The following is a 70,122-nucleotide window of genomic DNA, read 5'->3' as shown; positions in this document are numbered from 1 at the left end:
TTCAGAGGAGGGATTAGGGACCAAATCCTAGTGTGTCAGAGTTCACAAGGGTCTCAATTGGACCCTGAGTAGTGCTCACACTAGGGAGGTCAAAGGACAGAACCTAAGTAGCCTTGGCTTTCAGCCGGCTAAGAATAAGAACTCAAAGAAACCAAGTAGTAAAGGAATAGACTGAGGTTAGGGGACAACATTGAGGGATACAAACAGATTCAAGTTGAGCACATAAAAAAAGTAATAGAACATGCTTGGGTTTTAAGAATAGACTTTAGCAAAGTTTCAAAAGAACAAATTCAACACATAATACATATGTTACCAAGACAGGTTTGCAGGATTGATATGCACAGACTTATGGTAAAAAGTTCAGATTATGCTAAATGTAGAATGATAGTATCACAAGACGGAATCATATCAATCAGAACTTAACAGGATAAGGGCAATTATTAGGGAAGTCAAGACATGGTGAAAACAGGATCAAAACAGGTTGCATGTCATCACAGCAAATTCAGAAACAGACTTGTACTATATACTTATATACTCCTACTTAGTCAACTAATCCATAGAAAGGGGGTATGGGAGCATGTTCAAATAGCAAATTTAAACAGTAAAGAGATGGCTATCAGTAACACATAGGCTAGGCAGACTTTAAAAAAGAAATTAATCAACTTAAAGGAGGTCTAAACATGTCTCAAACTACAAGCGTAATGGCATTTTAGATTAGAAAGGCCTAGAATTGAAGTAAGACAGTCAGAATTGCATACGAGAACAACCCAGAAACATATTGAAGAACAATCTTCAGAAGTAAAAACATATGCTAATGACAGGTAAGTAGAAATGAAATGACAAAGGTTTGGTAACTCACCAGTTAAACGAAAACAAGAAAGAACGGAAGTCCACAGTATTATAAATATCAACAAAAGAACAAGAACTCAGAATTTCTGGCCTTGGATTTCTGCCGGCCAGGAACCAAAGTGCAGAATAAGATTATTAAAGAGCAAAGAGCACATAACTTTTATTTTTTGGTAATTTTTCTTAATGATTCCGGACTGTCTCAAAAGGGGAGTGGGGAGGGATTTATATAGCAGTAGAAATCAAACACCCAAACAAGAAAAATCATCAGTCAAACACTAGGAAGGAAAGCAATCGAAATCAGTAAGGAAAGGAGAAAATTTCAAAACCCTAATTTTAGGTAAATTACACAAATCGACAGAAATCTAAAATAAATAAAAGGTAAAAATCACATGTTGCATAGAATAAGATGAACATTGACAGAAATACCTTTTAAAATCAAAGAATCAAACAAGATTTGGTTCGATTTAAAAGAATCTAAAAGCCTAATTTTAGGGTGAGTAGGAGTCACAGAAATACACAGAGATTCATACCATAAAAGAATAAGAATGAACATAGACAAAAAAGGTCAAGGAACTGAACCATCTTTGGTTCGAAGTTGATGAGATCCGCTTGACATGTTTTGGCAAGCGGTATAGAGAAAGGGTCCAGTACCAATGAGGAGTCGAATATGGCAAGAAGTAACCATATAATCCCATGTCCGGTGGGATTAGGAGAGAAATTTGGGGGGAGACGACTAGGGTTTGGGCAGAGAGAAGGGGGAGGTTTGAGAGCATTCAAAGGCGGCAGGTGGTGAAAAGTGGTTAGGGTTAGGGGAGTATTAGGTTAATTAAAAGGGACGAGGTAATATGGGCCGTTGATCTCGAAGATCAACGACCATGATTAGTTAGGGGTTCTGGGTCGGGTTGGTTAATTGGTTGGGTTGGGGGTTATTTGGTTTGGGCTCAGAGGTTATTGGGCTGGGATTAGGAAGTTTAGGTCCGAAATTAAGGTAAATTTGGGGCCAGAATTTAAATACCCAATACTCAATTAATAAAAATCAAAAAAAATTATTTGTGCACTAAGATGATTAAAAATAATTGCTTAATATTATAAAAATATAAAAAATTATTTTCTGCATAAATAAGGTAATTATACATGCATATGGGCTATTATTGCAAAATGTGCAATTTGACCTTAAACAATTCAAATGTAATTATGATAAATGCACTGAAAATATTTAAAACCTCATATTGGTATACATGATAAGTTTATATGATTAAATCATCATAAAAATAATTTGTAGGGTAATTATTGGATATTTATATAATAAAATGCAGAAATAAATTGATTTAAAACCTTTAAAAATTATAAAAAAACCTTTTTAAGAAAAATGCTTTTATATGCTTATAAACTAAATGATGATGCATATGTACTATTTTGTATATATATATTTGAAAATATGAGGGAAAAATCGGGTATCAACAGCTGCCCCTCTTTACCCGGGAAGGATGAAAGAGTTGTCGGGTAAAGAAATGATAACCGATTTTGACCGAATGGGGTGATTTTGAAAAATATAGGCTGAACCCTGGTATCTGAGCTACCTACATATCCCTAGTTTTACAGGAATCATGCCATGTGTAGTCTTGGATCCAACGGTGGAATAAACCGATGGAGTTATTGTAAGAACGGACAAGATATTCTGGATAGGACGATATCGAGATTGTAAACGGATATATCTGGGAATGGTTATGGATATTTGAATGGTTATCATATGGAAGTGGGTAACAGACGGTGGTTGGTTACATTTGAAATAATTGCTGGACATGAACGTTGTATGGAAACCGGAGCGAAGATTGCTCCAGTTAAGAGAACGGTTATTTCTTGGATCACCTGTAAACTCAAAATATGATGCATACAAATACATATAGATTATTGCATAAATTTAAGCATTGATGCAAATTCCCTCTGGACTATGGAGATCGTCTTTGGACGGTGAGGATGATGTCCTTAGACCGTGATGTCCCGGGCCATGAATTATGAGATAGGGGATTCGCAGGCCATGAAATGATGTTCTTGGGCTATGAAGATGGTGCCTCCGAACTATGATGCCTTTGAATAATGATGTGCGATATTGAGAGATCCTTAGGCCATGGCATGGTGTCTTCCGGCTATGAGGATGATGCCTTCGGACTATGACGCCTTCGAAAAATTTGGCTATGCTTCAGCCCATGAGATACAAAGACATGATACTTGAGATGAAACAAGACAGAGCTTAGTCTCGTGTAGAACCGGGGATAGAGCTTAGCCCCGAGAGAAGAGAATAATGCAAGGTTTTGGACAGCGCATCATTTGTGGTTATGCAAGGAGAGACGAGGCTTAGTCTTGTGCAAGATTGGAGACAATGCTTAGTCTTGTTCAAGGTTGGAGACAATGCTTAGTCTCATGCAGGATTGCAGACAATGCTTAGTCTCGTGCATTGGGAAGGCAGAGCTTAGCCTTATGCAATCAAGAAGGCAGGGCTTAGCCTCATGCAAGATGGGAGACAATGCTTAATATCGTGCAAGCTTGGAGACAATGATTAGTCTCGTGCAGGATTGGAGACAATGCTTAGTCTCGTGCATTGGGAAGGCAGAGCTTAGCCTTATGCAATCAAGGAGGCAGGGCTTAGCCTCATGCAAGATGTGAGACAATGCTTAATCTCGTGTAAGCTTGGAGACAATGCTTAGTCTCATGCATTGGGAAGGCAGAGCTTAGCTTTATGCAATTGATGAGGCAAGGCTTAGCCTCATGCAAAATGGAGACGATGCTTAGTCTCGTGCAATATGAAAGGCAGAGCTTAGCCTTATGCAATTAAGGAGGCAAGGCTTAGCTTCATGCAAGATGGGAGACAATGCTTAGTCTCATGTCATGGAAAGGAATAGCTTAACCTTGTACAATTAAGGAGGCAGAGCTTAGCCTCATGAAAAATGGAGACAATGCTTAGTCTCATGCAATAGAAAAGGCAGAGCTTAGCCTTGTGCAATTGAGGAGGCAGGGCTTAGCCTCATGCAAGATGAGAGACTATGCTTAGTCTAATGCAATAGGAAAGGCAAAACTTAGCCTTGTGCAATTAAGAAGGCAGAGCTTAGCCTCATATAAAATGGAGACAATGCTTAGTCTCATGCAATGAATAGATAATAAGTGATTGCAGAGTATTTCTTAGTTGGAGATATGTTTGCGTTCGGTAGCTTTGTTGTTATGAAGATAGTGATTCTAAGGTGCGCACGTACTCGCGGCTATTCCTTGTTCCTGTATCCAAAGGAAAATTATGCGTTTTACGGGGAGGTCGGTTTGTGCCTCCGCCTTCTTGCTTTGCTTTGCTCTGCATTGAAATCTTGCTCGAGTTACCATGGATAGCATCTGGCAAAAAATAAAGCTTTCCAAAAAATATGTGTGCATAGTTATTTAAAACACAGTAATATTAAATAAATTAGATGAACCAGTAACTATGACATTATCAGAGACATTGCGACCTTCTTGCCATAGAATTTTGAGGCTCCTTATCAAAATTCTGCCCCAATTATTCAGACGATTTTCTGGATATTCCGCACACGGTGACGTTAGCTGAGCTTGCCCCGAAATTTTGAGGGTCCTCCTCAAAATTTTGCCCCAGTTTCTGATTGTGAGAAAAATAAAAATTTTATTGAATTGTGACCGAACCCACAAGGCTGCCTACGTATCCCCTCTTAAACGGGAATCAGGTCAAGCGTAGTTCAGTTACATCAGATGAAGAAATGCGAACATTCTAAACATAATATCTTTTTACTGCATCTGAATTGATAGGCTTTGGCCAAACCTCTCCGTCCATTTCTACGTGTATGAGTGCTCCTCCTGTTAGTACTCGGTGAACCATGAAGGGCCCTTGCCAATTGGGCAAAAATTTCCCTTTGGCTTTATCTTGATGCGGGAAGATCCGCTTCAGTACCAGCTGCCCCGGTGCGAATTGTCTAGTTTTGACCCTTTTGTTGAAAGCTCTGGACATCCTATTATGATAGAGTTGACCATGACACACTACATTTATTCTTTTCCCGTCAATGAGAGCTAATTGTTCATAGCGGCTTATTATCCATTCTGCATCACTAAGTTTAGCTTCTTGTATAATTTTTAAAGAAGGAATTTCAACTTTGGCAGGAATGACAGCTTCGGTACCGTAGACCAGCAAATAGGGAGTTTCCCCGGTTGATGTACGGACTGTAGTCCGGTACCCCAATAAGGCAAATGGTAACCTCTCGTGCCATTGCTTGTGGTTGTCTACAATCTTCCTCAGAATTTTCTTGATATTCTTGTTTGCGGCCTCCACGACTTTATTCATTTGAGGCATGTATGTTGTGGAATTCTTGTGCTTGATTTTGAAGGTCTCGCACATAGCTTTCATTAGGTCACTGTTGATATTGGCGGCGTTGTCGGTGATGATGGACTCTGGAACCCCGAATCGGCAAACAATACAATCTATGACAAAACCTGCGACGACTTTCTTGGTTACAGCTTTGTAGGATGCAGCTTCGACCCATTTTGTGAAGTAGTCTATGGCCACTAAAATGAAACTATGCCCGTTTGAAGCGGCGGGCTCAATTGGTCCAATGACGTCCATTCCCCAACCGACAAAAGGCCAAGGTGTACTCGCTGCATTGAGTTCATTTGGCAAAACCTATATCATATCTGCATGTATTTAGCACTGATGACATTTCTGGACATACCTGATGCAGTCTGTTTCCATAGTCATCCAAAAATAACCTGCCCTCAGTATCTTTCTGGCTAAAACGAAACCAATCATGTGTGGTCCGCAAGTTCCAGAGTGTATCTCTTCGAGCAGTTTGGAAGCTTCTTTGGCGTCAACACACCGTAATAATCCTAAGTCTGGAGTCCCTTTGTACATAATTCCTCCACTTTGGAAGAAATGGTTGGACAATCTTCGGAGCGTGCATTTTTTAGTATGATTTGCATGCTCTGGGTACTCTCCTTTTGCCAAGTACTCCTTGATATCATGGAACCATGGATTCCCGTCTGCTTCTTCTTCAACATGATCGTAGTAAGCTGGATGATTATGAATCCTTACCGGAATGGGGTCGATGAAATTCTTGTCCGGATGCTGTATCATGGAGTACAAAGTGGCCAATGCGTCTGCGAACTCATTCTGGATTCTCGGGACATGTCTAAACTCTATCTTCGTGAACCTCATCATCATCTCTTGCACATGATATAGATATGGTAATATCTTGGTATTCTTTGTAGCCCATTCTCCCTACACCTGATGTACCAGAAGATCTGAATCACCGATTACTAGTAATTCCTGGATATTAATGTAAACGGCCAAATTGAACCCCAATATGCAAGCCTCATATTCTTTCAGAAAATGAGTGTATTCTTCTTTCTCTGATGGTGAAAGGTGAATGCTTACACGTGTTTCCTTGACTGTTTCGGAGTCTCTCATATTAACTGTTTCAGTCTCATCCAAATTGGACTTAGGTTTGTTTTCAAAGTTTTCCACTTCTCTGACAATTTCATCGGGCATTATATCCTCTTCCAGATCCTCTGAATCATTATCCTTATGTTGCGTTGTCTCATTACATGTCACAGTCGTAAGTTCATCGGGATAGGTAATAATAATGCTGTGGAGAAAAAATGTAAAGAATAATAATAAATACTAAAAACAACAATGCATTTAGATAAATCTTGAAAACGTTAAACAGCTACGGCTTAATGACCCGAGCAATTATTTCAAAACAAAACATGCTTAAAACAAAATACTGAAAATGTCTTAAATGCTCATAAAAATTGCTTTTAAAATAAATGATGCTAATTGCCAGGCTACCCAGGAACTCGATGGGCCCTTGATGGTGCAGCGGTCCAGTTCTTGAGAACAGCTCCCTTCTCCACTGTCTGAATAATGAGGCCTTCCTCCTCCTCCTCCTCAACTATCGCACTGCAATCCATGTCTTCATCATCCAGAAACAGATTCCTTATACCGGCTAGAACTTCATCTTCTTCGGACTCCCACATCATATCATCTTGGTAAAATAACTGGCTCAAATGTGGTACTGGTTTCTCTAGAGGGTAATAAGGACCACGCCATGGTGGCGACCAATTCTGATACTCGTGCCAGGTATATTCATACCCAAGCCCAAAAGTTGTGCCGTGACGCTTTAGTTGTATTGGTTTGGTGATCCCCTGGAGATTATTACCGAGACCTTTTCCAGGCTCATACCCTGTCCATGCAAATATGCCTTCTATCTTACTGCTCCACCATTTGTCCTTTTCAATTGCGTTGACGTGCTCGATGCGATGGTATGTTTCTCCACCCAACTTCCTTCTATTCTCGATGACCGGAATAGTTTGACTGGTGTAAATGGGATGATCACTTCCTGATGGTTCCACTCAAACTTCACGACCTGATGTAGAGTAGAAGCTATGGCCCCAGCGATATGTATCTAAGGTCGTCCCGACAATAGGTTGTAGATAGCAGATATGTCCAACACTTGAAATTCAACATCAAACCAGGTTGGGCCCATCTGTAGGCTGAGGTTGGTTTCCCCAATTATGGCCCTTTGAGACCCATCAAATGCTTTCATATTCATACTTCCTGCTCGTATCTCGTGCAGTCCTTTACCCAATCTTTTCAGAGTAGTTAGTGGACATATGCTAAGACTCGAACCCCCATCTATCAGGACTCTGGCAATGAACTTAACCTCAAACTGCACTGTGATATGTAGTGCCCTGTTGTGACCTAGTCCTTCTGGTGGTAGCTCGTCTTCATGAAAAGTGATCTTGTGGCTTTCCAACACTTGTCCTATCATATTGGCCATCTCTTCACTGGTAATGTTGTTGGGTACATAAGCCTCATTCAACACTTTCATCAACGCATTCCTGTGTGCCTCAGAATTCTGCAGTAGTGATAGAATGGATATCTGAGCAGGGGTTTTGTTCAAATAATCAACCACAGAATACTCCCTTGCTTGCACCTTTCTCCAAATATCATCCAGGCCGGTTTCAATAATAGGCTGCCTGGAAGCGGCTTCTTTACTTGTTCCCCCCAAATGCTCGGGCGTGTAAACCCTACCAGTTCTGGTCATACCTTGTGCTGCACCAGTTTTTTCTATTTTCCGCTTTCATTTCCTTCTTGCTTCTGCAACATAATCCCATGGTATAGCGTTAGACTTATAAGACGGTGTAGGTGTTACCATCACGGTGAATGGTGTTGTTACTTCAACCTCAAACAGAGTTGGTGCAGCTACCTCAACTTCAATTGGTGCCTGAGTTTATACCCTGATAGGTGTGAGAGTGACTGAAGATGTTTTAGGATAATCCCCTTCTCGAATGAGTCCAATTGACCTCTTTGAGTCCCATTCTTCATCGGTCTCTGTAATGTTTACCCCTCTGCCCCTGTGATCTGGGAGAGGATTGTTACGGACATTGGGTGCAGCCTCATTTGCCTGTATGAATTTAGTGTCAATTAGTGTCTGAATCTTATCCTTTAAAGTACGACACTCATCAATAGTATGACCTTTCATGCCTGAGTTATAGGCACATGTCTTATTTGGATTGACCCATTGAGAGGAATTTTCCATGGCGACAATGGGAATGGGAGTGATATAACCGGCAACCTTCAGTCTCTCGTACAATTGGTCTATAGGTTCAGCAATTGGGGTATATTGTCTGGGTGGTCTGCGGTCGAAATTTGGTCTAGGTTTTTGGTAGTTTTGGGCTGGTGGTGAGTGGTAGTATGCGGGTTGGGTATTATAAGTATGGTAAGTGGTGGAAGGTTGTCGGTATCTGGGAGGTGAAGACTGATATGTGAGTGGAGGTGTTTGGTATGTGAGAGGAGACTTTGGACCTTGGGCTACTATTACCGCACCTACTTCTTTCTTCTTGGAGATACCTCCTGACTGCAGGGCCTTATTTGTGGCTTGGAGTGCTTCAAAATTTGTCACAATTCCGCTTTTGATCCCTTCTTCTATTCTCTCTCCCAACTTGATGATATCAGAAAATTTATGGTTTTCAATAACCATCAATCTTTCGTAGTATTGCGGATCCTGAGCTCTGACAAAGAACTTATTCATTTGTTCTTCTTCTAGCAATGGCCTTACTTTTGTAGCTTCAGACCTCCACCAAGTAGCATACTCGTAAAAAGTTTCTGTTGGCTTCTTCTTGAGATTTTGGATGTAGAAAACGTTCGGTGCATTTTCTGTGTTACACCTGAATCGATCCATGAAATCCGATGCCATGCTTACCCAATTAGCCCATTTCTTTGGGTTCTGACTGATGTACCAAGACGTGGCGTCTCCAGTGAGGCTTCTCATGAACAGCTTCATGCAGATTCTTTTATCCCTGCCAACTCCTACAAGCTTGTCACAATATGTTCTCAAGTGCACCTTCGGATCACCTGTTCCGTCGAACATTTCGAACTTGGGATGTTTATAACCCTCTTGCAGTTCTACGTCTAGCTGAATACACAAATCTTCATAATTCAAACCTCAATGCCTTTGCTCTCTTCGATATTTTGAACCCTGCCGGTAAGTTTCTTGAGTTCTTCTGCCATGTACTTGATGTGTAGGTCCTTCTCGGCGGATTCGGGTATGTATAGGGTCAGTTGTGGGGTGTGGGGTAAGGTTTCCACATATATGGGATTGCTTTGGTGGACTCCGAGAATCTGGCGTAATAGTGGTCATTGGTTGAGTTTTGCGGGTCAGGAGTAGGCTGTGGTGCATTCTGAGGAGTGTGGTATGTGGTAGTTTGTGGGTACTAGGTCGGATGATGATGATGCTGTGAAGGAGTTGGTGCTGGTAGAGGATTAGGATTTTGGGGAGGCGTGGCGTATTGATGAGGTGCGGGAGGATTTTGCGGGTGCTTGTTTTGTGTGTTTTGAGGAGGTGTTGAGTTTTGGGCATTTTGTTGGTTGATGTAGGGAACATTCAGGGTAAGGGAAAGGTTTGCCAAGTTACGGACCTGCTCAAGTTACCGTTGTAACTCCAGTATCTTTTGCTCTAATCGCAAAACCAAATCGCTCTGTGCCAGAGTACTCCGACCATCCGAAGTCTTAACATTCTCTGCATGTGTAGCGTTGTCTTTCCTGATACTGCTCAGATCATCCATCTTAGCCTTTCCTTTGTTCTTAGGATCACTTGGAGGAGGAGGAGGTGGGGGACGTCTAGATCTGGTATGATATGCCGATGATGCCAGTATGCACAAACCAACCTTAGGGGATGGGAATAAAAAAAGAAAAGAAGAAAAACAAAAGGTAAACAAGTCAGTAAAGAGTATTAAAAGGATATTTACGATATTTAAACATGTATTGCGGAATTCGCGTCCTAATTTGGGGACCTCATTGTGCCCGAGGTAGGCCTAGTGACATATAGCTTTGGAGAAAACTCAATGCCGATAACTGCATTATTTCACTAATATGATAAATAGACCAAATCTCTACTAAAACGACAATAATTATAAAGAGTCACTAGTGGCATTTGCCTTACTACAATCAAATTCTAAAACGAATCTGGAAAACATCACCCCTAATCTACTTGGTCCCAGAGGGACCTTCCCCAAGCTTGGCTTTCTTAGCCCCGTCAATTGAATTCCCCAGGTCGCGCATGTCCAATAGCAGATATGCCCTTTCTAGATGTCCTCCTTCATTGCCCTCTGCGTTCTGACAATCCGAGACCCTTTTCCTCATATTTTCCTCAAGTTCCATCAAACCCTACTCCAAATACTCCAACCTTTCTATTGATTTAGTAGTGATTCCCCTCCATTCATTGATTGCTTCCATGTCCACTTTATGTTGTTCCAAATGTCTGGCCTCATATTCAAAGACCCTTTTGCACAACCTCCTATATTTGACTTGCGCTTCAGCATCATTGTCTATGACCCTATTTGTGAGGACCCGTAAAAGGTTTAACCAAAAACTCGAGGTTTCGTGGTACCAAGATAGATTCCTGCATTACTATAGAAGAAATTCTTCGCGGCAAGCTTGCTCGCTGCGGTTCGGACTTTTTGCGGCCTCAGAGGAAAATGTTTTGCATAAGAAAGCATTTCTGCGGCCTATTATGCGGCCGCATAATCACTCTGCGGACCGCATAATGGCCGCCGAGTGAAGCAGTAAGTTTGGCCAATTTGAGGTCAGTTTTGCGGTCGATTATGCGGACTGCATATTGGTCGCATAATTTCCTCTTTGGTTTCTGCGGAGGGAGTTCTGCGGTGCATTATGCGATCGCATAACAAGTATGCGGACCGCATACTGGTCGCATACCTAAGCCGAAAGTTTAGGCCCCTGAGGGCTATTTCTGCGGTCACTTTGCGGACCGCATAACCATTATGCGGTCGCATATGCGGCCGCAGACCTGTGTCGGGGTACCATTTTTCTTAATTTAAAATCCGACCCCCATTCCGTTAAAATACCCCTTAGGTCTATTTTGAGCTCATTTTTCTGATATTTCTAGAGTGAGAGAGAGAGGGTTCAAGAGGGAGGGCCTAAGTTTTCATCAAATTGATCTTCAATCATCACTTGAAGCTTTGGAAATATTCAAGTAGAGCACCAAATTCTTCATCCAAAAGGGTAAGACTTCATCACCTCAACTCTTAATTTCAAACATAGCTATAATGGGGTACTAGTGTGATACTTCATAGTTAAAAGGGTGGTTTATCTTGCATGCATGTATGATAAAGAGTAGGGGGAAAAGTGAGCTAGAACCATGAATATTTTCCTAATTTTGGGTTCAATTTGTATATTGCTAAAATAGATTGAGGTTACTAGGGGGTCCGAATAATTGTAGAGTCTAAAGAAGCGCAATTGAGGTATGTATGGCTAACTCTCTTCTTCCTAGAATCGAACTCCTGGTGTCCGAATAATGGGTGTAAGTTCTAACTTGATCATACTAGAATTGTTTGCCTTAGTGTGTTGGATTGAAAGATTCATGTTCCCTAATTGTTTTAGATGGTTACCATGTCATCATGCTATTTGAGAACGTAATTATGCTGTTTCCAAGCTCGTTCCCTTATGCGTGCAATGCCTTATGTGATGGTACTTATCGACATGAATGATGATGTTATTTGTACCGATAAAAAGGGAAAAGACTTGAATTGTAAAATGTTCCCAAGTGCCAAGAACTACTTAATAAATGAGGTTGTTTGTGTCATGCAACAAAAGATGGGAAAGAAATGTGAATTGAGTGAACAATTGAAAGAGGTTATGTCTCAAGTGAGATAGCTTAGCCGATCGGGCCGAGATCGGACGCCATGCTGTACACATGGTGGCATTTGTGTTGGAATTATTGATTTGCATTGTGGATATGGATATGTCTCACTTGAGATGGCTTAGCCGGTCGGGCCAAGACCGGACTCCGTGTAAAACCACGGTGGCATTGTGAGTTGTGGCTTTGACACTAAAGATTATTAATCTAAAAAGATGGAAAGATTGAATTGGAAACTATATGACCCATACTTGGTGTTTTCTTTGTATTTCTATGAAGCTCTTATTGATTATTATGACTGCCTTCTCTTTGTTTCACTCTTCATTCTACTAAGATTAGTGTTTGCCTTACATACTAGTACTATTCGACAGTACTAACGTCCCTTTTGCCGGGGGCGCTATATCTTTGAATAGATGTAGGTGGTTCCATCGCAGATAGTGGTGCTCTCTTTCTCTCCTCACAGTAGTCTTGGTGAGCCCCATTTCTCCCAGAGGTCATGTAGTCCTTCTTTTGTATAAGTTTTCATATTTTGAGGTATAGCCGGGGCCTTGTTACCGGCATTGTCATGTTGCTCTTTTATACTCTTAGAGGCTCCATAGACGTTTATGTGGATTATGTATATATGTTGGGGTGGTCGTTGGATCGAGTTGTATTTTGGGAACTCAACTATGGCATAATGTATATAAGGAAAAATGAACTAGAAACATTTACATATTTATATAACCGATCTCTCCCCTATTTTACAAATGGTGATGCGATCCCTTCTTGGATTATGAATGAGTCGGATAGGAAAGTTTTAATAGGCTTGCTCGACCGGGTTCACTCGGTTGAGCGCTGGTCGCACTCCTCGAGGTTGGGACGTGACACTATTCCTCAAATCAACCCCTGGCTTGACCTCTCCTGCTATCTCATCGACCAACCATGATGTGTAGAAGTACACATGGCCGGCATGATACCTGTCTGGCTCGATGGTATCTTTCTCTATAATAATCTTTTGATGCCACATGTGCTGTGCCTCGAACTTGAATGGAATGACATTCCCTTGGAAATCTGCTTTGTAATGAACCATTTTGGAAACTCGTGGTATAACCTATTTTATCCCAGCTTGCCTCATGATTCTGATAGGAGCATAAGGATAGATACCCCTTAATCCGATTAGCACTAGATGAAGAACATCTCTTGACCTGATGATGAATTTTCTAGTAGGGAACCACTCGAACATCCAATGGATCTTGTCATCAGTCAAATTTCTAAAAAAGTGTACCCAGCCCACAGCGTTTCCTGGTTGTGCAAACTTATCTGGGATAAAAGTCATTCTTTTCGGATGGTGAAAAGCTATGTGGTCATTCCATGGTCGCTGCAGAAATTCTTGACGGTATTGTCCCCTTTGAAGATGTTCCAACAGCCATGTTTGCAGTAACAGATTGCAACCCTCAAAATACCTATATCCTTTCTTGCAATGGTCCAAGGCTCGGTATATCTCTGCTACGATCATTGGGACAATAATATAAGTCTGTCCCTCAATTCCTTCCATTAGGGTCTTAGTAACCATAGCTAAGCGAGTGTGAATCCTTTCTCCTTGTATTGGGAATACCAGCATCCCCAGAAAACAGACAATGAACACAAAAATCCAGTAATGAGTCCAACCCAGAGAGGTGATAGCAAATTCATCATGATAAAGATGGTAGGACTTGCTGTTCCCATAACGCTCGTAAAGGAAGTCGAATGGTATGTAAGACTTCTTCAGGCAGACTAACTCATCATTCCTTCTAAAACCTGTCATTTTCAGAAACCCTCGAGAAGTGCGATTTTCCGGTACCAACAGACCAGGTTTGTCCCAGGGAAGCCCAGCAAAGCCTCCTATTTCCTCTAGAAGAGGAGTCATTTCTATGTCACCGAAACGGAAAACAACCCTCTTCTCATCCCAGAACATAGCAGCGGCCTCAATCAGTACATTGTTAGGCTGAATATCTAACAAAGAAGGTAAATTCCCGAGAACTCTTTTCACATGGTTTTTGTCGCTTGGCGAGAGATTTTCCAACCAATCTAGCAACAAAGGTGGGATACTTCGAACCACGCTGAACCTGGGGACTTCATGCCTCATTTCTGCAAAACAGATAAAGTTAGCCCTTTCCCCTTCTGGGTCCGACTATTTACGCATTAATGATTAGCATATCGGCACATTTTCTCCAAATAATGTACATATCATGATCGTACCCATTGGGATTTAAGGAAATCCCGAGGGGCTTTGGACAAGGCTTGCCTTAAAGAGTTATTAAGCAGACAGCGTTCTAACCCATACTAGGTTTAGACATCATACATGCACAGTTAATATAAGAGTGGGGGTTTCTAGAAGAATCTAGACTGGTACCCTCAAGTAGACAACTTGAGAGGGGAAGGCACAGAACCGTCGATTGCACCGCTGATCGACTAGTTTTACCGCAAATAAGCCTTTCCAAATTTAAAAGGGTGATTTAGGAAGAGCGCGGACACTCATCAAGCGCAACTATGGTATTAATTATGCACGAGTGGAATATGATGTGGAGCATGCTTTATGTAAAGATAAAACAACACGTTGTCAAGTATTTTGCATGATGAAGACAATAAATGCAGTATTAAATGGAGCATAAAGACATAAAAAGAAAGGAAAACAAGGAAGAAGTTAGTTCGCGCAATGTGAAAGTATTGCAATAAAGCAAACAAAAGGGTAGGGATGGGGAAAGACATGATATAGCAAAATTTTAAAAAAAATGATTCAGAGCAAGTGAACATAACTGGAAAATAAAGGGAAAACGTATATTGTAACCAAATTAGGCAAAGATTTGCATATTAATATGAATTCACATAAAGGAAAAATAGGGAAAAGGATGTGCATATAGCAATAAAAGGGAAATGGGAGCTGGATGTTCATGTAATGATAAAGAACAAGGAAACACATTCATCAAAGAAGACTAATTCATAAAGACCAAGTTCGCTATGGTAAGAGCCTAAATATTTCCCCAGCAGAGTTGCCATGCTGTCGTGCCCCTTTCTTTCTCGTGAAATCGGGCTTCGACACGTGACAATTTCTTTTAAAGGAAGGGGTGTTAAAAGAGAGAGTCACCACCTAACGGATTTAAGATGCGTTAGGGCAGCTATTTGTAGATAACTCTGGTTTAACCAGTTGGGTCACCAAAGATCGGGTAAGGACTCAAATTATCTTGAGAAGAAGGTGTTAGGCACCCCTCGAGGTCCACAATGGTGAGTCCCGGCCGAACTCGAATTATATGAATTAGTCTAAGTAAGAAGAAGATACAAAATTGGGCAAATAAAATAGAATGATTGACGTTAAAACAAAGGTGGGGGTCCTAAGTTTTTTTAGCCTAAAGGATCACCCCGTGCAACATAAATAATACTTCGTAACTCCCTCAAGATGGGGTGTTACTCATATTATTCAGCAGGCATAGACTATCATCTCCTGCTACCCGATTACTATCTTTAAGTTGTTTACCTAAAGCGCACTAGTCAATTCTAGTCGTACCCTATGCATGCACTACCCGTCCCATGCCTATGGTCTAGGAGACATTTGGACCTCTATTTCAGGGTGGTTCTAAACTTTAAATTAGGTTGCTCAAAAGAGAAACTACTAGGCGACAAGCAAAACATTTAGGACTTTCATGTATAGGCAAACAAGGGCTCAAGTTGGCCTTCGCACTTAGGCAACAAATGCACGCGAACTAACTAATATTGACAGTTACAAATTTTAATAAATTAAGGTCGTAGAATCCTATAGGCAGGATCTCTATGTGATTCTGGATTTTATAACCGGGCAACTTCATAGGTAAAACCCTTTCTTTTAATACAATTTCTAAAGCCTATATAATTGCCTACTGATTATAAGCATAAGAGATTAAACCTATAGGCATGATTTCTAGGTGATTCGCGCAGTAAATAACAATGGTAATCACAAGAATATGTTCAAAATTGCTTAATCGAGTCCTATAGGCATGATTTCTAATAATGGTTAAAAGAAACGAGTAGGACAATAATCAAGACTGGTTTAGACCCTATAGGCATGATTTCTATAATTAAAACTCATTTTTTTTAGATCCTATAGGCATGGCATCTAATTTGTAAATTAAGCCGTATGTAAACAGAATCCTATGCGCACATTGAGATATTGATCATTCAATACCCTATAGGCATGGTTTCTAACAGGTAAAAGTAGAACATATTTGGACCAAATAGAGAACCTATAGGTAAGATTTCTAACACACATTTGAGCAAGATACTTATAGGTAGGATTTCTATAATAACTGAAAAGTAACACATTTTGAGCAAAATAGAATACATATAGGCATGATCTCTAACACATGACAGTGGAACATGTTTGAACATAATAACACATTTGAGCTAAGTGATGAACCTATAGGCAGATTTCTACCCCTCTCAATGCAAGTGTAAGATAAATCCCCTTTCCCAATATTACTAATACCCTAAAATGTTATTACAATAATTATAACAAACCCAGAATGAATAGCATGAATTACATAGGAGAATAACTATAGGGAGCCTACAGCAGGCCCGAAATACTCCTGGACAGGCCTGGCCTTTATAACAGTCTCCAAGTTATACACTCATAGACATACAGTATCCAGGAATTGAATGATTCACCTAATGAGCACAAGATAGAGTTGAGCATATAGAACCAATGCCCTAGTGTGTCAGAGTTCCCAAGGGCTTCAAGAACCTAGGGCAGTGCTCACACTAGGGTGATTAACAAGAATAGTTCAGAGGAGGGATTAGGTACCAAATCCTAGTGTGTCAGAGTTCACAAGGGTCTCAATTGGACCCTGAGCAATGGTCACACTAGGGAGGTCAAAGGACAGAACCTAAGTAGCCTTGGCTTTCAGCCGGCTAAGAATAAGAACTCAAAGAGACCAAGTAATAAAGGAATAGACTGAGGTTAGGGGACATCACTGAGGGATACAAACAGATTCACGTTGAGCACATAAAAAACGTAATAGAACATGCTTGGGTTTTAAGAACAGACTTTAGCAAAGTTTCAAAAGAACAAATTCAACACATAATACATATGTTACCAAGACACGTTTGCTGGATTGATGTGCACAGACTTATGGTAAAAAGTTCAGATTATGCTAAATGTAGAATGATAGTATCACAAGAAGGAATCATATCAATCAGAACATAACAGGATAAGGGCAATTACTGGGGAAGTCAAGACATGGTGAAAACATGATCAAAACAGGTTGCATGTCATCACAACTAATTCAGAAACAGACTTGTGCTATATACTTATATACTCATACTTAGTCAACTAATACACAAAAATGGGGTATGGGAGCATGTTCAAATAGCAAATTTAAACAGTAAAGAGATGGCTATCAGTAACACATAGGCTAGGCAGACTTTAAAAAAGAAATTAATCAACTTAAAGTAGGTCTAAACATGTCTCAAACTACAAGCGTAATGGCATTTTAGATTAGAAAGGCTTAGAATTGAAGTAAGACAGTCAGAATTGCATATGAGAACAGCCCAGAAACATATTAAACAACAATCTTCAGAAGTGAAAACACATGCTAATGATAGGTAAGTAGAAATAAATGACAAAGGTTTGGTAACTTACCAGTTAAGCGAAAACAAGAAAGAACGGAAGTCCACAGTGTTACGAATATCAACAAAAGAATAAGAACTCAGAATATCTGGCCTTGGATTTCAGCTGGTCAGGAACCAAAGTGCAGAATAAGATTATTAAAGAGCAAAGAGCACACAACTTTTATTTTTTTAGTAATTTTTCTTAATGATTCCGAACTGTCTCAAAAGGGGAGTGGGGAGGGGTTTATATAGCAGTAGAAATCAAACACCCAAACAAGAAAAATCAGTAGTCAAATACTAGGAAGGAAAGCAATCGAAATCAGTAAGGAAAGGAGAAAATTTCAAAACCCTAATTTTAGGTAAAGTTCACAAATCGGCAGAAATCTAAAATAAATAAAAGGTAAAAATCACATGTTGCATAGAATAAGATGAACATAGACAGAAATACCTTTTAAAATCAAAGAATCGAACCAGATTTGGTTCGATTTAAAAGAATCTGAAACCCTAATTTTAGGGTGAGTAGGAGTCACAGAAATACATAGAGATTCATACCATAAAAGAATAAGAATGAACATAGACAGAAAAGGTCAAGGAACTGAACCAACTTTGGTTCGAAGTTGATAAGATCCGCTTGCCATGTTTAGGAAAGCGGTATAGAGAAAGGGTCCAGTACCAGGGGGAGTCGAATATGGCAAGAAGTAACCATATAATCCCATGTCCGGTGGGATTAGGAGAGAAATTTGGGGGGAGACGACTCGGGTTTGGGCAGAGAGAAGGGGGAGGTTTGAGAGCATTCAAAGGCGGCGGGTGGTGAAGAGTGGTTAGGGTTATGGGAGTATTAGGTTAATTAAAAGGGACAGGGTAATCTGAGCCGTTGATCTCGGAGTTCAACGGCCATGATTAGTTGGGGGTTCTGGGTCGGGTTGGTTAATTGGTTGGGTTGGGGGTTATTTGGGTTGGGATTAGAGGTTATTGGGCTGGGATTGGGTAGTTTGGGTCCGTAATTAAGGTAAATTTGGGGCCAGATTTTAAATACCCAATGTTTAATAAAAATATAATTTATAAAAGTAATTAATAAATATAAAAAAATATCATTTGCACACTAATATGATTAAAAATAATTTCTTAATATTATAAAAATATAAAAAATCATTTTCTGCATAAATAATGTAATTATACATGCATATGGGCTATTATTGCAAAATATGCAATTTGGCCCTAAAAATGCAAATGTAATTATGATAAATGTAATGAAAATATTTAAAACCTCATATTGGTATAAATGATAAGTTTAGATGATTAAATCATCATAAAAATAATTTTAGGGTAATTATCGGATATTTATATAATAAAATGCAGAAATAAATTGATTTAAAGCCTTTAAATTTTTTTAAAAAGAAACAAAAATATGAAAAATGCTTGTATATGCTTATAAACTAAATGATGATGCATACGTACTATATATATATATATATATATATATATATATATATATATATATATATATATATACTTATTTATTTATTTATTTATTTGAAAATATGAGTGAAAAATCGGGTATCAACAACAATTTGATTGAAACCGAACTAGTATAGCCCTTAGGCTTTATGATCGAGTGAGTGCTTGCTCGAACTCCAAGTAATGTAACCCTTAGGTGTTTTATTTGAGCGAGGATGGTCTGTCGAAACTAAAGCAAAAAACAGCCATTAGGCTTTTGTAAAACGATTATGTATGGCTTTCTCCCCGTTTCGGCCTAAAAGTTTTTTATCATTTGTATTTGCAAAACTTACAATGCCTTAGCATGAAATAAGGAATTGTTTGAGAGTTCGAACAATTTTGTACTTATTAGAGTTTTCGAGGCTTGATATTATCGAAGCCTTTTATGATTTTGCTGGGGGTAGCATTTTTAATCGGTTTATGAAAGGATTCGAAGGCCTGTTTTGTTACGGAATTCGGACGTCTCCGACTCATGTAAATTCGGCCGTAGCCTCTTTCATTCGGGATTTGCCCCTTGGGTTTATTTACCGTTTTACTTCGAGCATTCCTGAAGTGTTAGTCCCCGAGTGTGGTGGTCGTAGCCTACAAAAATCGAGGGTTGCCTAAAAAGTCTTATCATCTCAGAGTTTTAATAATTAGATCTCGTTTATTTTTCAGACGGCAGTCCTCGAGCATGGGGGTAATCATCCGAACTCTGATCATGGTCGGACCTTAAGCCTATTTACATAATAGATTGAGAGTATGAAATTGTAAAGTAAAAAATATTTTTTAAGGCACGAGATATCGGTAAAGAAAAATACTTCTTTTTAGAAATGATTATACATGCATACATGTTCTGTGCCAGGGCTCGAGCAAACTATACGGGCATGGTTCGTTTGACCGTTTGGCCCTTACAAATTTTTCCTATCGAGTATCGAGACCCTACTGCTATGAAGTAACTTCCTCGTATCAAAGTTGATATTCGAGGGAAATGCCCCCCAGTATTCGAGGTTGATTGTAAAGAGGCCTCGGATACTGTTGAATTATTCTAAGTTATCATGATCAATGGTTGCCTCATTAAAAACCTCGTCGGAAAACTCATTTGGGACAAAACCGGTCTAAGGGAAAAAGAGTGCAACGCATGCTTTCAGACCTACAGGCTTCATGTCGAAAAATCCATCGTTGTTTCTGGTCGAACACCTGCAAGGATTAGTTTAAAATATAAATGAAAATGAGAGGGTTCGTATCTTAGCAGTAGTATCATTTTAGGTGCGATACGTTCCAATTGATCGGCAGTTGTTTGCCGTTTATCATGCCGAGCTTGTAGGATCCTTTTCCGATGATTTCGAGAACCTGATACGGTCATTCCCAGTTCGGACCCAGTTTCCCTTCATTCGGATTTCAGGTTTTGAGGGTGACTTTTCTTAGCACCAAGTCCCCGATGTTAAAATGTCGAAGATTGGTTCTTCGATTGTAGTACCTTTTGATCCGCTGTTTTTGGACGGCCAATCGGACGAGAGCGACTTGGTGTCTTTCGTCCAACAATTCTAGGCTCGTATTCATGGTCTCGTTATTCGACTCCTCTATTGCATATCGAAACCTGATGCTAGGTTCTCCGACCTCGACCGGGATCAGAGCTTCGGCTCCATAAACCAACGAGAATGGTTTTTCTCCGATATTGGATTTCGATGTTGTGCGGTATTCCCATAGAACCTCGGGTAGTATTTCTCTTAATTTTCCTTTGGCGTCGGTCAATCTCTTCTTAAGATTTTGGATGATGATTTTGTTGGTCGATTCGGCTTGTCCGTTCCCGCTGGGATGATAAGGTGTTTATAGGATCCTTTTGATCTTGTGATCCTTGAGAAATTTAGTTACTTTACTGCTGATGAATTGTTTTCCATTATCACATACAATCTCGGAGGGCATCCCGAATCGACATATGATGTGGTCCTAAATGAAGTCCATGACTTCCTTTGCTCTGACTTTCTCGAAAGCCTGTGCTTCAACCCATTTAGAGAAATAATTAGTCATTAACAAAATAAACTGAACCTTACCTGGGGCCGACGGGAGAGGGCCAACGATGTCCATTCCCCATTTCATGAAGGGCCATGGGCATAGGACCGAGTGGAGTAGTTCCCCGGGTTGATGAATCATGGGCACATGCCTTTGGCATTTGTCGCATTTTCAAACGAACTTCCTTGCATCCTTTCCCATATCGGTCCAATAGTACCCTGCTCTGATTACTTTATGGACCAGTGAATCGGTACCGGAATGATTTCCACAAGCGCCCTCGTGAATTTCCCATAGTATGTAATCGGTATCTCCTGGTTCCAAATATATTTCCAATAGTCCAGCGAACGTCCTTCTAAACAGCATTCTGTCTTCGGACAAAGTGAACCGTGCTGCCTTTGTGCGCAAAGCTCTTGACTCCTTTGGATCTGATGGAAGCTTCCCGTTCTTTAAGTACTCTATGTATTTATTTCTCCAATCCCATGTTAAACTTGTGGAGTTTATCTCGGTGTGACCTTTTTCGATTACCGATCTCATGAGTTGTATGACAGTCCCCAAGTTGAGTTCGTCGTCTCGACTGATGAACCTAAGTTTGCAAGAGCGTCGGCCTCGCTGTTCTATTCTCGAGGTACATGTTGCAAGGTCCATTCCTTAAATCGATGTAGAGTCACCTATAGTTTATCCAAGTACCTCTGCATTCGGTCTTCTCGGACTTCAAAAGTCCCGTTAACTTGGTTTACCACGAGGAGGGAATCACACTTAGCCTCTATGACCTCCACTCCCAACCTTCAAGCTAGTTCGAGACCTGCAATCATGGCCTCATACTCGGCCACATTGTTTTCAATTTTTTAGTTTTGATAGATTGTCTAACTATACTACCTGTGGGTGATTTTAGTACGATGCCTAATCCGGACCCCTTCGTGTTCGAAGCACCGTCTGTAAAGAGGGTCCAGACTCCCAAAGATGTACCCGATTTTATCAGTAGTTCTTTTCAATATCGGGTACGAAGGCTGGTGTAAAGTCAGCCACGAAGTCCGCCAAGATTTGAGATTTTATAGAGGTTCAGGGTCGATACTCAATATCGGACCCACTGATTTCTACGGCCCATTTGGCCGATCGACCAGAAAGCTCGGGTTTGTGCAAAATATTTCGAAGAGGATAAGTTATTACAACACATATTGGATGACATTGAAAATATGGTTTTAGTTTCCTAGAGGCGCTTATTACAGCAAGCGCTAATTTTTCTAAGTGTGGATATCTAGTTTCGGCCTCACCTGAGGTCCGACTAACATAATAAACGAGGAATTGCGTACCTTGTTCTTCTCAGACCAGGACTTTATTTACCGCTATCTCCGAGACTACCAAGTACAGGTAAAGTTGTTTGTTCACTTTTGGGGTATGAAGCAGTGGCGGGCTCAATAAATATCGCTTTAGTTCCTCCACGGCATGCTGGCATTCCGGAGTCCATGCAAAATTGATCTTATTCTTAAGCAGCGAGAAAGATTGATGGCTCCTATCTGAGGATCTTGAAATTAATCGTCCTAGGGCGGCTATCCGCCCTGTCATCCTCTGCACGGCCTTTACATTATCCAATACTGTGATATCCTCGATAGCTTTGATTTTATCAGGGTTGATCTCGATTCCTCGATTGGACACCATGAAACTAAGAAACTTGCCCGAGACAACCCCGAATGCACACTTTTCAGGGTTGAGCTTCATATTGTACTCCCTCAGTATATCGAAAGTTCCCTACAAATGCTTTAAATGGTCCTCTGCTCGCATGGACTTAACTAACATATCATCAATATAAACTTCTATTGATTTCCCTATTTGTTCTTCGAACATTCGGCTTACTAGGCGTTGATAAGTTACACCAGCATTTTTTAGACCGAATGGAATTACATTATAACAGTAGGTACCATACTTAGTGATAAACGAGGCCTTTTCCTGATCCTCCGGGTTTATCTGTATCTGGTTGTACCCGCAGTAGGCATCGAGAAAACTGAGAGTCTCGTGGACGGCCGTGGCATCGATCATACGATCGATATTAAGCAAAGGAAAAGAATCCTTGGGGCATGCTTTAGTCAGGTCTTTATAATCTACACACATTCTAAGTTTGTTTCCCTTCTTAGGGACTACCACCACGTTTTCTAGCCATTCGGGTTACTTTACTTCTCGAATGGATCCTATTTGAGAATCTTGGTTACCTCGTCCTTGATGAAGGCATGTTTGACCTCGGACTAGGGCCTTCTTTTTTGATTCACCGGATGGAATTTCGGATCCAAGCTTAGTCTATGAGTGGTGATTTTACGGTGGGATCCTTGTCATGTCAAGATAGGACCAAGCGAAACAGTCCATGTTAGCTATAAGAAATTGAATAAGCTTTTTCTTGAGCTCGGGATTTAACCCCGTGCCCAGGTATACTTTTCGTTCGGGCAGATTTTATATTAGTGTGATTTGCTCCAGTTCTTCGACCGTTGATTTGGTAGTGTCGGAATTATCGGTGACCACGAAGGATCGAGGGATTCCATAATCATCATCTTCGTCAGTCTCCTACTTCTCTAGTTGGGTCGAGGCTGGCGTTTGTGATTGCTATTTGGTATCCTATTTTTCCTTCGAATTTGATCCCTTTGTCAATGAGAGTGATGATATAGGAATCACTTCACCGATGGCAAATATTTCCTTTGCGGTTGGTTGCTCCCCGTAGATTATTTTGATTCCTTCTGGTGTTGGGAATTTTAGAACCTGGTGAAGGGTCGAGGGCACTACTCTCATATTGTGGATCCATGGTCTCTCGAATAGGGCGTTATACCTCATGTCGCCCTCGATCACGTGGAACTTCATTTCTTGGATGGTCCTAGCCACGTTTACGGGCAGAGTTATCTCACCCTTAGTAGTTTCACATGCCATGTTGAATCCGTTTAGTACCAGGGTCCGGGCACGACCTAGTCTTGTAGACCGAGTTGCTCTACGAACCTCGATCGACTAATGTTGGCCGAACTACCTGGATCAATCAACAAACGCTTAACTTGAGCTTTATTCATGAGTACAGATATTACCAGTGCATCATTATAGGGCTGCATGATTCCTTCCGCGTCTTCGTCGTTGAAGGATAAGGTTCCTTTTGGTATGTAATTCTGAGCCTGAGATCACTTCTCCCTTATAATCGACACCTTACTGCGTTTAAACACTGGCCCTTGGGGAACATCGATCCCTCCGATAATCATGTGAATAATGTGTTGTGGCTCTTCTTGCTCATTTTGTCTATTGAGCTCTCTATTTTTGAAGTGATTCTTGGCCCGATCACTTAAAAACTCTCGAAGGTGCCCTTCATTGAACAACCAGGCTACTTCTTTTCTCAACTGCCTGCAATCTTCCGTTCTGTTGCCATGGGTGCCATGATACTTGCACATTTCATTGGTGTGATGACCCAAAATGTCATCTTTAAATTTAATAATTAATTCTGTGTTCTTAAACCTCAAAAAGCACTATTTATCATTCCTCGACTTGCGTGCGTAGTTCGTAAAATTTTTCAAAAAGTTTTTAGGTGAAAAATGGATTAAAATGTGAATTAGAGCTTTAAAACTCACCCGAGTTGACTTTGGTCAACATTTTGAGCAAATAGAATCGGATCAGTGTTTTGACAGCTCTGGTAGGTCCGTATCGTAATTTGGTACTTAAGCGTATGCCCGGAATCAAATTCCGAGGTCCCTAGCCCGAGATATGGAATTTTGATGAAAAATTAAAAGTTTAAATTCAAATAGTGACCGGATATCAATTTATGTGCAAACGACCCCAGAATAGAATTTTGATAATTCCAACAGCTCCGTATGGTGATTTTGGACTTAGGAGCGTGATCGAAATTTTATTTGGAAGTCCGTAGTAGAATTAGGCTTGAAATGCCAAAAGTTGAATTTTTGGGAAATTTGACCGTGGGGTTAACTTTTTGATATCAAGGTCGGAATCCGGTTCTGGACATTGGAATAGGTCTGTTATGTCATTTATGGCTTGTGTGAAAAATTTGAAATCATTCTGAATTGATTTGATGTGTTTCGGCACAAGATATAGAATTTGAAAGTTCAAAGTTCATAGATTTTGATTTGAGGTGCGATTCATCGTTTTGATGTTGTTTGATGTGGTTTGAAGCCTCGAATAAGTTCGTATTGTATTTTGGGATATGTTGGTATAATTGGTTAAGGTCCCGAGGGTCTCGGGTGGATTTCGGAAGGTAAACGGAATGGATTTCGGACAAAGAAGACTGCTGGAAATTTCTGTTGCAGAAATTTCGCCAGAAATGTCTGGTGCGTGGAGCCAAATTTGGAAGCTTATATCTCGCAATCGATAAGGAATCGAAACATTTGCAAAACAAGAAAGTTGTAGTCCTTTGATTCTAGTATCCAGAAAGTTAAACCATTCATTATTCAGACATTCGTACAGAAGGTTATGATGGATTGAATGAAGGCTAGTATAGCAGTTTCGCCAGAAATTTTTGATGTGTGGAGCCGAATTTGGAAGTTTATATCTCAAAATTCATAAGGAATCGGAAAACTTTCAAAACATAAAAGTTGTAGTCATTTGATTCTAGTTTCCAGAAAGTTACACCATTCATCATTTGGATATTTGTACATAAAGTTATGATCAATTGAAGAAAGGCTAGTAGAGCAGTTTCTGGTGGACTTTTAGTGACGAAAAATGGACTTTTAGTGACGGAAAATGGACTTTTAGTGACAGATTGGCAGAAACTTAAGGACCAAAAATGGTCATTTCATTCATTTCGTTTTGGATTTTTAGAGCACGGTTCTTGGACGATTTTTGGGCGATTTTCACGGGAAAACATTGGGGTAAGTGTTCCTTATCCTATATTGATTATATTTCTTGATTCCATACTCATTTACATCATGAATCCGTGAATTTATGGAAGAAAAATCAATTTTTTAGCAAAACTTCCAAAAACAAAAATTTAAGATTTGGAGGTCGAGTTGTTATGGGAATTTTGGTAAAATTGGTATGGGTGGACTCGTAATTGAATGGGTTGTTTTCGTCGGATTCCGAGATGTGGGCCCCACGTACAAATTTTGAGCTAATTTCGGATTTTATTGAAAAATGTAATATTTTCTTATGAAATTGATTACTATAATTTTTGTTGACTGTATCGAATTAATTATGAATAGATACGAAACGATCGGAGTCGGAAAAATCGAGGAAAAAGCATAATACTTGGTTAAATTGGAGCAAGTCGAGGTAAGTGACTTGTCTAACCTTGTGTGGGAAAAATTTTCTTAGGATTGATAGTTGTAATGTGTGGAAAGTCGTGTACACGAGGTGACGAGTGTGTACACGGGCTAAATGTGAAAGATTATATTTTAAATTATGTAGATCACTGTTGCGCATTAATTAAATTATTTTATTTTGTTATATTCTTCATTATTGATTTAATATTTATATTTTTAAATTTGCTTGACCTTTTTCTGCTAATTGTTTTATCTGTTTAGTTGGAACTTGGTTTCTTTTATTCTGTGCATTATTTGAAGGTTGATTTTATTTAAATTAAATATTATTAGTACGGAGTATTTGACATTTTTAAACTTGATATTGAAGCAATGTATTAAAGATTTTGAAATATTATTTTCCCGAATTATTTACTCCTGAATATTTTTGTAAGATTTTCGTACTCATTGTGATGGAGCAGTGAGCTCTTAATTGTGGAAAAATATTATTGTTGAATTATTTTGACATGAGCAGTGAGCTCTTTATTGTAGAAAATTATTATTGTTGAATTATTTTGACATGAGCCGTGAGCTCTTTATTGTGAAAAAATATTATTGATGATTTATTTTGGCATGAGCCGTGAGCTCTTTATTGTGGAAAAATATTGTTGTTGAATTATTTTGGCAAGTTAAATTATTTGAGCACTTAAGGTGCAAATTGTGATATATTGTGATATTGATACGGATGCGGTGGTATAAGGTCTGGGTATTGAAACGCATGTGGTGAGATAAGGGTGACTTGATACGCGTAACTAGTAGGGGGAACTACTAGAAGTCATGCGGTGTGATAAGGATGGTTAAAACGCGGGATGCTATTTCGGGAAAAATATTTTCTTTCAAATAATTTGTGAAGGCTCCCGCGGTGAGATAAGGAAATGAGATATTGTGAATTTATTTATGATTTGGGACTACGAGGAGGTACCTCGGGAGTGCCCTTGTTGATATTGATTTATGGCCGCAGTTGCCTTTGATTATTGTTGTGATTTTCTTAAAGTTGAAAAGAATTTTGTTTTGTTTCCACGAGGTATTTATTTGCCATTATTTGATGTAATTAAATGTGACATACTACTTGATTCATTTCTATTGTCATTTTATCTTATAATATTGTTTGAACATTTTACCATGCCATTATTTATTCTCCAGTAGGGCCTGACCTGACCTCGTCACTACTCTACCGAGGTTAGGCTTGGCACTTACTGGGTACCGCTGTGGTGTACTCATACTATGCTTCTGCATATCTTTTTGTGCAGATCCAGGTACATCTTATCAGACCACACATCAGTAAACTAGCTGTATGAGGAGACTTCGAGATATATCTGCCAGCGTCCGCAGACCCTGGAGTCCCCTTCTATCTTACTATGTTGTTTTCCTTATTTGTTTTAGATTCTGATGTATAGAGACATAGAGAATAAATTCTTAGAAGCTTGTGACTTATCTCTACCGGATTTTGGGAGTTGAAATTGTTTGACTTGTAGTTTATTTATTTCAGATATTTATTATTATTCTGCATTGATAGGCTTACCTAGTCTTAGAGACTAAGTGGCATCACGACATCCTACGGAGGGAATTTGGGGTCGTGACAATTGGGATTTCTCTGGGCTGGATCGGTCTGCAGAGGACGATGCCATTTAGTATTTTTGATGCGTCCGATAGCCGATACAATGGCGGATGCATCAATGTTGAAGTTATACTCTGAAAATCGTGGTGCTTCCTTAGGTCCAGTATGCCTGTCGAAACCATTCTTGCTTATCAGCCCTCGAGACCCTTGACTTCGATCACTTCTCCTTTCACCTCGTACGGAGTTGTGCCCTGGTCTGCTTCCCCTACGATCTCTATTATACGGCTGGTATCGGTCCCTGTTCAACCTCGGTTCTCGATCGATGTCCTTTTTGATAACGGACCCAGAAGGGCCCCCCAACTGGTCGTCTTCGACTCTAATCTTCAATTGATATCGATTATGTATATCGGCCCAGGTAACATCTGGGTACTCAATCAAGTTTTGCTTTAACTGCTATGAAGCCATTGAGCTTCGTTCGTTTAGTCCTTGGGTGAAAGCTTCAACAGCTCAATCGTCTGTGACCGGTGGTAAATCCATTCGTTCTATTTGGAAACGATATACAAACTCTCTTAGCATCTAGTTATCTTTTTGCCTTACCTTGAAAAGGTCCGACTTCCTAGTCTCGACCTTTATGGCTCCGGCGTGTGCTTTTACAAAAGAATCGATAAAGTTAGGTGGTAAATTATGATACCATATCATTGCTCCCTTTGACAAGGTTTCCCCGAATTCCTTTAATAATACGGATTCGATCTCGTCGTCCTCTAGATCATTCCCTTTAATGGCACACGTGTAAGAGGTGACATGTTCGTTGGGGTCGGTCATTCCATTATATTTAGGAATCTCGGGCATGCAAAACTTCTTAGGGATCGGTTTGGGAGTTGCGCTCGGGGGGGAAGGCTTTTGTACGAAATTTTTGGAATCCAAACCCTTCAATATTGGTGGTACCCCCGGGATCTAATCAACCCTGGAGTTATAAGTTTCTACTTTCTTGTCGTTTGCTTCAATCCTCTTTTCTCCTGACTCTATCCGTTTTTTCACTTCCTCGAGCATCTTTATAATTTTGGGGTTAGTCCCCGATTCTTGTTCATTTGACCTTATTACAGCTAGCCCCGTTCTGTGGGTGACTTCTTGGGGTGGACCGGGCTCAGGCCTGCTCGGTGCCTGGGTTTGGCTCTGCAACTGAGCTATCGCTACCTGTTGAGCTTGCAACATTTCAAAAATCATACGCAGGTTGATCCTGTCTTCTCCAACATTTTGGGTATTTCGAACTGCAGACCGAGTTCCACCATGAATGTTATTTTCGGGACCGGAATGTTGGTTCGCTTCAATGGCCACATGTGAATTAACGTCAATTGGATCGACGACCCGAGTTCCAACGGGATCAACGGGGGGCCTTTCATCCCCGGGCATTAGGTTGTTATTCTCACCTTGAGGCCAGATTCATTGTCGATAGGTAGGGCCATTAATTGAGAGTTCGTCATTTTTAGCCTGAAATCAAAGATATTCCCAAGAGCAAGTGTAAAATAGTGCGTTTTGCAGAGATTTGTACCAAATAACCACTATTATCTTTAGCCCCACAATGGGCACCAAACTGTTTACCCGAAAAACGGATAGCAATTGAATTTATACGTAGTTCTAAAGATACGTGGTATAACTTGGTACAAATCGAAAAAAATAAGTAAATGAATATCAAAATTAGCTGTAGAAGAAGTGAATACAAACCGAATGAAGTAGTTAGCCTAAGCCTTCAAGTTTTTTCACCCTCAAATTGAATGGAGAGTGATTGATAGAAGAACAATATGACTCATATCAAAGCCCATAAAAGGATAGTATTTGCTTGATATTCTATAAATCTTAATGAATCTGATCCTCCCACTACAAGTGATAACAACCCTTAATATAGTGGAAAAATCCTATTTTGGATATAATTAAAAAAAGATAGTGGGGAACCCATGATAGATTAATTAATTAATCTCTCCTTAATTTGCGTCGTGATTTTCGCAAAAATTCTCCCCCTAATTGCGGCTATAACGGCTTTTTTGTTTCTTGGCTCGATCTTAATCTTGGCCGATCTCGATCTTGATCGGTCTCTGGGTCTCGAGCTCGACCTTGGCCGACCTCGATCTTGATCGGTCTCTGGGTCTCGAGCTCGACAACCTATACTTCGCATCATGGCTCGATATTACAATGATGAACCTTAGACCATCATGTTCCAATCTCGATTAATCATACGAAGGGCAAACTCGATTTTGACCATATACAGTCATATCATCTAAAGGGTAATTATAACTTGTTTAAAACATAAGTTAGACAATCTATTATAATAGGTTAATAGCATAAAATAGTATAAAAATTATTTACAATATCGGTATATATAATATATTTCTCTTTTCTTCCCAAGTCAGTATACATGAAAGACATCATAGCCAGAAGTGGAGTCATGATTTAAAAATTAATGGATTCGGGATTTTATTCCTTTTAACTTACAGAGTTCTAAATTAATAATTTGTACATATTAAATAAATTTTTAAAGATAAATACAAAGTTTGAATCAAAACTACTGAATTCGGCCGAATCCGCGTTCGATGCTCTAGCTTTGCCCCTGATCATAGCCTCATATTCGTTTCATGGCCGTCATAACTTCCATCATAAACAGAAAACAGTTTTCCAATCTTTATTCAGTTGGCATAATATGGCAGTTTTACAACATTATAGGAAATTCATTTAGCTTTATAAAATGCTTTGTCATCTTTAGCTTTTTCTTATTGTTGGGAATGAACACATTGGCTCTTATCCACGTGATAATTATACCAGAGAATAAAACAGAAATTCTGTTTGATCTTTGCTCTTACTTGTTCCACATGCATGTATTAGTATTTGATCTTGTAATTCAAGGTGATTAATAATGTCATATTACTTGAAACTAGTAGTCATACTCGCGCGATAAGCGGTCAATGTAAAAAAATATTAATTAAATTAAATTGTGATCGGGCTTGTTTGAACATATTAGATCGTATTGCTTTATTAAATTTCAATTGTCATCTTATTTGTCAATATAATATACCCAATAATAAAATCTTTATTAAATTAAAGGGACTTATATATAGTCATTGAATAATTTTTTTATTCTATATTTTTCTTCATTCTATTATCCAATATTTAGTATTTTTACATTGTTAATAAAAAATTTTATTAGTATATTACTTTGTTTAATATTTTGTCTGTTCGCTTTCTTTTTGTAATATAATAGAAGATATATATGTCTTATTAATGTTGAAATATTTTTTATTTTAAATTTTATTCTGTTGTTGTCAATAATTGTCACGACCCAATTTCACCTATAGGTCGTGATGGCGCCCAACACTACAGCTAGGCAAGCCAACTTAATAAATTAAGCATATATTGATAAAGTTTAAAACCAAAAAAATAATAAAACCCAAATTCTACCAATGTATGTGCCAAGACCTGGTGTAACAAGTGTAGAGCATCTAGTAGATTATACAAAACCTTAAATACTGTTTGAAATAAAAATAGACAGAATGAAAAAAAAAAAAATACAAGGAGAGACACTAGTAGCTGCAGAACGGATCAAAAAGGCAGCTCACCTCTATGCCCCTGGATAACGTGGGTGTAAGATGATAGGTCCCACTAGTACTTGCCTCAGGTCCTGCGCAAAAAGTGCAGCAAGTGTAGTATGAGTACGTAAACAACGTGTATCCAGTAAGTATCAAGCCTAATCTCGAAGTGGTAGAGACGAGATGACCGACTTTGACACTCACTATAGGTCAATAATAATAATTGAAATACAACTAAGATATTTAAATCAGCATGATTTACAGAATTTAAAATAATTTATTTAATCAGCGGAAATAATCAAATTCCTTCAAATACAACAATTCTCAATATATTAATTAAATTCCATCAATTCAAATAATTTTTAATTTATCAATTAAATATCATTTACAAGAATAACAATTAATTCTTTAACAAGCAAGAATAATAATTCATTAAATTCCAAGAATTTTCTAATTTATCAATTAGCTTCGCAAGCTGAAATAAACTATTAAAGTATTATGTAATTATTATTATTAAGCACGATTTCTACCGAGGACGTACGGCCCGATCTAGAGTGTCGTGTACACTGCCGAGGGATGTGCGGCATGATCCATAGATGCATCTATCCTGCCGAGGCATTCGGCCCGCTCCACAAGAAAGGATGACATGTTCTTATGTACCTCCGGAAGGAGAGTATATTTATTATGAGATAAATTCGGGAGGAGAACAATTTCTTTTAACAATTAATTGATTTAAATAGAAAATCAAGCATATGAGATTTTCATCCTTTAATATCTTTATCTAACAATTCACAATATATTCATATATATCAATTAATATTAATTAATCAAGGAATACAATTTACACAAGTAATTCATGCTTTGAGTCCTAAACTACCCGGACTTTAGCATTTATAGTAGCTATGCACGGACTCTCGTCACCTTGTACGTATGCAGCCCTCACAATTATTCAATTTAATCCCTATGGGGTAATTTCCCTCTCACAAAATTAGACAAGAGACTTACCTCGTCTCAAAATCCACTTTCCGATTATCGTGTCACGTAAAATTCTTGATTCAATGCCGAAAAATCCGAAACTATCCAAAAGTTATATAAAATAATTAATATATGTTCAATAATTCGAAATTCATCAATTAAATAAATTACCCTATCCAAAATGGTAAAATTCTTAAAATTCACCCTGGGCCCACGTGCTCGGATTCTGGAAATTTTCAAATGAAAACGTTACCTATAATTCCAATAACTCAAATATATAATTTCTACCCAATTCTATAACTATTTTCGTGGTTAAAATCTCATTTTTATAAAAATCTAGGATTTTCACCTAAACCCTTGATTTCTAAGATTTACTAGTTATAATCTACCTATAATCTATGTATTTAACTCAAGGAGTGTGGAATTAACTTGCCTTTCAATTGCTAGTTAAAATCTCCTCTCAAAGAGCTCTAAAATTGCCCAAGAATGGAAGAAAATGGGCAAAAATGGTAAATTCCCGTTCTTTTAAGCTTTCTGCCAAACAGGTCTTTCGCACATGCCACTACTAGAAATTCGGCAAAAATCGACCAAGGTCGACCGACCAACTTTGGTCGGTCAAAAATCCGACCAAAGTTGGTCGGGTTTTCAAAATATTTTATTTTTTAATTTTGTTTTACGAAACCGGTCAACTTTGGTCGGTTTTCTTTGACGCAAAAATGCGGGAAACTATTTTTGAGTCCCGCAAAATTTATTTTTCAAGAAATTGACCAACTTTGGTCGGTTTTTCAATTAAAATAAATAAAAATTAATATTAAAAAAACCGACCAAAATTGATCGGTTAATTCGGCCGGTCATTTAAAAAAACCGATCAACTTTGGTCGGTAATTTTACTTTTTAATAAAACCGACCAACTTTGGTCGGTTATTTTCGTGCGAAAATATAATTAAAGAGTATAAATCAAATAAAAGACAGTCTTAAAATAAAATGTACTAATGGTTTAGTGGTAAAATAGTATCTTGCCATAGTACAGACCCCGGTTCGATTCTCAGATGGTGAATCTTTTTATTGCAATATTTGTTTTTTTTGAATTTAATTGACCGACCAAAGTTAGTCAGTAATTTTCGACCAACTTTGGTCGGTATGCCTTTGCGACCACAAAAATACCGTCCACACGTAAATGGTCACGTTTTGTTCGGTTTTTGGCCATTACCGACCAACGTTGGTCGGTTTTTACCGGATTTCTAGTAGTGTGCGGAGATTGGAACGCACCTGCAGCTTCGCACCTGCGGAAAATCCTCGCAGGTGTGAGTTCCACTTGCCTGGCCAATTCTCGCATTTGCGCACACGGCTTCGCACCTGCGCGTTTGTAGGTGCGCAAATCATCCGTATCTGCGGTCGATTGCCCCATTCCCTTTTCCGCTTCTACGCACAAAAACTTGCATCTGCGAGGTTCGCTCCTGCGAGCTACTGTTGCACCTGCGGCTGGCCAAGCGCAGGTGCGATTCTGACAGTAGCTGGGAGCTTCAGTTTTGGCTCCCAACTTCCAACTTGGTCCGAGCCTAGTCCAATTAACACTCGGGACCCCCGGGGCCCCGCCCGAACATACCAACAGGTTTGAAATTATAAAACGGACTAGTTCGAACTCTCGGAATGTGTAAAACAACATCAAATCTAAGAATCATACCCTAAACCAAATTGATTCAAACTTAAGAATTTCAAGTTCTTCAATTTACTTCCAATGCGCCGAAATATACTTAAACTACTCGGAATGACACGAAATTTTGCGTCCAAGTCTTAAATCACTATACGGAACTATTCCCAAACTCGAAATTCCAAACGGACTTCAATTACTCAAAATCCTACTCCAAACCAAATTTAAAGATGTTTAAACCTTCAAATAGTTGATTTTTACTATTAAGCGTCAAAACGCTCCCGGATTATCCAAAACCCGATTCGGACATACGCCCAAGTCCAAAATCATCATACGAACCTATTGGAAACGTCAAATCCTGATTCCGGGGTCGTTTTCTCAAAATGTTGACCGAAGTCAAACTTGTCCATTTAAAGCTAACTTAAGGAACCAAGTATTCCGATTTCAACTCACACACTTCCAAATCCCGAACCAACCATCCCCGCGAGTTATAAATTAATAAAAGCATGTTCGGGGAGTTTTATTTTAAGGAATGGGTTTCTAAAAGTTAAAATGACCGGTTGGGTCATTACATTCTCCACCTCTTAAACAAACGTTCGTCCTCGAACGGGTTTAGAATAATACCTGGAGTGCTAAATAAGTGTGGATATTTGCGCATGTCCTCCTCGGCCTCCCAAGTCGCTTCCTTGACTGGTTGCCCCCCCCCCCCACTGGACCTTTACTGCAGAAATCCTCTTGGACCTCAACTGGCGAACTTGTTTATCAATAATGGCAAATGGCTCTTCTTCATAACCCAAACTCTTATCTAGCTGAACTGTGCTGAAGTCCAACACATGTGATAGGTCAGCATGATACTTCCGGAGCATAGATACATGGAAAATCGGATGAACTCCCGATAAACTAGGAGGCAATGCAAGTTCATAAGCAACCTCCCCAACTCATCTCAACACCTCAAATGGGCCTATAAACCTTGGGCTCAACTTGCCTTTCTTCCCGAATCTCATAATTCCCTTCATCGGCGAAACCTTCAAGAGAACTTTTTCACCTACCATAAATGATAGATCACACGCTTTTTGATCCGCGTAACTCTGCTGTCTGGATTGTGCTGTACGAAGTCGCTCCTAAATCAACTTTACCTTTTCCAAGGCATCCTTTACCAAATCAGTACCATATAATTTAGCCTCACCGGGATCAAACCATCCGATAGGTGAACGGCATCAACGGCCATATAAAGCCTCAAATGGAGCCATCTCGATGGTGGATTGGTAACTGTTATTATAAGCAAACTCGGCCAAAGGCGAAAAACGATCCCACTGACCTCCAAAGTCAATCACACATGCCCTGAGCATATCCTCCAAAATCTGAACTGTCCGCTCTGACTGCCCGTCAGTCTGCGGATGAAAGGTTGTGATGAGCTCTACACGGGTCCCCAACTCACTCTGTACTGCTCTCCAAAAATGTGAAGTAAACTGAGGGCCTCTATCTGATATGATGGAAATTGGCACACCGTGCAACCGAACTATCTCTTGAATATAAATATGGGCCAATCTCTCTAAAGTATACGTAGTCACAACAGGAATAAAATGTGCCGACTTGGTCAACCTGTCAACAATCACCCAAACTGCATAGGACTTCCTCAAGGTCCACGGCAACCCAACTACAAAGTCCATAGTGATGCGTTCCCATTTCCATTCCGGTATAGTCATCTGCTGAAGTAGGCCACCTGGCCTCTGGTGCTCATATTTAACTTGCTGGCAATTTAGACACCTAGCTACATACTCAAGTCACGATACTTCTTCGTAGCACCTGGATGAATAGAGTACCGAGAACTGTGTGCCTCCTCCAGGATCTTTTTCCTCAGTTCATCCACATTAGGAACACACAGACGATCCTAGAGTCACAAAACACCATCTGCACCAATAGTAACTTCCTTGGCACCACCTCGTAGTACTGTTTCTCGAAGAACCATTAAGTGTGGGTCATCATACTGGCGAGCCTTGATCTGTTCAAATAGTGAAGACTAAGCTACATCACATGCAAGAACTCGGGTGGGCTCTGAAATATCTAGCCGCACAAGTCTGTTGGCCAAGGACTGGATATCCAAAGCTAATGGCCTCTCTTCTGCTTAAATGAAAGCCAAACTACCCATACTTTCCGCCTTTCTACTCAAGGCATCTGCAACTACATTTGCTTTACCTGGATGATATAGGATAGTAATATCATAATCTTTTAGTAATTCCAGCCATCTGCGCTGCCTCAAATTTAGGTCCCTCTGCTTGAACAAATGCTGCAAACTATGATGATCAGTATAAACTTCATAGGACACCCCATAAAGATAATGCCTCCAAATCTTAAGGGCATGAACAATCGCAGCTAACTCCAAATCATGTACCGGATAATTCTGCTCATGGGGCTTCAACTGACGTGAAGCATATGCAATAACTTGCCCTTCCTGCATTAATACACAACCCAAACCAACACGTGAAGTGTTGCAATACACTGTATACATCCCCGAACCGGAAGGTAACACTAACACTGGTGTTGTAGTCAATGCTGTCTTGAGCTTCTGAAAGCTTGACCCACAATCATCGGACCATCGAAACTAAACACACTTCTGGGTTAATTTGGTCAAAGGTGCTACAATAGATGAAAAACCTTCCACAAACCGACGATAATAACCTGCTAAACCCAGAAAATCCCGATCTCAGTCGCCGAAGTGGGACGATGCCAATTCTGAACTGCCTCAATCTTTTTGGGATCAACCTTAATACCATCACCCGATACAATATGTCCCAAAAATACTACAGACTCAAGCCAGAACTCACATTTAGAGAACTTAGCATATAGCTTTTGTTCCCGCAATGTGTGAAGCACTACTCTCATATGCTGCTCATGTTCCTCCTTACTGCACGAGTAGATCAAAATGTCATCAATGCAGACAATGACAAATGAATCAATATATGGCCTGAATACCCTGTTCATCAGGTCCATAAACGATGTCGGGGCATTAGTCAAACCGAAAGACATTACTAGAAACTCATAATGACCATATCTAGTACGGATTTTAGTCAATTCATTTAAGTATTCATTTAAGGCCAAATTTTAGATTTTGCTTAAGTCCAATTCTTGTTCCGATTTCGATTCGAGTCACACTAGGGGTACTTGAGACCCCGTCCGAATATACTAACAAGTCCCGTAACATAATACGGACTTACTAAAAATCACGTCAAACAATGCTAAAATTACAATTCACACCCCGATTCGAACTTTGAGTTTTTAAACTTTTTCCATTTGCAAATCTCGTGCCAAAACATATTAAATGAATCCGGAATGACATCAAATTTGGCACACAAGTCCTAAATGACATAACGGAGCTATTGAAATTTTCAGAATCAGATTCCGGCTCTGATATCAAAAAGTCAACCCCGTGGTCAAACTTTGAAATCTTTAACCTTTAATTACTAGTTTCCGTTAAATGGTCATAACTTGAGCTAGGGACCTCCAAATTAATTTCCAAGCATACGCCCAAGTCCCAAATCACGATACGGACCTACCAGAATTGTCAAAATATTGATCTGGGTCCATTTGCTCAAAATGTTGACCAAAATCAACTCAGTTGAGTTTTAAGGCTATATTTCATATTTTAATCCATTTTTCACATAAAACCTTTTCGAAAAATTATACGGACTGTGCATGCAAGTCGAGGAATGATAGATAGTTATTTTCGAGGTCTTAGAATACATAATTACTTATTAAATTTAAAGATGACATTTTGGGTCATCACATTCTTCACCCCTAAAACAAACGTTTGTCCTCAAACGGAGTTAGAAAACAAAATACCTTAACTGGTGAATAAGTGTGGATATTTACTCTGCATGTACGAATCGGACTCCCAGGTAGATTCCTCTACCGGCTGACCTCTCCAGTGCACTCGAACTGAAGGATAACTCTTAGACCTCAACTGTCGGACTTGTCGGGCTATAATAGCCACTGGCTCCTCTTCATAAGTCAAATCTTTGTCCAATTGGACTGAGCTGAAATCTAACATATGAGACGGATCACCATGATATTTCCGGAGCATAGACACATGGAACACCAGATGAACCGCTGATAAACTAGGTGGTAATGCAAGCCTGTAGGCTACTTCACCCACTCTTTCAAGAATTTCAAAGGGTCCAATATACCTAGGGCTCAACTTGCCCTTCTTTCCGAACCTCATTACACCTTTTATAGGTGAAACCCGGAGCAATATTCTTTCTCCAACCATGAATGCAATATCACAAAACTTTACGGTCGACATAACTCTTTTGCCTAGACTGAGCTGTGCGAAGTCGATCTTGAATAATCTTGACCTTATCCAAGGCATCCTGTACCAAATTGGTACCCAACAATAGAGCCTCTCCCGGTTCAAACCAACCAACTGGCGATCGGCATCGCCTTCCATATAATGCCTCATATGGAGCCATTTAAATGCTCGACTGGTAGCTATTATTATAAGCAAACTCCGCAAGTGGTAAGAAATGATCCCAAGAACCTCCAAAGTCCATAACACAAGAGCGAAGCATATCTTCCAATATCTGAATGGTGCGCTCTGACTGTCCATCTGTCTGTGGATGAAATGATGTACTCAACTCAACCCGTGTGCCTAACTAACGTTGTACAGCTCTCCAGAAGTGTGAGGTAAACTGCATACCTCGATTTGAAATAATAGATACGGGTACCCTGTGAAAGCGTACAATCTCACGAATGTAAATTTCAGCGAACCTCTCTGAAGAATAGGTAACTGCCACTGGAATGAAATGTGCTGACTTGGTCAACCTGTCCATAATGACCCAAAATGTGTCAAATTTTTATCTAAGTCCGTGGGAGTCCAATAACAAAATCCATAGTGATACGCTCCCATTTCCACTCAGGAATTTCTAACTTCTGAAGCAAACCACCAGGTCTCTGATGCTCGTGCTTAACTTGCTGATAATTCAGACATCGGGCTACATATGCAACTATATCCTTTTTCATTATCCTCCACCAATAATGTTGCCGCAAATCTTGATACATTTTAGCGGTACCTGGATGAATAGAATACCTGGAACTGTGTGCCTCTTCAAGAATTAATTCACGAAGCCCATCTACATTAGGCACACAAATATAACCCTGCATTCGCAGAACTCCATCTTCCCCCACAACAACCTGTTTGGCATCACCGTGCCGCACTGTGTCCTTAAGGACAAGTAAATGAGGATCATCATACTGCCGCTCTATGATGCGTTCATATAAAGAAGACCGAGCGACTGTGTAAGCTAGAACCCGATTGGGTTCTGAAATATCTAACCTTACAAACTGATTAGCCAAAGTCTGAACATCTGCAGCTAACGGCCTCTCACCAACCGGAATATACGCAAGACTGCCCATACTCACAACCTTTCTACTCAAAGGATCGGCAACCATATTTGCCTTTTCGGGGTGATATAAAATGGTGATATCATAGTCTTTCAACAATTCCAACCATCTTCTCTGCCTCAAATTAAGATCTTTTTGTTTGAAGAGGTACTGAAGGCTACGATGATCAGTAAATACCTTACACGAGACACCGTAGAGGTAATGCCTCCAAATCTTCAGCGCATGAATAATGGCTGCCAATTCTAAGTCATGAACAGGATAATTCTTCTCGTGAACTTTCAACTGCCATGACGTATATGCAATCACCCTGCTATCTTGCATTAATACTGCACCAAGCCCAATGTGAGATGCATCACAATATACTGTATACGATCCTGAACCTGTGGGTAATACCAACACTGGCGCCGTAGTCAAAACGATCTTGAGCTTCTGAAAGTTCAATTCACACTCGTCTGACCATCTAAATGGGACACCCTTTTGGGTTAGTCTAGTCAATGGGCTTGCTATAGATGAAGACCTTCCATGAACCGACGATAATAACCTGCCAAACCTAGGAAACTTCGAATCTCTGTAACTGAAGTAGGTCTAGGCCAATTCTGAACAACCTCAATCTTCTTAGGATCCACCTTTATGCCTTCCGCCGATACAACATGCCCCAAAAAGGCAACTGAGTCTAACCAAAATTCATATTTAGAAAATTTAGCATATAACTAATTATTCTTCAAAGTCTGAAGCACCCTCCGAAGATACTGCTCATGCTCCTCTCGACTGCTGGAGTAAATCAAGATATCATCAATGAATACAACCACAAAAGAATCAAAATAAGGCTTGAACATCCGATTCATCAAATCCATAAATGCTGCTGGGGCATTTGTCAGCCCAAATGACATCACTAGGAATTCGTAATACACATACCGAGTCCGAAAAGCTGTCTTAGGGACATCAGATGCCCTAATCTTCAACTGATGGTAACCAGACCTCAAATCAATTTTCGAAAATACCTTGGCACCCTGCAGCTGATCAAATAAGTCACCAATTCTTGGCAGCGGATATTTGTTTTTGATAGTGGCTTTGTTCAACTGTCGATAATCTATACACATCTGCATAGAGCCATTTTTCTTCTTTACAAATAGTACTGGTGCACCCTAGGGTGAGACAATGGGTCTAATGAATCCCTGATCAAGCAAGTGTTGTAACTGCTCTTTTAATTCTTTCAACTCTAGCGGGGCCATACAGTATGGTGGGATAGAAATGGGCTGAGTGCCCGGAGCCAAATCCATACAGAAGTTAATATCTCTGTCGGGTGGCATCCCCGGCAAATCTACGGAAATACTTCTGAAAATTCACGAACAACTGGTACTGAGTCCATAGAAGGAACATCCGCACTGGAATCGCGAATATAAGCCAAATAGGCTAGACACCCTTTCTCGACCATACGTCGAGCTTTCACATAAGAAATAACCCTGCTGGTAGAATGACCAGGAGTTCCTTTCCACTCTAACCGAGGTAACCCTGACATGGCTAGTGTCATTGTCTTGGCATGACAATCTAATATAGCATGATAAGGTGACAGCCAATCCATACCCAAGATGATATCAAAATCTACCATATCAAGAAGTAGAAGATCCACACTAGTCTCAAGACTACCGATAGTAACCACACATGAGCGATAGACATGATCTACTACTACAGAATCTCCCACTGGTGTAGATACACACACAAAAGCACTCAGAGAATCACAAGGCACAACCAAATATGAAGCAAAATAGGATGACACATAGGAATAAGTAGATCCTGGATCAAATAGAACTGAAGCATCTCTATGGCAAACTGGAATAATACATGTGATCACAGCATCGGATGACTCGGCCTCAGGCCTAGCTGGAAAAGCATAAAATCGGGTTGGGCCCTACCACTCTGAACTGCGTCCCTGGGACGGCCTCTAACTGGCTGGCCTCCACCTCTAACAACCTGACCTCCACCTCTAATGGCCTAACCTCCACCTCTAGCTGCCTGACCCCTACCTCTAGTTGGCTGAGCAGGCGGTGAAGCAACCGGTGACGATATGATGGCACAAGAATCCTACAGAGATCTGTTACTCACCAACCTAGGGCAATACCTCCTGATGTGACCAATGTTCTCACACTCATAACACCCATCCTGATGACGTGGCTGCTAAAGTTGAACCGAATGGGCCGGATAACCGCTGTAGTAACTCTTGAGTGGTGGTGCACTGATAGGAGCTGAATATGCACTGAATATTGGCTGCCCATAGTAAGGCATAATAGGATCGTGACTCCCTGAAGCCCCGTGAGATGCCTGAAGTGCCGAATAAAACGGTCTGGGAGGATGAACCCTATCAAAATTACCCATGCCTCCATGCGAGGCACCACTAAAACCACCGAACTGACGAGGCCTCTTATCAGACCTCTGCCCACTCTCCTGTGCAAGAACCATCTCAACCCTTCCCGCGACATTAGGAGCTTACTGTAAAGAAATATCACTTCTGGTCTCCTTGGCCATCTGAAGCCTCATAGGGTGAGTGAGTCCCTCAATAAACCTCCTCACTCTCTCTCCCTCAGTAGGTAGTAAAAGGAGAGCAGGACGGGCAAAATCTACAAAGCGGGACTCATACTGAGTAACAATCATACTGCCCTGCTGTAGATGCTCAAATTTCTTTCGGCAATCCTCCTTCAGTGTGATAGGAAGGAACTTCTCCAGAAATAGCTGAGAAAATTGCTCCCAGGTAAGTGCAGGCAATCCAACTGGTCTAGTCAATGTATAATCCCACCACCATCTCCTGGCAGAACCCGTCATCTGAAATACAACAAAATCAACCCCATTGGTCTCAACTATATCCATGTTCTGCAGTACCTCATGGCAGCGTTCTAGATACTTTTGTGGATCCTCAGAAGGTGTACTACTGAAGTGAACTGGAAAGAGCTTGGTAAACTTATCCAGTCTCAATAACGCCTCAAAATACATGGCAGGTCTATCACCGGTCTGTGCCGCAATAACTGATTGAACTACCCCAACTGGTGGGGCTGCTGGAGCCTAATTCTAGGGAGCTATCTGCTCTGGAGCGGGAGTAGTGGGAGTTTGTGCTCTTCCCCCAGCCTGTGAGATGGCTGGCGCCACTATAAATGTACCATTCTGGGCCACGCTCTCCATAGGACTCACCAACCGGACTATAGCGTCCTGAAGCACTGGAGTGGCTATGAATCCCTCCGGGACCTGAACTGGCCCAACTGGTACATTCTGAACTGAAGCCTCCTCCTGAAGATCCACCTGAGGTTCTATAACAGGTGCAGCTGCTCGAGCTCTAGACTGATCCCTACCTCGGCCTCTAGCATGACCTCGGCCTCTACCCCTGGCCATAGTTGCCACCGGGGACTCTGGTCCCTGTCCATCGATAGATGTATTACGTGTTCTCACCATCTGCGAGAAAATAAAAGTGGACTGGTTCAATCATCGATGATAGAATAAATTCGCATGACAAAATAAGAAAGAAGAGATATTGTTCCTAAACTTCATAGCCTCTAAGAGATAAGTACAGACGTCTCCGTACCGATCCTTCAGACTCTACCAAGCTTGCTCGTGACTCGTGAGACCTATGTAACCTAGTGCTCTGATACCAACTGTCACGACCCGAAACTCCCACCTTCGGACCGTGATGGCGCCTAATATTTCAGTTGCTAGGCAAGCGAACGTTAAAATAATATTATCCATTTTAAAATAATTTTTAAATTTATTAATAATAAAGAAACAAATGCAGAAGTAAGGTCTGAAATGTAGTGAATAATCCATAAATAAATAATTGTGTCTAAATACCATCCCAAAATTGGTGTCACAAGTGCACGGGTTTCTAGAATAATACAAATAAAGGTCTGAATAAAATAAAGGTGTCTGGAAATAAATACACAGCAAAAGTAAAGTAGACGGGGACTTCAGAACTGCGAACGCCGTGCAGTTATACCTCAAGTCGCCTCTGAGTAGTTGAAATCCGAGCAAGTATATGGTACGCCACTAAGACCAACTCCGAAATCTGCACAAGAAGTGCAGAATGTAGTATGAGTACCACCGACCCCATGTACTGGTAAGTATTGAGTCTAACCTCGACGAAGTAGTGACGAGGCTAAGGCGGTTCACTTACATTAACATGTACGCAATATTAGTAACAACTACAAATAATAGAAATAACTCAGGTAACTCATTTATAATAATTGAAGTCAACTCAGCAGTCATAATCCATTATTATTTCAACCAATTTCCGTTATAGCGTGCAAACCGCTTCCACAATATATTCACTTTCAATTCTCTCATATAATTATTTTTAATCAAGTATATATTGACTTTTAAATAAGTCTGTTGCGGCGTGCAACCCGTTCCTCCAATATATTCAATTCAATCAATTCTGTTGCGGCGTGCAACCCGTTCCTCCAATATATTCATTTCAATTAATTCTGTTGCGGCATGCAACCCGTTCCTCTAATATATTCATTTCAATTAATTATGTTGCGGCGTGCAACCAGTTCCTCCAATATATTTTTACCAACTCTTAAATATAATAAACTACTCCAATAAATATCACGTTCAATGAGAAACTATTAAGCATCAAGGCATACAATAATTATAATTCATTTATGAAACAAACAATGACAAGTAGCAAATAATTGTGGAAATCAGAGAGAAAATAGACATTATATTATTTAATATGCTAAATGTCAAGTAGAAATTAATACACATAAATCAAATAAGCATGTAACAATTATTACAAGAATTCGAGAATTAATATTTGGCAAAGAATAGGAGATAAACAATTATTATAACAATTAATTCATTTGTTAAAACAAATTTAGGATTTAAAATAACTATGCAAATAATTAATTTGATGACGTATAGACACTCGTCACCTTGCCTATATGTCGTTCACATGCATTTCACATAATAAATAATTTAAGGGTTCTATTCCCTCAAGTCAAGGTTAACCACGACACTTACTTCGCTTTGCAAATTCCAATTAATTACTCGACTAAAGCTTTTCCTTTTAAATTTGCCTCCAAAAGCTTCAAATCTATTCACAAATAATTCGATATACTCAATACGAATCATAGGAATTAATTCCATATGAACTTAATAATTTTCCGGATAAAAATCTAAAATTTATTTAAGTATTCGACAGTGGGACCCACGTCTCAAATCTCGGATAAACTCGCGAAATCCAAACATCCGTTCCGCTACGAGTTCAACCATACAAAAATTATCCAAGTTCAACCATACAAAAATTATCCAATTCCAATGTCAAATGGAACTTCAAATCTTAAATTTTTATTTTTGGAAGATTTTATAAAAATTCCAATTTCTTCCATCTAAATCCGAAATAAATGATGAATATAGACATGGATTTATGAAATATAATCATTTTTGGTTATAGAACACTAACCCAATTCAAAGTCGTAAAAAATGGCTCAAAACCTCGCCTTAACCGAGCTCAAAATGACCAAAATGAGTAAAAATCTCGGACTCTTCGATTTATACAATGCCCAGGCATTTTTGCACCTGTGGTGCCTGGGCTCGCACATGCGAGCTCGCATCTGCGAAATGGGACTGCCAGGCGAGGCCTCGCATCTGCGGAGGAAAAATGCGCACATGCGCTGCCTTCCGCTTCTGCGATTGTCAAGTCCGCTTCTGCGAACGCGCGGATGCGTGCAAGTTTCCGCACCCGCGGACCTTTTCCCAGCCTGCCCAGGCCGCTTCTGCGATGGAAGGCTCGCTTTTGCGAGCTCGCACATGCGGTCAAAAATCCACAGGTGCGATTACAACAGAAGGCCAAATTTTAGATTTTGCTTAAGTCCAATTCTTGTTCCGATTTCGATTCGAGTCACACTGGGGTACTTGGGACCCTGTCCGAATATACCAACAAGTCCTGTAACATAATACGGACTTACTCGGGGTCAAAAATTACGTCAAACAATGCTGAAATTACAATTCACACCCCGATTCGAACTTTAAGTTTTTAAACTTTTTCATTTGCAAATCTCGTGCCAAAACATATTAAATAAATCCGGAATGACATCAAATTCGGCATACAAGTCCTAAATAACATAACGGAGCTATTCAAATTTTAGAATCGGATTCCGGCTCCGATATCAAAATGTCAACCCCGTGGTCAAACTTGAAAATCTTTAGCCTTTAATTACTAGTTTCCATTAAATGATCATAACTTGAGCTAGGGACCTCCAAATTAAATTTCGGGCATACATCAAAGTCCCAAATCACGATACCGACCTACCAGAATTGTCAAAACACTGATCCGGGTCCGTTTGTTCAAAATGTTGACCAAAGTCAACTCAGTTGAGTCTTAAGGCTCTATTTCATATTTTAATCCATTTTTCATATAAAAACTTTTCGAAAAATTATACGGACTGCGCACGCAAGTCGAGGAATAATAGATAGTGTTTTTCGAGGTTTTAGAACACAAAATTACTTATTAAATTTAAAGATGATATTTTGGGTCATCATATCTTAAGACAAACTCGTCCTCCAAATACTCCCATTCATTGAGCTTCTTGATGGCAAGTGTCCAGCCATTTGGAAGTATTGCTTTGTACACTTTGCCCAACATTACATTTCCTACTAAATGGTTTTCACTAAAACCAGAAGTTGTATTTTCCAGCTCCCCAAAACTCATTCTAGTAACAAACTTCTCCAGCCTTAGTATCTGTAAAGCAGCCAGTTAAATCATTGGAACATACAGACTAGAACAGAAGATAGAAAAACTTACTGATATCACATTTGTTCATTGAATAAAGAACAGCAGGAAATGTAAAGTGGCAGTCTATACGCGACGCTGGCAAAAAGTTGGAACTTAACTAATGCAGGGGAAAAGCTGGAATTTTAACAGGATATTTACCTTCTGGTTGCTGTTTAAGTCCTCTTTACCTTGTGAATCACTTCCTGAAGTTAAATGTTCCTTTGCCCTCAGTTTCCATTTGTTGAATGAGACTATCTTGTTGATAACCTTGCTTGGAAATTGAAATAAAAGGACTACAACCAATGTAAAGAAAAGTACCCAACCAACCATAAACGCTTTGATGAACGAAGCACGATCAATATGTTTCCATATCCAAGAATTCTCACATCCTTTCAAAGGCTTCCCACAAAGCTCTGGATTGTTTGCAAAACTCTCAGCCGTGATTTGTGTTGGTATTATTCCTTTTTAGGCGTTACTCTAATTTGATAATGCATAGAACAAAGAACACTTCTAATCTATAATTAATCCGTGGTTAATTGTCATACCTCTCCACCATTAATTTGTTGTAACATTTCTAGATTTTATATATATGCATAGTGGGAGAATGAAGTTACTACTTCATAAATGGCTCACATTCATTTATATAACAGTTTCTTAACTTTTGTGACTTCGTTTGTGAAAAGATACAACTTTTCAGAAGGTTTGAAGTTACTGTATTATGACAATTTTGTCATTAAACCAAAATAAATGTTACATAACATTAACTCACATTTGGCCTCTTACGATTTTCTGATGGAAGAAAACGTAAATGATTTGCCTATATAAACATCATCATTTGTGAGCTAAAACACCAACCAAAAACATTATTCTCTCATCCTCTCAAAAGACTATTCTTCTTCCTGTTTTTCAGGGCAATTCTTTTTTGCAAACTTCAAACTTCCAGCCATGAGTGCACGTGTTTGAAAGTATTGTGGAACTTTGGAGAGCGACCGGTCTTAATGATTTGCACCCAGTAGGACCAAAATTGCTTTCAAGCAGTGGCTTCCCACGACACAGTATTTATTCGATAAGTTATTTCTATTCTTGGTCACTATTATCAACTATATTTCTTACAATTTGAAAGCGATTTCGTATATAATATTGACTAATGGCTACCACTTTGAACAAAACACTTCCTGATCTGTCAAAGCTTGAGCCTTTAGATGGTAACAATTATAAGTGTTGGTCCCAGAAACTTCTAATTTTCTTTGAACAATTAGAAGTGGATTATGTTTTGCTTAACGAACCTCCTGCTGATGTTGTTTCCAATACTGCTAATATTCCTGATAGTTCTAATATAACTGCTACTGTTGTTGCTGATGATGCTACTAAAAAGAAATTTGAAAAGGATAATAAAATTGTTCGAGGGCATCTGCTTAACCATATGACTAATACTCTCTTTGATTTGTTTATAAATTATAAATCTGCTAAAGTCATATGGGACAGTTTGGAGAAGAAATATGGTACGGATGATACGGGAAAAAAGAAGTATGTAGTTGGAAAGTGGATCAAGTTTCAGATGGTTGATGATAAGCCAATCATGGAGTAGGTTCACGAGTATGAGAATTTGACTGCTGATATTCTGAACGAAGGTATGGAGATGTGTGAGATTCTTCAAGCTAATGTTCAGCTTAAAAAATTTTCACCTTCCTGGAGTGATTACAGGAATCAACTAAAACACAAGAAGAAAAACTTAACTCTTCAAGAATTGATCAGTCACATGAGGACTGAGGAAGCAAACTGTCTCAAAGATGAGGAGGCAGAACGACTTAAGGATAAGATGAAATTTCTCTCTCTTAATTCTTCTAAAGCTAACTTTGTGGAATCTGCTAGTACTTTTGTGAAAGACAGGTTTAAAGGTAAACAGAAGAAAGGCCAGAAGAAAGGATATATAAAGAAGCAGAATTACTTTAATAAAACGGAGGGCCAAATCCAAAAGTCGAAAGGACCTTGCTATGTCTGTGAAAAAATTGATCACAAGGCTTTCTAGTGCAACCAAAGACAAAGACAAAGCTCGAAGCAGAGAGGGAAAACTCCACCCCAAGCTAACCTTACTAAAAGTAGTGATGTGATTGTTGCTGTGGTCGTTGAGGCAAATATGGTGGCTAACAGGACTGATTGGATACTGGACACAGGCGCTTCAAGGCACCTCTGCGCCAACAAGGAATTGTTCCATGACTTTGAGGAGTCTACTGACGGCGAGTGTGTTTACATAGGTAACTCCACTACCGCATGAGTTATGGGTAAAGGAAAAGTTCTTCTTCAGTTAACTTCTGGAAAAACTTTAGCCTTGAACAATGTTCTGTACGTTCCCTCCATTCGTAGAAACTTAGTTTCTGGTGCACTTCTCAACAAAGCAGGCCTTAAACTTGTTTTTGAATCTAATAAAATTGTTATTTCTCGTGGAGGAGACTTTGCTGGGAAGGGTTACCTCAATGGAGGTTTATTTGTACTGAACATTGTTCAAGAGATTACTAGTAATGCAAGTACTTCTAATTCTGCTCATATTGCTGAGTCTATTGATTTGTGGCATGGTAGGCTAGGTCATATTAATATTGCTTTTATAAAAAGACTTAGAAAAATAGAATTAATTCCTGCGATTAATGTTGATAATTTTTCTAAGTGTCCTATTTGTATAGAAGCAAAATATACCAAAAAGCCTTTTAAAAATGTAACTAGTAGAAAGACAGAATTGCTTGAACTAGTGCATTTAGACTTAGCTGATTTTAAGAACACTGTTAGTAAGGGTGAGAAGAAATACTGCATCACTTTTGTAGATGAATTTTCGAGATACACTAAGATATATCTTCTTAAGTCTAAGGATGAGGCTGAAAGCATATTTTTAAAATACAAAGCAGAAGTAGAAAACCAATTAGATAGGAAAATCAAGAGACTTAGGTCTGATAGGGATGGTGAATATCGTACTAATACTCTAGAAGATTTTTGTGAGAAAAAACGGTATTATACATGACTTATAGTTTGATATAGAAAGAAAACTCGAGGCCAATTTCAGCAGATAATTCTCAGAAGAATGCCTATAAAATTCAAACTAAGACAATGCAACGCGGCATCAGTCTGCTGAGCTTCTTTTAGAAACATGCAATCAATATGGTTTTCCAACATTATAGAGTATATACAGATTCTATAACATTACAGTTGCAACAGAAGCTATTACCGTACAGACTTATGGTATTGTAGTTTAATCTAGTGTACTCCTACTCTGTCTTCTTAGCAACCAGATAAACTACAGCACTAGTCATAGAGACTTGAAATCTCAGTTGATAAGGGTATCCCTCGTACCCAGTCTGTTCGGCCCTGAGAAATTGTCCTCAGTGTGTCATACACTTCCAACATTGTTGGCCTTTCATTAGGAAAGAACTTCACACAGCTACAAGCTAATTCAAGAAATTGGAGGATTAAATCGTCGACTCCTTTTCCAAGCAAATCTCTATCTGCATCAAGTAGACAAGGCGAATGATCAAATAGATTTCTCGAGCTGGTCAGTTCATGTGGTTCCTTCCCAGTTACAAGCTCGAGAAGCACAACACCAAAGCAGTAAATGTCTTGCTTTTAAGAACCTAAACCAGAATATTCAGCTACTGGGAAAAGACTCCAACTTAATGCAGTGTCATTCTTACTCCAAAACTTGGCTTCCCAAAAATTGGATATTTTAGGTTCAAAATTTTGATCTAGCAAGATACATCGTGTGCTTATGCTCCCGTGTGTAACGTGTAATTCGTACCCATGATGAAGCCAAGCAAGGCCTTTCGCTATCCCAAGTGCAAGTTTAACTATAAGAGGGAAATCCAAAATCTTGGCCTTTTCTTCGTTCGAGTGCAGCCATTCATGAAGACTTCCATTAGGCATATATTTGTAAACAAGAAATCTTTTTTCATTTTCAGTACAGAAACCTATAAGAGGCAATAAATTCCGATGTCTCAGGCCACCGAGAGTTGTTATCTCAGAGACAAACTCGTCCTCCAAATTCTCCCATTCATTGAGCTTCTTGATGGCAAGTGTCCAGCCATTTGGAAGTATTGCTTTGTACACTTTGCCCAACATTCCATTTCCTACTAAATGGTTTTCACTAAACCCAGAAGTTGCTTTTTCCAGCTCCCCAAAACTCATTCTAGTAACAAACTTCTGCAGCCTTAATATCTGTAAAGCAGCCAGTTAAATAATTGGAACATACAGAATAGAACAGAACATAGAAAAACTTACTGGAAATGTAAAGTGGCAGTCTATATGTGACGCTAGAAAAAAAATGCCACTTAACTAATGCAGGGAAAAAGCTGGAAATTAGCAGGATCTTTACCTTGTGGTTGCTGCTGCTTAAGTCCTCTTCACCTGGTAAATCACTTCCTGAAGTTAAATGTTCCTTTACCCTCAGTTTCCATTTGTTGAATGAGACTATCTTGTTGATAACCTTGCTTGGAAATTGAAATAAGCGAAGGACTAAAGCCAACGTAAAGAAAAGTACCCAACCAACCACAAACGCTTTGATAAACGAAGCACGATCGATATGTTTCCATATCCAAGAATTCTCACATCCTTTCAAAGGCTTCCCACAAAACTCTGGATTGTTTTCAAAACTTTTAGCTGTGATTTGTTCATTAACAAACGACGGCACTGCCCCAGTCAAGTAATTGTTGGCTACACTGAATGTCCGAAGGCGAAGTAAAGAGCCTATTCTACTTGGAATTTCACCTTCTAAATTATTATTGTCCAACCCCAGAAAGTTAAGGTAGGTACAATTAGCTATATCAGGTGGTATATTGCCAGAAAATGTGTTATATGATAGATCAAGTATTACCACATAATCAAGTATCACTGAAATATCAGAAGGGATATTTCCATACAACTTGTTGCCTGAAAGATCTAAACTAGTCAAACTTGTACAATTTCGAACGCCTCGAGGAAACTCACCAATTAATCCATAGTTTGAAAGTGTGATGCTCAGTACCTTATTCTCATTATCATGCCAGCAATTAATTCCTGAAAAACGGCAGATGAAGCCTTCTGTAACATTGTTGAAATCCCAACTGCCCAAATTATTGAAAGGGTCTTGTAATGAATCTTTTATTGATTTCAAGCAATAAAAATCACTTTCTGCAGCACTACAGACAGAAATTTTGCTAAGTAATATCAATAGAAATCCAAGAAATGTGCAGATGAAAAAGAAAGATCTTGTTCTAAAGTTGGTTTTGTCCATATTTTGAAAGACTTCCTGCTAAATTTTGAAATAAAGAAAAAAGAGATATCAGCAATGAAAACATCTCTGAAGAATGATTTATACTTCAAATATTATACTTATTGTTGAAGTGGGGTCAAACTAGTCAGGCAAAGCAGTCAACTTCCTTGTAGGTTACTGAAGCAACTTCAATTTGTCTTTATTTATTGATGATTGTTGACTTTTAAGGTTTGATCATTGATGTTCTAAGAGTGTGTACTAAATTATTCCGATATTATAATCCTGAATTATAATCTCATGACTAATTTATATTACATGGGAGTGGGATAAAGTAATCTAAAGTTTAATGGGATAATGTGAGATAAGATGATTAAGTATGAGAGTGGAATAAAATAATCTCAAGTTTAATGGGATAATGTGGGATAAGATGATTAAGTCTGGGATTAAATTTATACCGTGTTTGGTTGAAGGTATAAATTTTTATACCACCAACCAAACACGGTATAAATTTAATCCCACATCTTATCCCACCTTATTCCTCGTACCAAACAACCCCGGTGTATATGTTTTAAACATGTGGAAATTAAAATATTGACTAATCAAATAAAAATGGAAATGGCACTTTTGGAGATTATAAAGCAAATTAAAGAATTTCACTAAATAAGAATAAACAGTTTATAAAGAGAAAATGAGCAAGATATAAGAGTTTTAAGAGCATGTTGGATTGACTTAAAAAAAGTGGCTTTTAAGCACAAATGCTTAAAAGCAACTATTAAGTGTTCGAACTTGTTTTATAAATAAACAGTTACCTGTTTGGATAAAAGTGATGAAGCTTAAAAAAAAAACTGTTGAAGTGTTTGGTAAACAAGTGTTGATAAGCACTTTTTCTGTTAAAAAGACAAAAATATCCTTAAAGTTGTTAACGTTATAAAGGATCTGATTACTACAATATATTTAATTCTGAATTAATGCAAATAAAAAATAATTTATATTTTAATTTAATTTTAATTTAATTGATTACTTTAGATAATTTTTATAAATATAATTCTTGAATGCTCATTTTTCACCACTTTCAATCAAGTAAACTTGCATAAAAGTCTCAACCTATTTTAAAATACCAAATTATTTTGTTGAATTCTTCTTTCCCTTTTTGTCCATTTACTCTTACAGATTAAAGATGCAGTTACATCCATTGAAAGTTGAAGGAAGCTCATTATGGCATTAGCTCCTCTTCTTGGAAAAACAGTAGAAGCCGATCCAGTATGCAACCTTAATTCCGTTGTAATTGTATGTTTGCTGATAGAATAAAATGTTATAATGCTCCTTTCATTTTATGCCAGATTGTCTGCAAGAAAATGATTTTTCTATCTTCCTCCGTGGTATTTACTTTTCTGGTATGGTAACCATTGACTTATATGCGGACAAATATATAGAAGAAACTTCTCTATGTGAAACTTGAAAGAATCTCATTTTTTAGGAAGAAATTTCTCTTTGAGAAGAACTTACCACGAGGATTGATTTCCACTGAAATGCTTGAAGAAAAATGCAAAAAAATGAAGATGAAACAGAGAGGAAGAAGAAAGAAGAGGAGGGGCTCTCTTCAGAAGTGAAGAAAATAGGAGAAGCATGATGTTTTAGTGTTTCTTTAACTGAGGGTAATTTCGGTATTATGAAAATTTATAATGGACAAGAAAGTAATTTTATTGGTCAAACCCAAAATGGCTTTTAAGCCAAAATCGGAGAAGTTGGGTCAGCCAATTTGTTGCTTTTGGCATTTTTAAGTTTTTTTAAGCAGCTTTCTTTTTGCCAAACAATCCAAAAAATAAAAAAATATTTAAAAGCTAGTTTGACCAACTTTTAAGCCCCTCCAAACATCCTCTAAGTCTTTTTTTTTTCTTGGCCGGAAAGAAAATATTATATATATTAATATGAGTCGTGACAAAAGGTAGTACAATTATCCATGACAAAAGGTAGTACAATTATCCATATCTATAGGTCGATCATCTTAGCTTCCATTTGGTCATAAATTTTAACAAAATTTTATCAAATATCTTTTGAATATATTGCTCATGGAATATGATAAGCTTTTGAAAAAAAATTGGATAAAATTTTAGAGTTCCCAAAAATTAGTTTAGGGGAGTTTTTGAGTGAAATTTTTTTCCCACTCACAACACTTCTAATATTTTTTCAAATAAAATGCGTGTCCAAACACAACTTTAAACTTTCAAAAATTATTTTTCAACACAACTTAAAAAATTATTTTTTTAAGTTTCAACCAAATTTATATCCAAACGTTAGCTTCAGGGGCGGAGCTAGAGTGCTCGTACTGGGTTCGACAGAACCCAGTAGCTTTGGTTTTTTTTTGTAGCTTTGGTTCGAACTCTGTATTTGTCTTAAAAAATTTATTGAATATATCTAAATTATTAATTTAGAACCCAGTAGCTTAAACGGTTTAGAATTCTGAACTCATAAACTTAAAATCGTAGCTCCGTCTAACTTAGTAAACTATCCCAAATTATTGAGTGTGTTGACTGCTTCCTCCTTCAAAATCAATGGCCACAACTCAACATCAAATGGGTTATGGGTACCTTTAAGTGGAGTTGAGGAGTTTTGACTTTTCCTTAACTCCATAGCTAAAAACTGAATTCGTCCTAATTTATGTAATAAAGTGATACTCTGAATTTGGGAGTTGAATTTTCTGCAAATCCTATCAATTAGATAGATACTTGTAACAAGACATATTATCGTGGAATTAACAATGATTGTTATAGTTTTTATTGTGTCAATCCTACTTAAAAAGGTGAACTACTTGAGAGATAGAAAATCCGTTATAGAGTGAGTCAGATTACAACCAAGTAACACATTAGCATTTTCATTAAATAGCATACGATGATGATTTTTCTTTTTTCTTTTTTGCATAATTCCCTTCTTCTTCTTGTTCTCATATCAGCAATTTGCAGGAAGTCAACGAAGTTTGTTCTTTGAGGAGAGAACTCAATCCTTGGCCTGTGCTACAAAAAATATCACTAATTAAAAAGGCATAAGAAAATAAAATTCACCAGCACTCAATTCTATACACATACCTTTGTAGTACCTAAGCTGATCCTACCAGATTTTAGGACCTCAACAATCTTATAGCTTGTTTGGCCAAGCTGCAAATATCAGTTTATTTTGAGACATATTTTCTCTCAAAAGCGTGTTTACCCTCAAAATCGGATAACAATTGAATTTGTACATGGGTTTAAGGATACGTAATGAGAAATCAGATTGAAGTTAAAATAAATAATGAGAAAGTAAATGCAAACCACACAAGTTGAATAATCTTAGCCTTGGAAGGTTAGTGACCCTTGAGCCAAAAATGCTTTTATCGATGCCGTAATAGAATGACCAGATAATAAGAACTAGAAATAACAATATATTGCCTTGGAATGCGTGTTACCATGTACTTTACAAGCAATCAGACTCTCATTTATATAGTAGGAGGTCCTACTTTAGGTACAATTCTATAAAAGGTAAAAATCTCCTGGTTTGCTGATTTGCTGGTTCTTTTCTCATACGTGCCGAGATTCCCGCCAAAATATCCGATCGGTTACAGATATTTCGGCCTTCCGTTATTTCGGTTTTCTGTTGTTTTATACCGGCAATGTTTCCTCGAGATTATTCGGAGTTACGGTCGATTCCGGGATCACGGGCTCAATATTCTTAAGGACGGACATTCTGACCCCGTGTTCTGGTTCAATGAGACTCGGGGTCGATCTTCAGCCCTTCGCTTTCTGAGCCCGATCTGTTGTGCATTAGTCAATCCCAAATTCGACCGTATACAGATAGTTCCCTCATTTTTCGGAGAGTAAACGACGAGAAACGATATGAGCTCCCGATTCTTACTTCCATAAATCATGACGTAAGCGACAAAAGATAGGTGAAACGTCCCATCAGTCCAGTCTTCAAGGCATTAAATGTGTGTCAGTTAATAGTCGGTCACTCCAGGATGTGAACCGTCGTTTGAAAAACTATAAATACCCTTTCATCCATTTACATTCAAAATTTTCTGCTCTTGTGCTTAAGAAACTTAATCACTCTCACTTTCTTTTCTTCTAGTATTCTGAAATCTTCCGTAAGAGTTGCCTATCATACCTTTTCTTTTATCAGCACCTACCTTTCACCACTTTTTTTTGCTACTTTAAAAGCAATGGTGAAGACTTCAAAATCTGTTCCCCAAAAAGAAAACCCCTCTTTCTCACGATCGGCTGTTGAGGAGAACGTTTCGCATGTCATTGTCGAGGAAACGACACCGGAACCTCCCCTGAAAATGTTTGTTCCTACGTGGTGCCTGACCAGTTTTGATTTTAAGGTTGAGAAAACCTCCTCGGTACCGGGTCAGTGTGATCCGGTCTCGAGATATATATTCTCGGTCACCGATAGCATTCTCTCCAAGGTCAAGAAAGATTGCGACTGGGCCAATACGTAGGAAGTGGTCCCTACGCCCGAGGAAGTTATTACTACCCACGTGGAAGGTTTTTTAAGTGTTTACACTTATCCCTTCACGTTGGGCCCCTTGGATCCGGTCATCATTGCCTTCTATAAAAGGTACGAGGTGAACCTCGGTCAAATCTATCCTTCTTTCTGGAGAATAATAATTTTTCTCTGTTTCTTCGTAAGTAAGATCGAGGGGTACTCTTTCACCATCGACCACTTCATGCATTTGTATAGTCTCTGACTCTATTGGTGGGGATTAATAAAGCTTGCCCTTTGGGCCAGTAAAGCCCCATTCTCGAGCATAGACGAAGACTAGGACTGAGGTTGGTTAGGCCGATTCATCCGAGTGAATACCTCGGTTTTAATCTTAGCTGAGTATAAGCCATTTCCTGAGAAGTGGAACATGTCACGTAAGTACAATATTACTGTCAAGTTTTATTCATTACTCTTCCCTTCCTTTTGTCTTCTCATCAGTGCTTTGTGGTGGTGCAGTTGTTGCTCGGATCCCAGATGCAGTTCCTCGACTCAAGGAGTGGGTCGAGGGTATTGCAACATAGAGATCATACTCCGAGCGTTCGTGAAGTGAGATTTCGAAGGGTCGGTGGGAGGTCCGTTCTCACGGTGAGATTCCTTTCTTGAGTGGAAAACACTTAGGTTTCCTCCGTGTTGTTGAGCTCTTACTTATTTCTTTTTTCTTTGCAGGTCTTCTGAAAGATGTTGCAATGAGGCCCCCATCTGGTGACGAGGATTGCCCCTCCGAGACCCCTGCTCCGAGACAGGGTTAGGAAAAGAAGAGAAAAAGGGCCCCGAGTTCTTCGAACTCGAAGAAGAAAAAATTAAAAAGGAGGTTGGTGTGCAAATCCAAGGAAAGCACCAGCGCATAAGAGCTCCAATCGGACTCACTCAATCGGCCGAGGGACGAATCCGAAAAAGAAGAAGAATCTTTTGAGCTGGTGGCCCACATGCGAAGCGATACCAAACTACCTCAAACCAGGGTCGCTGATAAAAAGGCAGAGGCCGAGGCCTCTGAACCAGAGAGGGGCGAGGCCGTTTTGTCCCAAGTTGGTGAGGTGGAGAAAGAGACCATGATTGGTGCTTCTCGAGCAAAGGATAACGCCCCGAAGGTAGATATCTTCGAGTCGCCTTCATTTACTGACTTCATGACCAAGGAGGCTCAGACGCTGAAAAGACACCCAAATGAGGGGCCCCAAGAGGTGGCAGACTCTTTTAACAACTTCTTTAAAGGTTTAGATTCTACCACCTCGGAGGACATCACTTGGTTGGGTGACTTATCGGTACCAAAGAAGAGACCGTCTTCGGGAGCCAGCGGGCCTTCTTCAAGTCCGAAATTAGTAAACTGGTTTCCACCTCCGAGTGTAGATCCTGACCAGAAACGGTCAATTATTATGTCTATTACGGAGGATGCTCGAGTTCTCTCTGCCCCCATGGGGGTTGCAAATTATATATGGTTCCTGCTGACCAAAGAGGATCAAGCCAAGATAAATGAGGTAGAAGCGCCCTGCCTATTCAATGAAGCACAATATGCATTAAATCGGGTAACTTTAAATGCCTTTTGTCGACCTTTATTATGTACTTAGATTAAGTCGCAAACAATCATAACTTTTTTCTTTATGCTTACAAGTCTCGGTGCTTCATCACGAGATTTTCTCCAATATTGGGAAGAGTTAAACCAACATGAGGCCGAGACTTGAGGGCTCACTGAGAAGGGGGATTCTTACAAACTTCTCATTGAGAAACTCCAATCTGAAGTAGAGGCAGCTGGGAAGGAGCATGCCGACCTGGTCGAGCAGGTAAAAAGAGTATTTAAATTTAGTGACAATGAGTTAGACACGGTGTCTATTAGTCCGAACCCTCAGGTTCAAAAGAAACTTGATCAAATCGAGCAGCTCCATGCAGAGGCGGATGCGGTAAAGGTCGATGTTGAAGAAAGGAAAAGGAACATGGACCGTGTGACCTTGGAAAAGGAGATTGCCCAGGCACAATTGACTTCGGCAGAGGTCCAGCTTTAGGCTGTGAAGGAAAAGGCCTTGGTGCAGGCCAAAAATGTCGAGGGGCTCCAGTCTCAGCTGAGTTCGGCTATCTCTGATCAAGAAAATCTGGCCAAGGAGTTTGAGGCGGCCAAGTCAAAGGTCGTCGTGGTCAAAGCCGAAGCTGATGAAAGGGTGGCCCAGCATAAGGCCGATGCCGAGGTAGCTCAGGATCTTGTATAAAATATGATTGAGCATATGAAGTGGCAATCCTGAATGTAGGCCCTCTAGGAATTTCACGCTCGGGGTTTTGATTTATCGGTTGAGATCAAGGATGCCAAGATGCTCGAAGCCGCGTCTAGGAAACTGGCATGTCTAGAAGAAGAAGATTCCTATGAGTCTGTAGATTCAGGTGAGTCAGAGGGTGGAGGAGACCCCGAAGGTGATAATGCGGTCCCCCGACGAAGATTAGGCCACTTAGGATCCTTTTAGATGTTTTTGTCTTCTGCTTTTTTTATCACCTTTTTTTTAGGTCGTTCGACCTTTGTAAAAATTTGTATCGGGGCTATTTGGCCATTGTAAAAAGAATTTTTGATATGTATATATAAGACTTTTTCCCTTTCACAACTTTTGAATTTTCCCTTTGCTTCATTATGTGTATTCGCAAAGATTGAAATGCCTTAGCATGAAATAGTTAGGTTATGTTCGAAGGTTCGAACAAACCTTGCCTTTAACATTATTTTGTTTTAAGGCATTGTGGGGATTCGGTATAACCGAAAATGTTTTCCCAAAGTAGTTTAGATTATAGTTTGTTAAGGGTAGCCTTTAGAACCGGTTACGAAATTATTTGAAGGCCTTGTTTTTGTTACGGGTCTCAGACGTCTCCGACTCGCGCTAATATGGCCGTAGCCTTTTAGGTTCAGGTGTTGACCAGTGGGATTGCTATCCCGAGTTATTCAGGCTTGCCTAAGATAACAGTCCCCGAGTGAGGGGTGGTCGTGGCCTTTGAAATTCTGACGTTGCCTAATAGGTCTTATGCCCCCGAGGATTGATAGCTCGGACCGTCTGAGTTTGTTTTCGGACGACGGTCCCCGAGTGAGAGTGATTGTTCGAACTCGGATTAAGGTGGCCCTTGGGCTTGATACCTTTATGGGATCGGGTGTAGGAAATTCCTTGAAAGATGCAAGAAACATTTTAAAGGACAAGATGTTTATGCGCAAGAAAGAGACTTCTTTTTATTCTTGTGCATAATAGTTGCATATGTATACATGTTTTATGCCAGGGCTGGAGCAGTCTATGTGGGCACAGTTCATTGACCATTTGGCCCTTACAATAAATCATATCGATTGAGACCCTTCAATCACGAAGTTTCTTTCCTTGCTAAAGTCGATATCCAAGGGTAATACCCCTCTAGTGTTCGGGGCTGACCGAAGATAGGCCTCGAATGTTGTTGTGATCATCGTCGCCGGTTCATAGCCGGCCTTCAATTCTAAGTTAGCACGATTTACTTATTGCCTCATTAAAAACCTTTCCGGAAAACCCATTTGGGACAAAACCAGTTCAAGGAAAAAAGAGTGCAAAGCGTGCTTTCAGACCTAAAATGATGTATCGTTCCTTGTTGGTTACCTGCAAACGTTAGTTAAAATGTAAATAAAATAAAGAATGAGGTCGTACCTTAGCAGTAATATCATTTCAAATGAGTTATATTCCAGTTGTTCGGTAGTTGCTCTCCGTTGATTGTTCCGAGTTTGTAGGATCCTTTTCCGGTGATCTCAATAATTTGATACGGTCCTTCCTAGTTCGGTCTCAATTTCCCTTCGTTCGGGTTTTGGGTGCTCAGTGTGACCTTCCTTAGCACTAAGTCCCCAGTTTTGAAATGTCGAAGGTTGGCCTTTCGATTGTAATACCTTGCAATCCGCTGTTTTTGGGCGGCCAACTGGACAAGGGCGGCCAACTGGACAAGGGCGGCTTCGCGCCTTTCATCTAATAGCTCCAGGATTATAGTCAAGGACTCGTCGTTTGATTCCTTTATTGCATATCAGAATCTGACACTTGGTTCTCTGAATTCGACCGGTATTAGAGCTTCAGCGTTATAAACCAAAGAAAATGGGGTGGCCCCAGTACTGGACTTCGAGGTTGTAAGGTGATTTCGGGTAGGATTTACTTCCATTTTCCTTTGGCATTGGTTAACCTATTTTTAAGGTTTTGGAGTATGGTTTTTTTGGTAGATTCAACTTGTCCATTCCTATTAGGGTGATAGGGTGTTGATAGTGTCCTTTTGATCTTGTGGTCTTCAAGAAATTTGGTTACTTTGTTGTAGATGAATTGTTTCCCATTGTCGCATACAATCTCGGTCGGCATTCCGAATCGGCATATGATGTGGTCCAAAATAAAATCGATGACTTCCTTCTCCCTGACCTTCTCGTACGCCTAGGCTTCCACCGATTTAGAAAAATAGTCGATCATAAACAATATAAATTGAGCCTTACCGGGTGCCCATGGAAGGGGGCCGACGATGTCCATTCCCCATTTCATAAACGGACATGGTGACAAAACCGAATGCAGCACCTCCCCGGGTTGATGAATCATCATAGCATGTCTTTGGCATCCATCATATTTTTGAACGAACTCCTTTGAATCTTTTTCCATGTCGATCCAGTCGTAACCGACTCTGTTTATTTTTGAACAACAATTCGGTGCTCGAATGATTTCCACAAGTGCCTTCGTGGATTTCCCTCAAAACGTACTTAGTATCCCCCCCCCCTCCCCGCCGCCCTAGGTATAATGCTAGTGGGCCATTGAATGTTCTTCGGACAGGCTAAACTTGCCTTTGTATGCAGGGCCCTCGATGCTTTTGGATCCGAGGGCAGTTTACCGGTCCTGAGATATTCTACATATTTTGTAATGACCCAACCGGTCATTTTTAACTTTTAGAACCCCGTTCCCCTAAATAAAACTTCTTGTAAGTAATTTTATTGATTTATGAGTTGCGGGGATGGTTAGTTCGGGACTTGAAAGTGTTCGGGTTGAAATCGAATTACTTGGTTCCTTAAGTTAGCCTTAAAGTGCTAAGTTTGACATCAGTCAATATTTTGAGAAAACGACCCCGGAACCGGGATTTGATAGTTCCAATAGCTCCGTATGGTGATTTTGGGCTTAGGAGCGTGTTGGAAATTTTATTTTGAAGTCCGTAGTTAAATTAGGCTTGAAATGGCTAAAACAAGAATTTAAGTTTGGAAGTTTGACCGGGGAGTTGACTTTTTGATATCGGGGTCGGAATCCAGTTTCAAAAATTTTCATAGCTCCGTTATGTAATTTATGATTTGTGTGCAAAATTTGAGATCAATCGGACTTGATTTGATAGGTTTCGGTACCGAATGTAAAAGTTGGAAATCTTAAGTTTTATTAAGCTTGAATTGGAGGATGATTCATGATTTTAGTGTTGTTGGATGTGATTTAAAGACTCGACTAAGTCCGTATAATATTTTAGGACTTGTTAGTTTATTTAGTTGAGGTCCGGAGGGGCTCAAGCATGTTTCAGATGGTATTCAGAGTAGTTTCCTTCATTTTGGCAATGCTAGTAGCTGCTGATTTCTGGTATTTTAAACCTTCTACGCGATCGCGAAGATTGGGACGCGATCGCGTAGAATTAATTGAGCAGTGGAATTTTGTTCTCTGCGATCGCGTGGGGATATCTGCGATCACGTAGGGTAACGGAGCAGGAGTGGAGGTCACGCGTTTGCTCTATGCGATCGCGTAGAGCTGGGAACTCTGTGATGTGCGAGCGCATGAGGATATACGAGATCACGTAGAATTAATTTTGGGCAGTGTTGGAATTGTGCTTCGCGATCGCGTGAGGAAGTTCGAGATCGCGTAGAAGAAATCACTGGGTAGAGAGTTTAAGTTCTGAAAATGGGACTTTGTCCCATTTTCCATTTTAACGATTTGGAGCTCGAATGGAGGCGATATTTGGAAGATTTTCAGAGAAAAAACAATGGGGTAAGTATTCTTAACTCAATATTGATTAAATTACCCGAATCTATCACTGTTTTATCATTTAATTGGTGAATTAAGTTGGAAAAGTTTGAAAACCCTCTTGGATAGATTTGAGGATTTGAGGGCCGAATTGTTATCGGAATTTAGTAATTTTGGTATGGGTAGACTAATGATTGAATGGGAGTTCATATTTCGTAACTTTCGCCAGATTCAGAGACATGGATCCCATGGACGATTTTTGATTTAATTTCAGATTTTATTGAAAAATGTAGTATTTTCTTATGAAATTAATTCTTAAAATTTTTAGTGATTGTATCGAATTTGTTTCGGCTAGATTCGAGCCATTCAAAGTTGGATAATCGTGGAAAGGGCCTTCTAGTGGATTAAATTGGAGCAAATTGAGGTAAGTCTCTTGTCTAATCTTGTGAGGGAGAAATTACCTCATAGGTGATTAAATTAATAATTATTGTTAATTGTGGAGGCTACGTATGCATGAGATGACGAGAGTCCGTGTGTAGCTACTATTAATGCTAAAGTCCGGGTAGTTTAGGACTCTTAGCATGAATTACTTGTGTAAATGGTATTCTTTATTAATTAAATTATTTGATGTATATACTGTGAATGGTTAGGAAAGGTAGTAAAAGATGAAATTCTCATATGCTTAATTTTTGTTTAAATTAATTGTTGAGATAAATTGTTTATCCTCTCGAATAAATCTTACAATAAATACTCTCATTCCGGAGGTACATAAAACAATATCCCCCTTTCTTTTGGAGCGGGCCGAACTCCTCGGCGGGATAGATGTATCTATGGATCGTGTCGCACGTCCCTCGGCAGTGTACACGACATTCTGGATCGGGCCGTACGACCTTGGCAGAAATCGTGCCTAATAATAATAATTACACGAGATTTTGATAGTTTATTTCAGCTTGTGAAGCTAATTGATAGAATGAAAATTTATTGGACTTGAAGAAATTTAATTAATATATTGAGAATTGTTGCATTTGAAGGAATTTAATTATTTCTGTTGGTTAAATAAATTTTTGTTAATTTTGTGAATCATGCTAATTTAGATATTCTAGTTTTATTTCAAATATTATTATTGACCCATAGTGAGTGTCAAAGTCGGTCATCTCGTCTCTACCACTTCGAGATTAGGCTTGATACTTACTGGGTACACGTTGTTTACGTACTCATACTACACTTGTTGCACTTTTTGTGCAGGATCTGAGACAGATACTAGTGGAGAACCTATCATCACACATCCTCGTTATCCAGGGCCGTAGTGGTGAGCTGTCTTCCTGAGCCGTCCTGCAACTACCAGTGCCTCTTTTTGCATTTTTCATTCTGTCTATTTTCATTTCAGATAGTATTTGGAGTTTTGTATAATCTACTAGATGCTCATACACTTGTAACACCAGGTCTTGGCACACACATTAGTAGAATTTGGTATCTTATTATTTTTTTTGGATTTAAATTTATCGGTATCTTTTCATTTTCTTTAATACTGTTAATAAAATAATAAAATTCTTGGAAAATTATTCTGAAAATAATCTATATATGTTTAATTTATTAGTTGGCTTGCCTAGCTGTAGTGTTGGGCGCCATCACGACCTATAGGTGAAATTGAGTCGTGACATATTTATTCCTCCAGTCATAAGTTAGGGTCGTTGAGTTGATTTCGACATTGCCTTCTTCCACCACCGATCTCATAAGTTGTACGACTTCTCCCGAGTTGAACTTGTCATCTTCGATTGATGACCCTAAGTTAGCGAGGGCATCGACCTCGCTGTTTTGATCCCGCGGTAATTGTTGCAAAGTCCATTCTTTGAACCGATGTAATGTTATGTGTAACTTGTCCAAGTATCTTTGCATTTGTTCTTCTCTGACCCCGAGTATTCCATTAACTTGGTTCACCACAAGGAGGGAGTCACACTTGGCATCGATCTCATCTGCCCTAAAGCTTTTGGCTGGTTCAAGGCTTGCAATCATGGCCTCATATTCGGCTTCATTGTTAGTCAATTTCACAGTCTTAATAGATTGTCTAATTACGTTAGTTGGTGGTGCTTCAATATGATGCCAAGTCTGAACCCTTTTGCGTTTGAGGCGTCGTCCATTAAGAGGGTTCAGATTCCCAAGGAACTCCCTAAGTTAAATAATAACTCTCTTTCGACCTCAGGTATTAGGGTCAGCGTAAAGTCGGCCATAAAGTCTACCGAGATTTGAAATAGCGGTCTAGGGTTAGTATTCAATATCGTAGCCACTTATTTCCACGACCCATTTGGCCAACCAGATCAAGAACTCGAGCTTATGCATAACGTTCCTCAATGGGTAACTAGTTACGACACATATGGGGTGACACTGAAAGTATGATTTTAGCTTTTTAGAGGCGCTTCGTAAAGCAAGCGTCAGTTTTTCTGGGTGAGGGTACCTAGTTTCGGCCTTACCTAGGGTCCTGCTAACATAGTAAATTGGAAATTGTGTACCTTGCTCTTCCCATACTAGGACTCAACTTACCGTTATCTCCGAGACCGCCTAGTACAAGTATAGTTGTTCATCTGCCTTTGGTGTGTGAAGTAGCGACAGGCTCGATAAGTACCGTTTGAGTTCCTCTAAAGCTCGTTGGCATTCCGTGGTCCACGAGAAGTTATTCTTCTTCTCCAATAGTGCCAATAATCGGTGGATCTTGTCGGATGACCTTGAAATAAATCGCCCCAAGGCAGCTATGTGCTCGATTAACATTTGCACGACCTTTACGTTATCCACAATCGTGATATCTTTGATGGATTTGATTTTGTCGGGATTGATCTCGATTCCCCAGTTGGATACCATGAATCCGAGGAATTTACCCGAGCCAACTCCAAACACACATTTTTCTGGGTTTAACATCATATTGTATTGCTTCAGTATGCTAAAGGTTTCCTGCAATTGTTTTAAATGGTCTTCTGCTCGCAGGGACTTAACCAACATCTCGTTAATGTAAACTTCCATTGATTTTCCTATTTGTTCCTCGAACATCCGATTTACTAGGCATTGGTAAGTGGCACCGGCATTTTATAATCCAAACGACATCACGTTATAGCAGTATGTGCCGTATTTAGTGATGAAGGAAGTTTTTTCCTGATCACCCGGATCCATCCATATTTGGTTGTACCCAAAGTAGGCATTGAAAAAACTGAGGATCTCGTGGCCGGCCGTCGCATCGATCATTCGATCAATGTTGGTCAAAGGAAACAAATCCTTAGGACATGCCTTATTCAAATCCTTATAATCTACACACATTCTTAATTTGTTCCTTTTCTTAGGGACTACTACTATATTTGCTAACCAATCTGGGTATTTAACCTACCGAATGGACCGTATTTTAAGGAGTTTAGAAACCTCGTCCTTGATGAACGCATGTTTTACCTCGGACTGGGGTCTCCTCTTTTGCTTGACCTGATGGAACTTCGGGTCCAAGCTCAGCTTGTGAGTGGTTATCTCCGATGGGATCCCTGTCATATCAAGGTGGGACCAAGCGAAACAATCAATGTTAGCCATTAGAAACTGAATGAGTTCTTTCCTGAGCTCGGGATTTAGACTCGTGCCCATGTATACCTATCATTCGGGTAGATGTTCGGCCAATATAACCCGTTCCAGCTCCTCGACCGTCGATTTGGTGGCATCGGAATCATTGGGGGCTATAAAAGATCTGGGAACCCCGTACTCATCGTCCTCACCTTCCCTTTGTTTGTCCGAATCTGCCCAGGATGGGATCAGTGATTGCTATTTGGCCCCGTTTTTGACCATATGGTTCGAATCCTTCTATATTGAGGATGGCAGTCGGTTGTTCACCGTAGACTGTTTTGACTTCGCTAGGTGTTGGGAATTTTAGTGTCTGGTGCAGTGTCGAGGGCACCGCCCTCATGTTGTGGATCCATGGCCTCTTGAATAAAGCGTTTTACCTCATGTCTCCTTCGATCACATAAAATTTAGTTTCCTGGATGGTCCCGGCGGTGTTTACTGGTAACGTTATCTCGCCCTTAGTGGTTTCACATGCCATGTTGAATCTGTTTAGAACTTAGACTGAATGCACGATTTGGTCTTGTTGACCGAGCTGCTCCACAACCCTCGATCGAATGATATTGGCCAAGCTACCTAGATCAGTTAACACACGTTTAACTCGAATTTTATGTATGAGTACATATATTACCAGTGCATCGTTATGAGGCCATACAATCCCTTCCGCATCCTCGTCGTTGAAAGATAAAGTTCCTTTCGGTATGTAGTCTCGAGTTCTTTTCCCCCTAGTGATGGATACTATGGTGCGTTTCAACATCAGCCCCTGTGGAATATCGATCCCACCGATGATCATATTAATGACATGTTGAGGCTTTTCTTTTTCTGTTTGTTTGTTAGAATCCTTGTTCCTGAAATGATTCTTGGCTCGCTCGCTCAAAAATTCTCGAAGGTGCCCATTATTGAATAGTCGGGCTACTTCCTCTCTCAGCTGTCAAAAATCTTCCGTTCTGTGACCGGGAGTGCCATGATATTTGCACATCTGGTTAGGATCCCTTTGGTTTGGATCGTATTGTATAGGTTGAGGCCATTTAGTATCTTTGATGCGCCCGATAGCTGATACAATGGTGGCATCATCGACATTAAATTTATATTCCGATAGTATCGGTGCTTCTTTAGGCCCGATGGACCTGTCGAAGATGGTTATAGTCATGAGTCCCCGGTTGTTCTAAGCTCGGTCAATTCTCCTTTCGTTTCTCGTGGATTTCCGCCCGAACCCACTGCTTCTCTGATTTCCATTATATGGTTGATACATATCCCTGTTTGGTCTCGGTTCATGATCGATGTCTCTCTTGACTTTGTTGAGGGTTCTGACGGGATAAACATCCCCCGAAGGGGCCTCAAGTTGATCATCTTCGACTCTGATTTTCGATTAATACCGGTTATGCACGCCGGTCCATGTAACTGTCGGGTATTCTATCAGGTTCTACTTTAGCTGTTGTGAAGCCACCGAGCTTCGAATATTGAGTCCCTAAGTAAAAGCTTGAACAGCCCAATCATCAGCGACCGGTGGCAGATCCATTCGTTCCATTTTAAAACGGGACACAAACTCTCTGAGCATCTTGTTATCCTTCTATTTTACTTTGAATAGGTCCGATTTCCTGGTCTCGACCTTGATGGATCCAACGTGTGCTTTCACAAAAGAGTCTTCAAGCATAGCAAATGAGTCAATAGAATTAGCAGGCAAGTTGTGATACCATATCATAGCTCCCTTTAACAAGGGCTCCCCAAATTGTTTCAGCAGAATAGACTCGATCTCATCGTCCTCCAAGTCATTCCCTTTGATGGCACATGTATATGTGATGACCCAAAAGGTCATATTTAATTTTAAATATTACTTTTGTGTTCTAAAACCTCAAATAGCACCATTCAGCTTTTCTCGACTTGCGTGTGCAGTCCGTATCTTTTTCGGAAAGCTTTTATGTGAAAAATCGAAAAATGAATGAGAAATAATGCTTACAAACTCAACTAAGTTGACTTTAGTCAACATTTTTAGCAAACGGACCCGGATCGGTGTTCTGACGGTCTCTGTGGATTCGTATCGTGATTTGGAACTTGGACGTATAACCGAAATCTAATTCGGATGTCCCTAAATTGAGTTATCACCATTTGTTGAAAATTGGAAGTGTGAAAGCTTATAGATTCCAAAGTTTGAACACAAATTGACTTTTATTGATATCGGGATCGGAATTCAGTTCTAAAAAATTTTCATAAGTCTGTTATGACATTTATGATTTGTGTGTAAAATTTAAGGTATCGGACTTGATTTGATAGGTTTCGGCATCGAATGTAGAAGTTGAAAATTCTTAAGTTCCTTAAGCTTGAATTGGGGTATGATTCGTGGTTTTAGCGTTGGTTGACGTAATTTGAGGTTTCCACTAAGTTTGTATGATGTTTTAGGACTTGTTGGTGTATTTGGTTGAGGTCCCGGGGGCCTCAAGTGGATTTCGGATAGTTAACGGATCAAGATTTAGACATAAGGAAAATCTAAAATTTTGGCCTTCTGGTGTAATCGTACCTGCGGATTTTAGACCGCAGGTGCGAGCTCGTAGAAGTGAGCCTGGCCTCACAGAAGAAGACGGGGCATCGCAGAAGTGCGACCGCAGAAGTGGCACACGCATCGCAGAAGTGGAAAAGGGGAAGGGGCAGCCTCGTCGCAGAAGCAGACACTTCTTCGCAAAAGCGAGTCCGCAGAAGCGAGTCAGTGTGCAGAAGCGACCACAATCTCTGCAAAAGTGGAACTGTAGATGCGGTTAAGTGTCCACAGGTGCGAAAGAACTAGACAAATTATAAAAACAGAGGGTTCCGACATTTTTGTCATTTCGGACATTTCCAACACGGGCTGAGGCGATTTGTGAGCGAGATTTCACGAAAAATCTTGAGGTGAGTCACTTTTGATCATTATTAGTCAATAATATTGAATTATCATCGATTATTCCGACTAGATTACGTATTTTTGAGGTGAAATTCGAGGATTTGGGCTTAGGCATTTGAAAATAAGATTTGGGCTTAGGCATTTGAAGGTCGAGTTGATGTCGGAAATTGGTAAAATTTATATGGTTGGACTCATGGTTAAATGGGCGTTCATATTTTGTAACTTTTGTCGGGTTCCGAGACGTGGGTCCCACTGGAAATTGTTGAGTTAAATTTGAGGTTTTGATTGGAAAATTTAGTATTTTCATATAGAATAAGTTTCTATAATTCGTATTGAGTATATTGAATTATTTGTGACTAAATTTGATGCATTTAGACAACAATTCACAAGGCAAAGGTTTATTGGAATCTTGAGTTGGTTGCAAAGCGAGGTAAGTATCGTGGTTAACCTTGACTTGAGGGAGTATGATTCATTTGTCTATTTGCTACGTGATTTAATGTGCAGGTATAACGTATATGTGAGTTGACGAGTATATATGCGTTGTGGTTGAGTCAAAGCATGCTGGAGGAATTTATTTCATTTTGAATAATTGCTTATTTAATTAAGATATTCCTGCTTAAAGTTTATTATTGATTATTTGATCATTATTCATGATTTTTTTTTATTAATTTAATTATTGTTGAATATGGTGAAAAAGAGTGTAAAAGCACGAAGGGTGATGTCGTGCCATTTTTATTATTTATACTATCATTGTCATGGTAAGAAAGAGTGTAAAAGCACGAAGGGTGTTGCCGTGTAATTTTTGAGTGTAATAGCCCCACGGTGGACGCCAAACTGTTTACCTTTAAAATCGGATAACAATTGAATTTGTATGTGGTTTTAAGAATACATAATCTAACTTGATATGAAATGAGAAATCATATTGAAGTTGAAATAAATAATGAGAAAGTAAATGTAAACCACACAAGTTGAACAATATTAGCCTTGGAAGGTTGGTCACCCTTGAGCCAAAAATACTTTTATCGATGCTAGAACAGAATGACCAAATAATAAGAACTAGAAATAATAATATATTTCATTGGAATGCGTGTTACCATGTACTTTACAAGTAATCAGACTCCTATTTATATAGTAGGGGAGTCCTATTGTAGGTACAATTTTATAAAAGGTAAAAATCTCCTAGTTTGCTGATTTGTCAGTTCTTTTCTTATACATACCGAGATTCTCGCCGAAATATCCGATCGGTTACGGATATTTAGGTCTTCCGTTATTTCGGTCTTCTGTTGTTTTATACCGACAATGTTTTCTCGAGCTTATTCGGGGTCAAGGTCGATTGCGGGATCAGGGGCTCAATGTTCTTGAGGACGGACATTCTGACCTCGTGTTCTGGTTCGATGAGACTCGGGGTCGATCTTCAACCATTCGCGTTCTGAGCCCGATCTGTTGTGCAATAGTCGAGCCCGATTTCGACCATATACAAAGTGTTTTTCTCAAAATTAATTTTAGTGAGAAGCAGTTTATGTTTTGCTAATTAATTTGAAAAGCACTTCTGAGCAGCAATTAGTGTTTGACCAAGCTTTTAAAAATTGATTCTAAGTGAATTTTTCTCAAAAGTGCTTTTGGAGAGAAGCTACTTTTTTCAGCTTCTCCTCAAAAATACTTTTTTTTTCTTCCAAAAGCTTAGACAAATACTT

At 39.5% G+C, this 70,122-nt stretch overlaps 2 protein-coding genes across 2 annotated transcripts; both read right to left on the bottom strand.

The window, feature by feature from the left end:
* Positions 1 to 42,035: 42,035 nt before the first annotated feature.
* LOC138903361 (uncharacterized) lies at positions 42,036 to 42,413 on the bottom strand. Its single transcript, XM_070191326.1, has one exon. It carries the CDS (start codon positions 42,411 to 42,413, stop codon positions 42,036 to 42,038), a length of 378 nt encoding a protein of 125 aa, XP_070047427.1.
* A 6,971-nt stretch (positions 42,414 to 49,384) lies between these two features.
* On the bottom strand, positions 49,385 to 51,629 carry LOC138903622 (probably inactive leucine-rich repeat receptor-like protein kinase At5g48380). Its single transcript, XM_070192038.1, has 2 exons — positions 50,660 to 51,629; positions 49,385 to 50,502 (listed from the first exon to the last, which is right to left on the bottom strand). Exons 1-2 carry the CDS (start codon positions 51,554 to 51,556, stop codon positions 49,915 to 49,917), a joined length of 1,485 nt encoding a protein of 494 aa, XP_070048139.1. The 5' UTR covers positions 51,557 to 51,629; the 3' UTR covers positions 49,385 to 49,914.
* Between the last annotated feature and the right edge of the window lie 18,493 nt (positions 51,630 to 70,122).

The sequence above is a fragment of the Nicotiana tomentosiformis genome, chromosome 12 (genome assembly GCF_000390325.3).
Source record: "Nicotiana tomentosiformis chromosome 12, ASM39032v3, whole genome shotgun sequence".
NCBI lineage: Eukaryota > Viridiplantae > Streptophyta > Magnoliopsida > Solanales > Solanaceae > Nicotiana > Nicotiana tomentosiformis.
The sequence above is the reverse complement of the archived record's forward strand: the minus strand, read 5'-3'. Positions and strand labels throughout refer to the sequence as shown.

Excerpts from the sequence above, each read along its gene's own strand:
- LOC138903361 (XM_070191326.1), bottom strand. The coding sequence starts at position 42,413 with ATGGATATAGTTGAGACCAATGGGGTTGATTTTGTTGTATTTCAGATG.
- LOC138903622 (XM_070192038.1), bottom strand. The coding sequence starts at position 51,556 with ATGGACAAAACCAACTTTAGAACAAGATCTTTCTTTTTCATCTGCACA. Across the intron at positions 50,503-50,659 it reads TAAGCAGCAGCAACCACAAG|ATATTAAGGCTGCAGAAGTT; the intron begins GTAAAGATCCTG and ends GCTGCTTTACAG.